This window comes from Brachypodium distachyon, chromosome 1 (assembly GCF_000005505.3).
Source record: "Brachypodium distachyon strain Bd21 chromosome 1, Brachypodium_distachyon_v3.0, whole genome shotgun sequence".
Classification (NCBI taxonomy): Eukaryota; Viridiplantae; Streptophyta; class Magnoliopsida; order Poales; family Poaceae; genus Brachypodium; species Brachypodium distachyon.
Window position 1 is genome coordinate 14,359,423 of NC_016131.3, and position 55,739 is coordinate 14,415,161.

General features: G+C 51.5%; 3 protein-coding genes and 2 long non-coding RNA genes across 9 annotated transcripts; 3 read left to right on the plus strand and 2 right to left on the minus strand.

Annotated features, from left to right (window-relative positions):
* Window positions 1–23,514: 23,514 nt before the first annotated feature.
* On the minus strand, window positions 23,515–25,161 carry LOC104582013. Its single transcript, XM_010231264.1, has 2 exons — window positions 24,724–25,161; window positions 23,515–23,994 (listed from the first exon to the last, which is right to left on the minus strand). The coding sequence occupies exons 1-2, from the start codon at window positions 25,159–25,161 to the stop codon at window positions 23,515–23,517; spliced, it is 918 nt and encodes a 305-aa protein (XP_010229566.1).
* A 974-nt stretch (window positions 25,162–26,135) lies between these two features.
* On the plus strand, window positions 26,136–27,216 carry LOC104582014. Its single transcript, XM_010231265.3, has one exon. The coding sequence runs from the start codon at window positions 26,275–26,277 to the stop codon at window positions 27,046–27,048; it is 774 nt and encodes a 257-aa protein (XP_010229567.1). The 5' UTR covers window positions 26,136–26,274; the 3' UTR covers window positions 27,049–27,216.
* A 735-nt stretch (window positions 27,217–27,951) lies between these two features.
* LOC104583444 lies at window positions 27,952–29,727 on the plus strand. Its single transcript, XR_731179.3, has 2 exons — window positions 27,952–29,015; window positions 29,099–29,727. It is a non-coding gene; the product is annotated as an uncharacterized LOC104583444 (long non-coding RNA).
* A 6,782-nt stretch (window positions 29,728–36,509) lies between these two features.
* On the plus strand, window positions 36,510–37,948 carry LOC106866210. Its single transcript, XR_001406184.2, has 3 exons — window positions 36,510–36,837; window positions 36,957–37,491; window positions 37,677–37,948. It is a non-coding gene; the product is annotated as an uncharacterized LOC106866210 (long non-coding RNA).
* On the minus strand, window positions 37,077–39,576 carry LOC104583445. Of its 5 annotated transcripts, none has more exons than XM_010235629.3 (5): window positions 39,067–39,576; window positions 38,854–38,914; window positions 38,575–38,633; window positions 38,367–38,455; window positions 37,077–37,468 (listed from the first exon to the last, which is right to left on the minus strand). In XM_010235629.3, exons 1-5 carry the CDS (start codon window positions 39,118–39,120, stop codon window positions 37,417–37,419), a joined length of 315 nt encoding a protein of 104 aa, XP_010233931.1. In that variant the 5' UTR covers window positions 39,121–39,576; the 3' UTR covers window positions 37,077–37,416. The 5 variants fall into 5 exon arrangements, 4 of the variants coding, with proteins under 4 accessions (XP_010233931.1, XP_010233927.1, XP_010233940.1 ...); XM_010235625.3 differs by having other exon boundaries at window positions 38,564–38,633; window positions 38,828–38,914; window positions 39,067–39,574; XM_010235638.3 differs by lacking the exon at window positions 38,575–38,633 and having other exon boundaries at window positions 39,067–39,573.
* Between the last annotated feature and the right edge of the window lie 16,163 nt (window positions 39,577–55,739).

Here is a 55,739-nt window from a genome sequence, read left to right on the forward strand (position 1 = left end):
TCCGACGTCCTCTCCCTCATCATTGCGCCCCAGGACTCGCCGCGCGCAGTGTGGCTCAAGATCGAGGAGCTCTTCCTGGACAACCGGACGACGCCCGCGGTCTACCTCGACGCCGAGTTCCACAACCTGCAGCAGGGCAACATGAACGTCACGGAGTACTGCACTCGTCTCAAGACCCTGGCGGACAGCCTTCGCAACCTCGGCAAGCCGGTCAGCGACGCGGAGCTCGTACACAGCACTCTTCGCGGTCTCCACCGCGATCTGCAGCATCTCATTCCCATCCTGACGCGTGAGGTCCCTCTTCCTTCTTTCTGGAATGTTCGCTCGTTCTTGCTTTCAGAGGAGAAACGCCTGGCGAAGGCAAACGCCGCCCCTACGGGCGTGGTGTTTCACGCGACCACCACGCCGGCACCGGCACTGGCACTGCTCCCAGCGTTCCTGCACCGCCAAAGCCCAAGAGCAAGGACAAAGGGAAGAGCAAGCAGAAGCAGCAGCCGGCCCCTGCTCAACCGATCTACGCCCCTGCTCCGGCGTTCTACGTCCCTGCTCCGGCATTCGGTGTCCTCCCTCCGGCTGCTCGACCTGACGCGCCCTGGACCGGCATGGTCCATGCGTGGCCCGTGCCTTGGCGCCCCCACTATCCCGGCGCCGGCGTCCTCGACCCTTGTCCCCACGGTGCTCCACCAGCTCCAAGTACGGCTCCTGCACCGCCGGCGTTTGCCGGCCACGTGTCCACTGGTGGCGCCTCCACGTTTGTCGGCTCGACCACGTCTACCGCCCCGCAGTGGGATCAGGCCGGCCTGATCACGGCGCTGCAGAACCTCGGCGTCCAGCAGCCGCATCAGCCTCAGCCGGAGTAGTACCTCGACACCGGCGCTACCTCGCACATGGCATCGCACCCCGGTATGGTCACTGCCCCTTCTCCGTCCTGTCCAAATTCGCGCATAGTTGTTGGTAATGGTAACACGTTAGCCGTTCGGCACACGGGCTCTCTCTCTCTTCCAACTAGCTCCATTCCTCTTCATCTTCATGACATTTTAGTTTCTCCATCTCTCATCAAGAACCTGCCTTCTGTTCGCAAACTCACCCGTGACAATCCTATTTCCATAGAGTTTGGTGATCTTGGTTTTTCTGTTAAGGATCGTCGTACCTGCCGGGCTATCCTTCGATGTGATTCCGATGATGAACTGTACCCGTTCACCAAGACGAAGCCCACCACCTCAGCTACCAGCCTGCATACCAGCACCATTGACCTCTGGCACCAGCGCTTGGGGCATCCTGGACGCGCCAATTTATCTCGTTTACTTCGGTCTTTTCTTCCTTCTACTGTTCCTAGTCCGGCACATGCTTGTCATGCTTGCCGTGTGGGAAAAAACGTTCGTTTACCCTTTGTCAGTTCAGATACTGTATCTCTTTTACCTTTCAGTTAGTGCACTGTGATTTGTGGACATCTCCAATCTCTAGCTTATCTGGTTTTCGCTATTATATTGTCTTGCTTGATGACTATAGTCATTTCTGCTGGACCTTTCCCCTCCGACGCAAGAGCGATGCTTTCACCATTCTGTCCAATTTTCGTGCCTTTGCCATGACCCAATTCAATCTTCCTATCCTTGCTATCCAAACCGACAATGGTCGGGAGTTTGACAACTCTCTCTCTCTGGCACCTTCTTCTCCATCCACGGCATCTCTCTACGTCTCTACTGCCCACATACTTCACCACAAAATGGACGTGCTGAACGAATTCTCTGCGCTCTAAATGACACTGTCCGCACTCTCCTGTTCCATGCCAGCATGCCCGGTAGTTTCTGGGTTGAAGCCCTTAACACTGCCACTTTCCTTGTCAATCGTAGACCCTGTCGCCCACGCAAGTTTCTCACGCCATTCTCTACACTCTACAGATCGCACCCTGACTACTCCACTCTTCGCGTTTTCGGTTGTCTCTGCTACCCTAATACCATGGCCACCTCCCCCCATAAACTCGCTCCCAGATCTGCAGCCTGCGTGTTTGTTAGCTACTCGCCCGAGCACAAAGGATATCGCTGCTACAATCCCTCAACCAACCGTGTCCTCATCTCCCGGCACGTCTTCTTTGACGAACTCAATTTTCCCTTTGCGAAAACCTCCACCTCTCCTCCCCCCGAATTCTCTTTCCTTGAAGATACTCCTCTTCTCTTCCAACACCCTCACCACTCTCCTCCTCCGGCGGGGCCACCTCAGGCGCCACCTTCTCCTGTCCCTAGCCCAACCGTGCCGCATGCCGTGCCAGCCATTCCTGCCGCGCCTACCACGCTCCCTATTCCTGCCACACGTGACGCGGCAGATATTCCTGCCGCTAATCCTGCCGCACCTGCCACGGTAGATATTCATGCCGCCAATCAGACCTGTCGCACCAGTGGCACCCGGGGTACCACCGTTGCGCGACGCGTGGGTCGCATCGCAGAGTTCCTGGGAGAATCTCACCCCGGGCGGCAGAGTATAGGCTGCCCGGCAAGCTACCAGCCAGGAAGGGCTAGCAGGGCTTCGGGGAATATTCCTGCCGGGGCACCTCCCGGGAAGGCATTTGCCAGGAGGAGGTGTTCCCGGGCGCAGGTTCCCGCCGTGAGGGCAGGGCCGAGCGAGCAAAGCAGCGGCGCCACGTGGGCGTGCGACAGGTGCCCAGTGTGCAGTTTTGCCGGGGCAAGGAGTGAAGCGCACGACGCATTTAATGAGCCGACAGGAGGGGCGTTACCCGTCTAGTCAGGCGAATAGTGGCTGTCCAGTCCTATTTTTTAGGCCCTAGACCCCTAGCCGCAGGGTTGGCGCTCATGCATGCATGCCAGCGCACCGAGGAGGAGCTACCCAAGCTCCTTGCTCGCCACTTGTAAACCATGCACCGTGGCACATGTGGCATCCTCTTGGCTATAAAAGGAGGACCCCCGCCAACGGTCAAAGGGTTTGGGTTCGTTTTCTGGAGGGGTTTTCCTTCGCTAGATCGTTCGATTCGCTCGTTGGTTCGTTTGCTGAGCCAACTCATAGTGCAGCACTGGCAGTAGCCCAAAGTAGGAAAGAGCACTTAGCCAAAAGAGACCACCTGGGGGGCTTCCCCCGCCAGCTTGTAAACAGCCGATTTCTCAGCAATACAAGCTCAGACAAGCAGGACGTAGGATTTTACACCGCAAGGTGGCCCGAACCTGGGTAAAAAGTGTGTGCATGTGTTCTTGGTAGGTTCATACGCTTCGCATCGGTCCCGCCGGCGATCGCCGGAGCGATCCCTGTAGCCCATTGCCGAACCTAAAAAGGGGGTGCCCGCACATCCCCGGTGTCGGAGCCCCGTGCGACGACATCTGGCGCGCCAGGTAGGGGGCGCGTGAGGAGAGCTCGCCGGTGACCGTCGGCGGCGACGTCTACACCAACATCGGCCTCGTCCTCCTCGACGACAGAGCCAACCACCATGCCTCCCAAGTGGGCTGATGACCCTCAGATCGACCTGTGTGAAGCCCCAGCGGCACACACGGGGTCGCATGACACGCAGCCCGCGTCGCGGGTTCAGGAAAATCCTGAACCCTCACGAGCGCAGTTGCCGCCCCCACCTGCTCGGTCGTCGGCAGATAACCGGCTGAGGGGGCAGGGGGCCCCAAGCGCCGGGGCCAGCCGTGCGAGCGGACATGGTGCCGCCCCCACCGGCCAGCGAGTCGAATCGCGGGCTGAAGGCGCGCAGCGTCAGCTGCGCCACGAGCATACTGCGTCGCGAGCGACGCCGGCAGGGTCGCACCCCCCGCACCCAGGTGCGTCCGGGGATAGAGCGGAGGGCAGCCGCTCGGGAGACCGGCTGCCTCCCGCACGGACCCCGGCGGAGGCCATCATCGCCGCGCGGGTCATGGTGCAGTACGAACCGCAGCAGGGCACGCCGACGCACGAGACATGTGGCGAGGAGTTGGACGCACTCCTCACGCTCGCCGCCCAGCAGCCGCAGGGCGAGGGCGCCCCGGCAGGCTCCGGCCGCGGGCAAAACCTGGAGCGCGGAGATGCGCCCCGCGCTTCGCGACAAGGGGAAAACCCTCCCCCGCAGGGAGACGGGGACCCGGAGGGGTCCTCGGACTCGTCTCCCCCCGTCGCGCGAGGTGACACGCGCGACATTTTGAATGCCCGCCAGCAAGAGGATCTGCATCAGCGCCTGTAGCGCTGGCGTCGGCGCGAGGTAGAGCGCCCTCGCCCGCAGGAGCAGGAAGATGCTCCTATGGGCCCCGAGGACGGCTGCACCGCGTTCACGCGCGAGCTGCGGCGGGTGACATGGCCCCGCAAGTTCTGAGCGCTTGCGCTCGTTACATATGATGGGACCGGGAATCCCAAAGATTTCCTCCTGACCTACACGTTGCGGATGCATGCCATCGGCGCCGACGACAAGGTCAGAGCCAACTGGTTCCCGATGGTCTTGAAAGGATCAGTGAGAACCTAGCTGCTCAACCTGCGGGGTCCATCGCCACCTGGGTGGACCTGCGCGAGCAGTTTGTGAGCGCGTTCCAGGACGGTTACAAGCGCCCGGGGGCCATGGCGGAGCTGCACACTGTCGTGCAGAAGCCGGGAGAGACGCTGCGGAACTTTGTCAACCGCTTCTCCAGTCTCTCCTGCTCCATCCTGGAGGCGGAGGCTGCCGCCATCGTCAACACCTTCGCCATCAACGTCCGCGACCCCAAGATGCGTGAGAAGCTGAGCACGCATCGGATCCGGATGACACAGGACCTGTACGCCCTGGCGCACAAGTACGCCATGGCCGAGGAAGGGCGCCTAGCTCCCGAACTCGCAGCTAAGGCTGCAGCGAGCCTAGGAGAGGGTTCGGAGAAGAAGGGTTCCCGCAAGCGCAGCGGGAAGCAAGTCCTCGCTGCGGAGTCGGGGGCTGCCGCTGCGAGGCCTGCAAAGAAGGCCTCTCCAGGTGGCGGGCCTGGCGGCAAGCAGGGCGACGCGCCCCGCTGCCCCATCCACGCCAACTCCACCCACGACGCGCAGGACTGCCGCATCCTGCAGGGGATGAAGCAGCGGCGCGAGCAGCGCCACGAGGAGCGTCGAGCAGCCGGTGCCTGCTTCAACTGCGGTGACATCGAGCATCTCTCCCGAGATTGCCCGAACGACCCCAGAGCGGGGCCGAGGCCTACCGGTGGCGGCGCCGGCAGGGAGGAACCCCAAGGAGGACACGGCCAGGCCCGTGCTGGCAAGGAGCGCCCTCCCTGGGGACGGGACAGGGCTCGTGCTGAGGAGCAGCGCGAGTCTGACTGCACTGGCGGCGACGAGCCGGGCTTCTAGGAGCCCCCCGGCGTCGCCTGCATCCATGGGGGAGCTTACGCTCTCCCATCTCATGCCGCGGTGAAGCGCCTCACCCGCGACGTGTGCGCGCTGTTGCCGGACGCGGAGCCACAGCAGCCGCTGAGGTGGTCGCACGTCCCGATCACCTTCAACGCCGACGATCACCCGGCGCGGCAGCTGGGTTCCAGGGTCATACCCTTCGTGGTCTCACCGATCATCAGCAACATGACGGTGACCAAGGTGCTGGTGGACAACGGAGCGGGGCTCAGCTCCATGCCGCCAGGTTGGTGGAGAAACTCTAGTTGCCGGTGGAGCAGCTGAAGCCCACTGACCCGTTCCGGGGAGTAACCCCCGGGATCGTGCGCCCCCTGGGGCGCATCACGCTGCCGGTGACCTTCGGGTCCCGGGAAGCGTTCAGGACCGAGCACATAGTGTTCGACGTGGTGCACACCCCGTTGCTCTACAACGGGATCCTTGGTCGGCCGGCGCTGATCAAGTTCATGGCGGCTACGCATTGCGCCTACGGTGTGATGAAGATGCCGTCCGTGTACGGAGTCCTCTTCATCAGGTGCGACCTCAAAGACGCGGCCTGGTGCGTTGGCGAGGTTGTCAGGGCCGCCGCCGCAGCCGACGCCGGTGGCGAGGACGTTGCCGGAGGCGAAGGCTCGTCGGGTGACGGCCCGGCAACGAAGAAGGCCCGCGCTGCCCTGCAAGAGCTTACCGGGGGAAGCACAGGCTCGAGCTTGTGCCCCGGCAAGGGCCAGAAGCTCCGGGAGGTGGCCACCAAGGTGAAGAAGCTGCCCCTCCAAGCCGACAACAAGGAACGCACCGTCACCGTCGGTGCGAACCTTACTGCCGAATAGGAAAGCGCCCTCGTCACTTTCCTCCGGGAGAATGCCAACGTGTTCGCTTGGGAGCCGTCGGACCTTCCCGGAGTCCCTAGGGAGGTGATTGAGCATCGACTCGCGGTGCGCCCGGACGCCCGACCCGTCAAGCAGAAGATTCGACGGCTAGCGCAGGAGCTCAAAGATTTCATCAAGCAAGAGGTGGACAAGCTCAAGGCTGCCGGAGCTATCAGTGAAGTTTTGTACCCCACTTGGTTAGCTAACCCTGTAATAGTGCACAAGGCGGGGAATAAGCTTCGCATGTGTGTAGATTTTACTAATCTAAACCGTGCATGTCCCAAGGATCCTTTCCCTGTACCCCGTATCGATCAAATAGTTGATTCCACTGCTGGCTGTGACTTGCTAAGCTTTCTAGATGCTTTTTCCGGCTACCAGCAAATTAAGATGGCAGCCGAAGACGAGGAGAAAACGGCTTTCATCACCCCGGTTGGCTGCTACTGTTACACGTGCATGCCTTTCGGGTTGAAGAACGCGGGCTCAACATTCCAGCGCGCGTTGCGCGAGTGTTTGGGGCCCCAGCTAGGCCGGAACGTGAAGGCCTACATGGACGACATCGTCATCAAGTCGAAGCATGGGGACTCGCTGATTGATGACCTGCGGGAGACGTTTGATAACCTCCGCAGGATCAAACTCAAGCAGAACCCTGAGAAGTGCACCTTCGGTGTAGACTCGGGCCAGCTTCTAGGTTTCCTGGTTTCGCACAGGGGGAGGTTACGGCGGAAATCTCGCACCCACTACTCCGTCTGTAACAGCGGGGTATGTGGGGCGGCGAAGAGACGCGGGCCCGAGGCGAGTCGGGACCCACGCGTCGGTTGGGGCGTAGCCCGGCAACCGACCAGGGAAGGAATCGCCCGGGAACGGGTGTTGCCGACCCATGCCCGGGGGCTACTGTCGCACCAGTGACACCCGGGGTACCACCGTTGCGCGACGCATGGGTCGCATCGCTGAGTTCCCGGGAGGATCTCACCCCGGGCGGCAGCGTATAGGCTGCCCGGCAAGCTACCAGCCCGGAAGGGCTAGCAGGGCTTCGGGGAATATTCCCGCCTGGGCACCTCCCGGGAAGGCACCTGCCGGGAGGAGATGTTCCCGGGCGCAGGTTCCCGCCGTGAGAGCAGGGCCGAGCGAGCAAAGCAGCGGCGCCACGTGGGCGTGCGACAGGTGCCCAGTGTGCAGTTTTGCCGGGGCAAGGAGTGAAGCGCACGGCGCATTTAATGAGCCGATAGGAGGGGCGTTACCCGTCTAGTCAGGCGTAGTGGCTGTCCAGTCCTATTTTTTAGGCCCTAGACCCCTAGCCGCGGGGTTGGCGCTCATGCATGCATGCCAGCGCACCGAGAAGGAGCTGCCCAAGCTCCTTGCTCGCCACTTGTAAACCATGCACCGTGCCACATGTGGCATCCTCTTGGCTATAAAAGGAGGACCCCCGCCAACGGTCAAAGGGTTCGGGTTCGTTTTCTGGAGGGGTTTTCCTTCGCTAGATCGTTCGATTCGCGCGTTGGTTCGTTTGCTGAGCCAACTCATAGTGCAGCACTGGCAGTAGCCCAAAGTAGGAAAGAGCACTTAGCCAAAAGAGACCACCTGGGGGGCTTCCCCCGCCAGCTTGTAAACAGCCGATTTCTCAGCAATACAAGCTCAGACAAGCAGGACGTAGGGTTTTACACCGCAAGGTGGCCCGAACCTGGGTAAAAAGTGCGTGCCTGTGTTCTTGGTAGGTTCATACGCTTCGCATCGGTCCCGTCGGCGACCGCCGGAGCGATCCCCGTAGCCCACTGCCGAACCAAAAAGGGGGTGCCCGCGCATCCCCGGTGTCGGAGCCCCGTGCGACGACAATACCGCGCCAGAAATTCCTGCCGCCACTCTTGCCGCACCTACCACGGCAGCCGCCACTCCTCTTGCGCCAGATATTTCTTCCCCAACATCTACCTCTTCCTCTGCCGCGCCCTCTGATTTCCCTTCCCCCTCAGCTGTGCCAGACCACAACCCTGTTGGAGATATGCCCTAGAGGCAATCATGTGATGATGTTATTTCCTATGTATTCATGAGTTATTGTTATTGTTCTTGAACATCATCACTGATATGTATCAATAAATACGTGATTTGTTTGTGAGACTATGTATTCTATGATGATTGTTCTAATGGTTCCTGGTCATTGAGGTTATGCGGACACATAACTTAGACTAGCAATGTGAATCAGTATGATGACTATGTTTCACAAGTCATAGGGCAAGGTGTTGCCGACTGAGAGCATGGACTCGACAATGAGATTGTTGAGTCGGACAGACCCGCACTGAGACACAACGAGATGACTGTCATTTGTTAGTCTCAATTATGATGTATATGCTAGTCCTAGACCTGAGGTCATCGCATGAGCTTGGGATGTGAATCGGCCTACTCAGGGGTTGCCAAACGCTACTCCGTAACTGGGTGGTTATAAAGGTAGCTTTCGGGTTTGTTGAGAAGCATGCTGCGAGTCATGGTTGATCAAGATGGGATTTGCCTCTCCTGTTCGGAGAGATACCTCTGGGCCCTCTCGAGTGATCAGATTCGGAAAGCATGGCCATGCGACTTCGGTTAAGTATTAACCCGTTCGGGAATCTGTATCACATGAACGAGAAGAGAGTCGAGCTATCCACAAGGATGACAAGCACTCGCCTTGAGCTCGACAGACATATCGTGAGGCAAAAGGAATGTTGCATATGACACATTGTATGGTTCGTCAATATACCTTGTGGTTACTTGGGAGTTGGCACGTGCTGCTAGGCGCCGCTACCAACTATCGACTTGAGTCGGTGCCAGTGGACGAGTAAGGTGTTACTTGGGCCCGCAGTCCGAGCTCGTAGTCGTGTCCAACTGACCGCGAACCTGAAGGGTCACACGCTTAAGGGGTGGGAACCGAGCTGGATCGGATTCAACTCATATCGGGCTTAGACTCCTAACGGGCCTCAAGTGTTGAGCCCACTAGGGACGTCTATATAAGCGGAGGAGACCAACCCGTCTAGGGTTACACCAGTCCAGACACGAGTTAGACTCGGCCGTCACACCTCCACGCCCAAAGCCTTGTGATCGGATCTAGCAGTCCGCCGCACGGAGTTCCTCCCTGTACGTGTGGATACCTCGGAGGCGCTGCACCTGCAGCGCTTGGATGAACTGTTCGTGGGATCGGCGAGGAGGAGCAGGCTGTTCGACTACTCGGCATCGACGCGCTACATCGACTCTACTTCCGCTACAGGTCTGCGCGTCTAGTGGTAATCTCGTGATCCATTATCTACAGCATTGATCCGGCGGAAGCGGTAGAAATTTTATTTTGTGCTAGCGTAGCATACTGCGTTCCCCAACAAACCCCTCTCCCAGTCACACTGCGGCCTGCCCACCTCCTGCCGTGGCAACCCCTCATCCATTCCTTGGCATGCGTACTCGGGCGCAGTCTAGGATCTCCAAGCCCAATCCTCGCTACTTCTCCTCCGAATACTCTAACTTAGCCACCACTATATCTCCTATTCCCAAGTCCGTGCGCTCGGCTCTACGCGATTCCCATTGGCTAACAGCTATGCAGGAGGAGTACAGGGCGCTGATGGCAAACCAGACGTGGACGCTCGTGCTGCGCCCACCCGGTGCTAATGTAGTCACTAGGAAGTGGGTGTTTCGGCATAAACTGAACCCTGACGGACAGCTTGAGCGCTACAAGGCAAGATGGTTTGTGCGTGGCTTCTCTCAGCGGCCCGGCATCGACTTTGACGAGATGTTCAGCCCCGTCGTCAAGAGCGCCACCATCCGCACCATCCTCACTCTAGCCGCGACGTGCCAGTGGCTGGTTCATCAGATGGACGTCAACAACGCTTTCCTCCACGGCTTCCTCCAAGAGAAGGTGTACTGCCAGCAACCCATCGTCTTCGACGATCCGGCGCGCGCCTCTGACGTCTGTCTGCTGTCCAAGTCCTTGTATGGGCTGAGGCAGGCGTCCTGCGCCTGGTACGACCGTTTTGCCTCGTACATCCGGTCAATCGGCTTCCTCTCCACTCGGCCGGACACCTCTCTGTTCGTCCTGCGACGCAGCACCAACATGGCCTACCTGCTGCTCTATGTCGACGACATCGTGCTCACTGCATCCACCACTGCGCTGCTTCTGACAGATCACCGATCAACTGCAGTCCGAGTTCTCGATGAAAGATCTCGGGCCGCTTCGGTTCTTCCTCGGCATCGACGTCACGCACACGCCAGCTGGCTTCTTGTCCCAGGGCAACTACGCGGAGGATCTGCTGGACCGTGTGAACATGAGCTCGTGCAAGCCCATGTTCACACCCGTCGACACCAGCGCCAAGCTGTCCATCGACGTCGGTGATCCTGTCGGCGACGCCTCCGAGTTCTGGAGCATCGTTGGTGCGCTCTAGTACCTGACGATGACGCGGCCGGACATCACGTTCGCTGTGCAGCAGGCCTACTTGCACATGCACGCGCCCAAGACAGATCATCTCGCCTTCGTCAAGCACATCCTTCGGTACATCCAGGGGACCTCCGGCTACGGGATTCAGCTCCGGCCTGCGTCCACGCTTGATCCCGTCGCCCACTCGAACGCTGATTGGGCTGGCTGTCCAGACACACGGCGATCGACATCTGGCTACGCCGTCTTCCTTGGCGACGCGCTCGTCTCGTGGTTGTCCAAGCGGCAGCCGACTGTCTCTCGCTCCAGTGCTGAGGTGGAGTACCGTGGCGTCGCCAACGTCGTTGCGGAGTGCTGCTGGCTCCAGCAGCTTCTCTCCGAGCTGCACGTGCCGCTGCCGAAGGCCACCATCGTCTACTGTGACAACATCTCCGCCATCTACATGTCTGCTAACCCCGTCCATCATCGGCTGTTAGATTTGTATAGCATGGTATTGTGTATTTGTATAGACCGTATGCGGTCGTTGTCATGTATTGGTACTTTGTGTACCCCCCACTATATATATGAGAGATATGCTACCCCTAGAGGGCTGAGCAAGTTCCCCAAAACCTAAGTTTAATATGGTATCAGCCTAACCGATCCACCTCTCAGCCGCTGCCACCGCCTCTAAACCCTAGCGCGCCGCCGCCTCCATGACCTCTGCTTCCGCCTTGGGCGCCGCCGCCTCCGGCCTTCTCCCGGCGTCGCTGGCTGCCCTCCTCAATGCGCCTTCCGCCATGCTTGCTCCCTCGCTGCCCCAGTTCTTTGGCATCACCAGCTGCGGGTCCATATTCTCGGCCCCTATCCCGTAGACTAGCTCTGCCCCTGCCGCCGCTGTAGTGCCCGTCGCCCCGGTGTCGGCCTCCTCAATGGCTCCCCTTGGCGTGCCTCTATCGGCCTCCTCGCCATCGCCATCCGTGGTGGTCCCCGCGGTCACGGCTCCTGTTGTAGCCGCCTCCTTCGCTGCCTCAGCCCACGCCGGCGCCGCACTCCCCGAGGCCCTACCCGCGGCTCCCGTCGTCGCCACGCCCTCAGGCCCGTTCCACTTCGGCCACCTCATCACCGCTCGCTTGACTCCGGATAATTACCTATTTTGGCGTGCCAAGGTGATGCCGCTGCTCCGTAGCCATTACCTGCTAGGGTACGTTGATGGTTCTCTTCCGTGTCCTCCTCAGGTGATCGTGACGGTGCACGGCCTGGCGATTAATCCCGAGCACCGTGCATGGATTCAGCAGGATCAAGCGATCCTCTCTGCCTTCCCGTCTTCTTTGGGAGAGGGGGTTGCTGGTCTCGTGCTGTTTGCCTCCACTTCCATGGAGGTCTGGACTATACTGGAGAACGCGTTCGCCTCGGTCTCTACATCCCGCTCCATGGCCATCCGTCGCGAGCTTGGCGAGATCAAGAAGCTGGACTCCTCTGCTACAACCTTCTTCAACAAGATCAAGGTGCTCGCGGACACCCTCACCTCCATGGGCAAGCCGCTGAGCGATGAGGAGTTCACCGGCTTCCTCCTTCAGGGGCTCGACCAGGAGTACGACATGTTGGCTGAGGCTGTCAATGGTGCTAAACCACCGATGACCCCCACGAGTTGTACTCCCGCCTCCTGAGCTCTGAGCAGCGGGTCGAGGCACGTCGTGTGCAGGCCATCCTCGCCGATGTTGCCGCCGCAGCCTACTGGTCCACTCGTGGTGCTAAACCACCTGGTGCCGCGCGCCCGACCCCGCCTCCTTCTCCCAAGCAGCCGCCCCCTGCCCCGACCTCGGGCGGTGCTGGCTCGGGTGGTCGGCCCACGCAAGTGTGCCAGCTGTGTGGCCGTGAGGGCCACCTCGCCTCCAAGTGCCACCGCCGATTCCAGCGCAGCTTCCTGGGACTCGGCAACGATGGCAAGAACAACGAGCGCCAAGTCGCTATGGCGGACTTCGGTCCCCCCGCCGCCCCTGCTGCCCATGTCACTGCGAAGGCCAAGGAGCAGGCGTCTACTCCATCCTACCCTATTGATCCCGCGTGGTACATGGATACTGGCACCACGGATCACCTGGCGAGCGAGCTCAGCAAGCTCACCACCCACCAGCCCTATCATGGGCACGACAAGGTCCACACTGCCAATGGTGCAGGTATGCCCATCTCTCATATTGGCCAAGCATCCCTTTTCACTAGTCATCCTTCTAGGTAGCTTCATCTTCGTAATGTTCTACGGGTCCCCTCAGTGACCCGTAATCTTTTATCTGTTCCTAAACTCAATCTTGATAATAATGTCCTATGTGAATTTCACCCTTTTGATCTCTTTATTAAGGACCGAGTCACGAGGGACATCCTCCTTAGTGGTCGCTTGAGCCAAGGCTTGTATCGTCTGGAGGATCCGTCCGTCTCCCGAGTCTTCAGTGGTGTTCGTGTGTCACCGTCGCAGTGGCACTCTCGCGTTAGTCACCCTGCCACTCCTATAGGTCGTCATATTCTCCACCGTCATGAGCTGCCATTAGAGTCTAGCACTAAAGAGATAGCTGTGTGTGATGCCTGTCAGCAAGTCAAAAGTCATCAACTCCCATTTGTTTCGTCTACTAGAGAAGTTAAGAGTCCTCTTGAACTTGTGTTTTCCGATGTGTGGGGTCCAGCACAAACCTCTGTTAGTGGTCACAACTATTATGTCAGTTTCATTGATGCTTATAGCCGATTTACTTGGCTTTATCTTATTAAGCGTAAGTCTGATGTGTTTGATATATTCCTTCAGTTTCAATTGCATGTTGAACGTCTTCTCAAGCATAAGATTATTCATGTTCAGTCAGATTGGGGGGCGAATATCGCAACCTCAACACCTTTAATAAGCTTGGCATCTCCCATCGTTTGTCATGTCCACATACACATCAGCAGAATGGCGCTGTTGAGCGCAAGCATCGTCATATAGTTGAGACCGGCCTCACACTCCTTGCGCATGCATCTGTACCTTTTCGTTTCTGGAGTGATGCTTTTGCCACCGCATGTTTTCTTATTAACAGACTACATACGCGTGTCCTTCATATAAAAACTCCTATTGAACTTCTCTTGCATGAGATCCCTGACTATACTTTTTTTAAGGTGTTTGGTTGTGCGTGTTGGCCTCATCTTCGTCCGTATAATAGTCGCAAACTTGAGTTTCGGTCGAAAAAATGTGTGTTTCTTGGATATAGTTCTCTCCATAAAGGTTACAAGTGCCTACATGTGCTCACCAACCGTGTCTACATATCGCGTGACGTTGTCTTTGATGAGCACGTCTTCCCTTTTTCCGCCATGCCACAGCCACCTGTCCCACCAGATACATCCATGCTTTCATCTCCTATCTTGCGTGGCCAATTTGAAGATGTTGCATATTCTCCTCTATTGTTGCCTAATCATGGTGCAGGAATTGGTCGTGGTGCTCGCTTGGAGTTGCTCCTTGATGCAACCTCAGTCTTCGCCAGCCCCTCAGTGGCTGGCCTCGACGTTGATCACGTCGCCCCGGCTGGATGCAACAGTCCTGCCGTGGAGTCCGATCCAGATTTGGACTCGCACACTCCGCCAGCGACGGCTACGCCCGCCAAGCCTATTTCGCCTGCCTCGTCATCGCCTAGGCCGGCCTCGCCTGCCTCGTCGTTGCCTGGGCAGGCCTCGCCCCCGTACGCGCCTCTGCCGCCTGCTGCCCCCGCTGCTGTGCTCTGGCCTCACCCGCGCAACCGCAGTGGCATCGTTTGCCCTCGGCAGCACACCGATGGCACCGTCGCTTGGTTGGCTGCTTGCATGACCCATGCTGTGGCAGATCCGACCTCTGAACCACGCAGTTATCAAGCCGCTATGAGTATTCCACACTGGAGGGCTGCTATGGAACAGGAGTATCAGGCTCTTCTCCAGAATGATACCTGGACACTTGTTCCCCCTCCACCTCGTGTCAACATCATTGACTCGAAGTGGGTCTTCAAGGTGAAGAAACATGCTGATGGTTCCATTGAGCGCTACAAAGCGCGTCTTGTGGCTAAGGGCTTCAAACAGCGACATGGACTAGATTATGAGGACACGTTCAGCCCCGTCGTCAAGCCTACCACTATCCGGCTCCTTCTGTCTCTAGCAGTTTCTCGAGGTTTGTCTCTTCGAGAGCTTGATGTGCAGAATGCCTTCCTTCATGGTTTGCTTGAAGAGGAGGTCTACATGTGGCAACCACCTGGATTTGTTGATCACACTCAGCCCCATCACCTGTGTCATCTGACGAAGGCTCTTTATGGTCTGAAGCAAGCGCCTCGTGACTGGCACACTCGCTTGGCTTCAGCTCTTCGTGCTCATGGCTTCGTCCCCTCCACGGCAGACACTTCCCTGTTCTTGTTTCAGCGGCAGCGTGTGACCATGTACCTGCTTGTGTATGTGGACGACATCATCCTGGTCAGCTCTTCCTCGCCGACTGCCGATGCTCTTATTTCTACCCTTGGAACTGATTTTGCAGTCAAGGATCTGGACCAGCTTCACTTCTTCCTGGGTATTGAGGTTGCTCATCAGTCTCGTGGCTTGGCTCTCACACAGAAGAAGTGCTCCCTTGATCTCTTGCGCCGTGCTGGTATGCTCAAGTGCAAGACGTCGCCCACGCCCATGTCCTCCACTGACAAGCTCTCGACCGCTGATGGTGCTCCTTTGTCTCTTGAGGATGCGACCGAGTACCGCAGTATTGTTGGTGGCTTGCAGTATTTGACGATCACGCGTCCGGATCTGTCCTTTGCAGTCAACAGGGTGTGCCAGTATCTTCATGCTCCTATCGATGTGCACTGGTCTGCTGTGAAACGCATCCTGCGTTATGTGCGTCTCACGGTGTCCTTTGGTCTACACCTGCGTGCCAGTTCATCTGGAGTTCTTTCTGCCTTCTCTGATGCTGACTGGGCTGGTTGTCCAGATGACAGGCGCTCTACGATGGGATATGCTGTGTTCCTGGGTCCTAATTTGATCACTTGGAGTGCACGCAAGCAAGCCACTGTCCCCGTAGCAGTACAGAAGCCGAGTATAAGGCCGTTGCTAATGCAACCGCCGAGCTTATATGGATTGAGTCCCTCCTTCATGAATTGGGAGTGTCTCAACCTCATCCTCCGGTCCTTTGGTGCGACAACATTGGTGCTACATTTCTATCGGCAAACCCGGTGTTCCATGCACGGACCAAACACATTGAGATTCTTTGTAAGGGAACGCGTTGCACAAATCTACTGCAAATCAAGTTCATCTCGTCGAAGGATCAACTTGCAGACATATTCACCAAGCCTCTACCTTTGCCCATATTTGAGGTCTGTAGGCGCAATCTCAATCTTCTTGATGCTTCAGGCGTGAGTTGAGATTGAGGGAGAGTGTTAGATTTGTATAGCATGGTATTGTGTATTTGTACAGACCGTATGCGGTCGTTGTCATGTATCGGTACTTTGTGTACCCCCCACTATATATATGAGAGATATGCCACCCACCCCTAGAGGGTTGAGCAAGTTCCCCAAAACTTAAGTTTAATATCGGCGCACCAAGAACATCGAGCTCGACATCCACTTCGTGCGCGAGAAGGTTGCCCTCGGCCAGTTGCGCATCCTGCATGTTCCTACATCGGAGCAGTTTGCCGACATCATGATCAAGGGGCTTCCTTCCTCCACATTTGGCGATTTTCGTTCCAGCTTGTGCGTCCGGGCTCCGGACGATCAACCTGCGGCGGGGTGTAGAACAACGTAGCATGCCTGTTCTCTAACCAACCACGATGGAGTCATGCGCACGCCTGTATAGCACGTCGTCCAGCGCATGAACTCGTTTTTGGTGTAACCGGCTCTCGTTGTACTCTGTGTATAAATATGAGATCAATATAAATGGAGCACCTAAGGTGCATTCCCAAAACTCCCCGCTATTCTACGCTAACATAACCTCAAGGTTCATCTTCAAAATCGCCCCACCGCAGGGAACAGAGCAGTCGGAAGGCGCGAGCTCGTGGCCACTGGCGAGGAAGACGAAGGCCCAATGAGAAGCCTGTTGCTGCCGTACTGGTTAGTTTTCCGAGCTTGGTTAGATTTCCTTCCATGGGCCTCAGGAAAAAAGGAAAAGAAATGTACAAACTGAATCCACCTACACTCGTGGACTCATTCTACACGGCCCATCCATCCCAAAGCCCAAAACACATACCGACTCGGATCAAATCAGATCAACGCGAATCCTGGCTCCAACATCCATAACTATCAATCAATCACCTCAACGCGGCACGAACGATCTAGTCGACCATGGCCGCCGCCGCCGCGGACCGTCTCTCGGCGCTCCCGGACGACGTGCTCCTCCGGATCCTGTCCATGGCGCCGGCGAAGGAGGCCGTGGCCACCACCGCCCTCTCGCACCGGTGGCGCCGGCTCTGGCGCCGGGCCGCCGGCCTGAACCTCGACAGCCGGCCCTACTCCGCCAGGTGGAAGGACGACTACTACCCTCCGACCTTCAACGACTTCTTCTCCGACGCCCTCGCCGCCCTCGCCGCCATCCGCCGGAGCCTGAGTCGCCGTCGCCGCGGCGGCAGGAAGGGCCTCAAGCGGCTCACGCTCTCCCTGGAGGAAGGCACATACCGCATCAGCTACCACTACAGGGCGAGCGGCGCCGACCCGGACCAGGACCACGGCCGGGTCGCCGCCTTGCTCGCCGACCCGGCCCTGGCCGCGCTCGAGGAGCTCCAGATCGGCTGCCACTACAGATACCCCACGCCGTACACCCCGCCGGTCGCCTCGCTGCCGTGCGCCGCCACACTCCGCGTGCTAGATCTGAACCGCTGCAAGCTCGAGCCGCCACCGGCGACGACGACGACGCTGGCTTTCCCGTGCCTGACGGATCTCCGGCTTGAAAGCTGCTATCTCCTGCAAGGGTACCTCCAGGCCATGGTCGACGCCGCGCCGGCGCTCACCGGCCTGTCGTTGGTGAACGTCACTCACAGCCCGCCGGAGCACTCCAAGAAGAACCCCTACTACCGCCAATATCTCTCGCTGCCCTTCCGCCTCCGCTGCCCGACGGCCACCGTCCTGGTGCTGCACATCTGCAATGTCAACATGGAGGAGCTCGAGCCTTCCGCCAACAACGGCATCGAGCTCGACATGCCCAGCCTGCGCTTCTTCCAGTACAAAGGATACCCTGTCAAGCTCTCGCTGACATCCCCGGCGCCACAGCTGGCACATGTCGATCTCGAGGCCATTGTCCGACACCAACACGCCTGGAGGTACCGGCAGGCCGCGCTCCACATGCTCCCGAGCTTGTGCAGCACGAGGGCGCTGAAGCTGCGCCTGCACCGCATCGAGGACCTCGTCGACAGCGGCGAGCAGCATATTGTCATGCCCACGTTCCCAAACCTCGAGCTCCTCGACCTGGATACAATGTACCAGTACAGGGACGGCAAGACGGCGGTAGCGATGGCGAGGCTGCTCTGCTCGTCCCCGGCCATGGCTGAGCTCCGGCTCCGGCTCAACATGTTGTATGACTACGACCATGAACGCAGGATCAAGGCGGCGTCTCCGGGAGGAGGCCCCTTCTTCAAGTCAATGGACCGGTTCGAGAGGCTCGCGCCCATGTCGGGTGCTCGCCGCGCCAACGTGGAGCACGGCGAGGTCTCGGAGCTCCCAGACGCCCTGACCAAGAACTGCGCGTTCAGGTGCCTGCAGACGAGCCTGCGGAAGGTGACGCTGCAGTTCGAGGCCAAGGAGGTCGACTGCTTCCAGGCCCGGCTCGCCAAGTTCCTAGCGGAGAACGCCATGGTGCTCGAGGAGATGCACATCTACGATGGGAGCCATTTCTGGGCGGACCATCTCCTCCACAAGGTGGCCATTTGGAGGGCCGATTCGTTCCGGAAGAGGAACCTGACGGACACGGCCGGCTTCAGGGTTTACCAGCTAGCCAACCCTGTGGTAGATTCCAAGAAACATGGTTACAATTAACCGAAGTTCATGTTTCTGATGCGCACACGTATGACCAGATCGTTCTGGCTTTTTTTTCCCGTCTTGTCACTTACCGTTCATTCAATAGTTAATTGTTGATCCTGGCCACGTAACGGGTTTGAGAAATGTGATACGGAGTTGTAAGATATATCTTTAGCAGAGCATTGCTGGAATTTACAAGTCCTGTTGGGTCATCCGGCAAAAAGATTCTGCCATTCCTAGCTCAAGGCAGCAAGTGGGCAAGGCATACCTCTTTCACTTCTTGTATTGGGCCAAAAGATTTATATCCCTGTTTTTTTCCCTCTTTAATCTTTTTGTGCAAACACTTCAATCAAAATCGTGGTAATCATAGGCTCCTAGAGTGCCTTCTATGCTTTAGCTATAGTTACAGATAGAACGAGCAGCAAGAAAAATTCCAGATCTAATACAGAAAGTCAGATAACTAATAGGGAAGCACATTAAAAACTGCTGAGGAGAAGAACTGTGCTAATCAAACCTGGTACTAGTACGGTTTTCTGATGACTCAGTACAGAAGGCACAACGCAACTATAATCAGGGAAATGTTTGGATGCTCGTCCCGGCGCTCACCGACCTTTCACTGGTGAACGTCGCTCACAGCCCGCCGCCGGAGCAAGGGGGCTCCGCCAAGAAGCCCGACTACAACAGCTCTCGCGTACTGCCCTTCCGCCTCCGCTGCCCGACCGCCACTGCCCTGGTGCTGCGCATGGGCAATGCCCGCGAGCAGGAGATCAGCTGTTCCGCCGACAGCGGCATTGAGCTCGACATGCCCGCGCTTCTTCCGCTACAGGGGTTACCCCATCAAGCTCTCGCTGACATCACCGGTGCCGGGGCTGGCGCACGTCGATCTCGACGCCAGTCTCAGGCACAAACACGTCTGCAAGTACCAGCCCATGCTGTGCATGCTCCCGAGCTTGTCCACGACGACGACGTTCAAGCTGCGCCTGCACTGTGGGTGTACCAGGTCGCCAACCCTGTGGTAGTTTCCAAGGATCAACGAGTGTTTAACCGATGTTCATTTTGAAGTGCACAAGTGCGACCACATCGTTCTGTTTTTTCCCCTCTTGTCACCTATCGTCCATTTTTTTTAAGAAAAAGACGGTCGTTTCCGTCATTCGATTAAAGGGGAGAATAGCATTCGATTAAAGGGGAGAATAGCTGTACAAGAGGGAGGAGAACAAAAGCAGCAAGTCTTATCCCGTTCGCGCACGCCCTAATTCGACCCTGATACTCCTCCCAAACCAGGAAGGCCACCTGCAAAGCCGACATGGCCACGCCAATGAACGTCCGCCAATTACGCTCCTTCCACACGCCCCACCAAATGTAGATTAGATGCTCGCTAAGTCTCTACTTCGCCTGCTTGGGGCGCCCCTGAATCAGATGTTCCCACATCCCATCGATCGAGTCGGCCGTCATGAGGGTAGTGATAGCGTCCGTCTCCTAGCTCTGGACGAGGCCCCACACTTCCTTCGTGTAGCAGCATTCCTGAGGTGGACGACCGTTTCCGGGTGAATTCTGCAGAGCGGGCAAACCGGTTTGTGGTGCCAATGCCGAAGCGCAAGATTGTCAGCCGTGAGGATTTTGCCGTGAAGAATCATCTAAGCGAACACCCTGCATTTGGGTTCAGCTTGGGCCTTCCAAATCTTGTCGGAAGAGAACGACGGTACCAACCCAGAGAACTGGGCCTTATAGGCTGAGGCCGCATAGTAGCTCCCATTTCCAGACAACGGAATCGCGGGCCTTGGTCAGCCGAACCTGCTGGATGCAAGCCCACAACTCGATGAAATCGGCAAGCTCCCGCGGCGTCGAGATTCGCAGAAGGGAGCGGATCCAGTTCTGCGAGGAGGGCTCCTTGCTGACCGTGCGCTGCTTCCTAGTGGCGATCTGAAGGAGACTGGGCCATCGCTGGCCCGGTGAAGAGCCGTCGGGTAGCCAGGCATCATGCTAGAACAGGGCCGTGGCCCCATCGCCAAGCTTCACCGCCGTCGATGCCCTGAAGAGGGCACGGTCCGTGGCATTACATGGCACGGGAAGGCCCACCCATGGCCGGGACCGCTCCTCCCACCCAAACCAGAGCCATCTCAGTCTCAGTGCCCGACCGAAGCGTTCCAGGTCGGGGATGCCCAGCCCACCGAGGGAACGTGGACGGCACACAGTGCTCTAGTTGACGAGCAGGATGGAAGAAGCTGCGATCCCCAGGCCACGGTTGTTTGTCCAAATGAAGGTTCGGATGAGCTTGTTGATGCGGCGAAGGACCCAAGCAGGGATGTTGAAGGCCATGAGATGGTAAGTGACCATCGAGGAGAGGACGGAGCGTGCAAGAACAATCCTCCCGGCCCTGGTGAAATGCGCACCTTTCAAACCCACAAGGAGCGAGCCAATCTTTTCGATGAGAGGCTGGAAGGCGGCGCCCTTCAGTCTTGTCGGGTTAAGCGGGAGGCCAAGGTAAGAGCAAGGAAAGGAACCCCTTCTTGCCGGGAAGGCGGCGAGCACAGCCGTGGCAGCCTCTTCATCACACCCGATCGTGAACAGTTCCGATTTCTCCAAATTCGTCCGCAGTCCAGAGGCATTGCCGAAGATCTCTAGCAGCTTGCCGATTTTCTCCAAATCTGCCGGGAGGGGACTCGTGAAGATGGCGGCATCGTCCGCGTAGAGGGAGACCCGCACCCGTATGGCCGAGCCCCTAAAATGGTGGAGCACTCCCCTCTCGGCCGCACATCGAAGTAGATGATGAAGTGGGTCGATGGCAATGATGAATAACATGGGGGAGAGCGGGTACCCTTGCAGAAGCCCCCTTGCATGGGAGATTTTGGGTCCCGGCATGCCATTGAGAAGCACCCTAGAGGCGCCGAGGCCAAGATGGAGCAGATCCATTGCTTCCAGCAAGGCCCAAAGCCAAGCACAGTCAGGACCTCCAGGAGATATGGCCAAGAGATTGAGTCAAAAGCTTTCGAGATGTCGAGCTTCAGGAAGCAACCCTTCTCCTTCTTCCTATGCATGTCACGAACGATGCCTTGGACCAACAAAGTTGTCATGAATGCAACGCTTCTTAACGAAGGCAGATTGGTTGGTCGAGACAATGTCAGGAAGAATGGGGGCCAACCGCAGCGAGAGAATCTTGGAGAAGATCTTCGCGAGACTGTGGATGAGGCTAATAGGGCGATAGTCGCGAATCGACTGCGCGTCGCCCTTCTTTGGAAGAAGAACAATGTTGGCCGAGTTGACAAGAGGAGGGAGACGGCCTCCTGGGTTGGAGATGTATTTGATGGCTAGGCAGAGATCCTCCTTGATGATCTCCCAACACGAGCGGAAGAATTTGCCGATGAATCCATCAGGGCCCGGCGCCTTCTCCGCCGGAAGAGCAAAAACCGCCGCCTTGATCTCCTCCATCGAGAAAGGGGCCTCTAGATGTGACAGATCGCGCGTGGTATAACCAAGCCCCCCCCCCCCCCCCAATTCAGGGCCGCCGATCGAGGGAACAACGGTGCCAAGGAAGGCGCCGAAATGATCCCGAATTAGTGCCTCCTTCTCGGCATGCGTGACCGCGAGATCCCGCGGGGCGACGAGGGTCTGGATGAAATTTTTCCTCCTGCGCCCACTAGCCCGAACGTGGAAGAATCGGGAATTGACATCCCCCAGCCTGATCGACGCCACCCTCGCTCGCTGCCTGATGCGGATTTTAGCGATGATCGCCAGGCCGGCGTACTTGCATTTCATGGAAGCATGCAGCCTCCACTCGGCCGGGGAGAGAAGTCGATCTTCCTGGGCCGCATCCAGGTGCCCCACCACCTCCAGGGCGACAGCCATCTGCAGGCGCATGTCTCCGAACCTGGCCTTGTGCCAGTGAGCCAGTGCCTTCGTAGTGCGCGAAAGCTTAACGTGGAGACATCTAGCCTTGTCGTGGGAGAAGACGGGTGCCTCCCATGCCTCGCGCACCACTTCGGCAAAACCCTCCATTCTGGTCCAGAAAGCCTCAAAGCGGAAGGAGTAGCAGGGGAAAGATTCAGCCCCCAGCAGCAAGAGTGGGGCGTGGTCCGAGACAGCAGCAGGGAGGGCTTGCAAAGAGGCCGATGGGAAGAGCAGATCCCAGTTGCAAGAGCAGAAGAAACGGTCGATGCGGAGGGTGGGCATTCTTTGTTCGTTAGACCAAGTGAAACGACGGCTGGAAAGAGGGAGCTCCCTGAGTTCCAGAGCGTCGAAGGCTCGCTTGAAGCGGGCCATGAGTCTCCAATTGAGAAGAAGATTGTTCTTATCGGCCGCCCTGTAGATCAAGTTGAAGTCCCCAAGAATTAGCCAACGATCACCTTGTCCGACCGCCAAGTCACAGAGCTCCTGGATGAAGGCCGTCTTCTCCGCCTCACCTTGAGGACCATACACGCCCGAAACACTCCAACAAGACCCATCCGCGCGCCAGGTCACGGTAGCCGAAATGGAATTGGGGGTGAGGGAGAAGTTGCCGAGTCAGAAGAAACGCTGGGAGGCCGCGAGCAGAATGCCTCCCCTAGTACCGTCGGCAGGCAGGAACCCGAAGTCATCGGCAAAATCTGATCCGAGGAAATTGATCACATCGGCGCGAGAGAAGGATTGAAGCTTGGTTTCCTGAAGGCAGACAATTATCGCCTGGAACTGTCTACCACAGCCCTCACCACTGCACACCGCACCTGGCTGTTCAGGCCACGCACGTTCCAGCAAAGCAAGCGGACGACCCCTCCAGCCGGGGAAGGAGGAAGGATGTGCGAAGACATCACGCATACCACAACAAGCACACAACAAGGCGATGAAGACACATAAACGGCGGTACGACACAGGAAGATCGTTCATAAGGAGGCCGGACCCTTACAGTGGACGAATGCACAAGACGCAATAGTAGGGAGTACTGATAACGACGACACAAGCTGAAAACAAAAGTAGAACGATCCAGGGTGAGCAGGATGACGCGCGGCATCATGGGGCACTGCTCGGACTCCAACATCGCATATATCTGCATCTAGTTGACGGCGATGCCGCGGCCCTGCCCCGCACCACGTCCCATGCTGCGCCCCACCGCGGCGACGCGGGGCGGCTTCTTGCTCTTCTTGGCTTCGACGACGAGGCCCTCGATGGCGGCAATGGCTTGATCTGACAGGGGGCTTGCGAAGAGTGCAAGGTAGGCAGCACGCGCCGTTTCGTTGAAGGGCGCCGTTGGCAGGAGTGAGCCCAGGCGCCGTGCAAGCAGAGCCTGTGCAGCCAACTGGGAAGGCAGCCCAGCGGACGGGCGCCCTGCCAGTCTCGCGCTTCTCCTAACCTGGATGGCCGGGGCGATCACCGGCGTCTGCGGCGCGGGCGGAACCGCCGAAGCCATCAGGACGTCGAGGATGGGTGCGGGCACCTCAGAGCAGATGAAGTTGACGAAGCCATCCATGGAGACCGGGGGCGTCGGGGAGGCGGCCGGCAGTGGTGAGCCCAGGGTGGAGCAGAGGTCGAGGTCCTTGACCAGTGCAAGCGGCAGCAGGCAGCATTGGGGTTGGAGTCGGCGTGGCTGGCGGCGCCTGCAAGGAAAGAAGGGAGAGCTCATCCTCGATGGCCGCCACCACAGGTGTCGCAGCGGCGGGCGGTGTTGGCGTCGTTTTGCAGGCCGACGGGGAGGCGATGTCCAGCCCCATGGAGGCCGCGCGGGCCGAGCGGAAGGCCAGCGATACTCGGCGGAGGCGCAGAGGACCGAATGCGGCATGATTAGGCACGGTCCGGCGCTGTGGATAGGGTGCGGCCCGGGCATGGCGAGACGGGAGCGCCGCCTCCTTGTGTCCATCGCGACGCCTAGTTCGGCCCCGGCTTCTGTCCTAATCGTCGTCATGGTCGCGGTCGCGGCGCCCACCCCGACGGCCCTCCCCGCAGTTCCTCGTGGGCGGTGGGGGGCGGCGACCATCGTCGCGTCGTCTCATGTCCGGCTCGCCGAAGCTCCAGGTGTTCCCCTGGATGACGCGCCTGCCGCAAGAGGGGACCGAACCCCCCTCACGCGTCGGCGTCAGCGACGAGAGGTCTTCGACCACATCAATGTGCACGAGGAGGGAGCTGCATGGCCCCGCGATGCCCATGGCCGGCGTCTCGTGGGTGGCGATCGGCATGAACGGGGGGCGGTGGGGTTGGTGACGCCCTTGTTCTCCATGATCCACAGCGAGTGGCGTCGGCGTAGCGCCGCCGGGTTCGCTGTCCAAACCCAGATGTTGAAGGTAGAAGTATCCTCCCGACGAATGGAGCGGTCCTTGACGAAGTCCACCTTGGCGCGGCGTTCCACGATGCTCACCGGGGTCTCGCGGTTCCATGCCTGGAGCGGCACGTTCTCCACGCGGAGCCGGACATGGTATGGCATGGCCACCCAGTCCGTGTGCCTCTCCGCGCACCAGGGCCTGATCAGCAGCTCCCGCCCGTTGGAGTGTATCTCCTCCTTGTCGATGGCGGCTTCCCTCACCATCGGCTCGGTGAGGAAAACGAAGAAATCCTCCGGGAAGTAGGGGGAGACCCGTATCTCGTCCAACGAGATGCCGAGTTCGCGGCAGAAGGCGTTGGCGACGTGTCTAGCCTCCGTGCGCGGGCGGTCGCCGCCAATGGTGACGAGGACGGCGTGCTGGCCATTGAATAAATCATTGTAGATCATGGCCTCGTAACGGGTTTGAGATAATTTGGTAGTTATATAGAGTCTTTATCAAAGCATTCCTGAAATTGATGGATCCCGTTGGAAATCATAGGGGAAAAGAGTCTTCCGTTCCTAGCTCAAGGCAGCAAGTGGGCAAGACATCATGTATTGGGCCAAAAGATTTCTATCCCTGTTATTTTTCCTCTTTAATCTTTTTGTGCAAACATGTCGACCAAACCGTGGTAATCATATTCATAGGCTCCTAGAAAGCCTTATATGCCTTGTTCTGAAAAAAAAAAAAAGCCTTCTATGGCTTGGCTATAGCTACAGAAAGAACTCTGGAAGAGAAATTCCAGAGGTAATACAGAAAGTCTGCTAACTAATAGGGAGTACATTTAGAACTGCTGAAGAGAAGAAGTGTGCTAATCTCAAATTTTGGTACTCTGATTCTCTGATGACTCTGTACAGAAGGCACAACACTTGCCTACCGTTAATAGCGCATTATCTTCCTGCCGGATCGATGGTGTCAATTCCTTCAGCCCCGCCTTTACAAATTTCTGAATACTACAAGAATCTCTGGAAGAAACAGAGAGTCAGCAAAGCAACCATACGAATAAAATGGCAGGAGAAGAATTCACAACAAGTTTACTAAACTGCCGGGTACAGCTAGCTGGAGTAGCTAGCAACCAACTGTTGCAGAAGGCACTTGTTAATTAGCCAGGTCTCATTTGTCGAGCAGCCTTATTTATGGATTCTCCTCGATCAATCATTCTTCATTTTGAATAACACCGCCCGTGGAAAATGCAAACCCACAATTTTTCTGCATTTCCTTCTGCACGTTAGGCACCCCTGTAGGCGACCTGTCCCAAAACGAGCTACTCTTGCCTGCTAGCTTTGGCCAACTGTTTAGTTTTCAGTTAATCAACCGGCCTTTGAAAACCTGGTCGCGTTCGTGTGCTCCCACTTTGCACGTTACGTGAACTCCACCTTCCCCCCGGTGCACTGTCAGTTCGTCACGCGCCCCGGCCAATAAGAATCCGGCATTCAGTGAACTCTGGACAGCAAATCCAAGGCCTAGATCGCTCGCAAGGACTCAATTAAGCCTGGTAGAAGTTGAGTTGGTACTCAGCGACGATGCCTTCGTCTTGCTTGGAGTGTAGCGGCATGCTCGCGGTCTTCGGCAGGCGCCGCCCGAGAGCACCGGCGCCGGAGCAGCAGCAGAAGCAGCCGACGACGACGCGGCTCCACCGCGCGTTCGGCCGGATGAAGGCCGGCCACCGCCGACGCCGCCGCGCCCACCGCGCCAGCAGCTTCAGCTCCGTCCGTGCCGTCTTCTGGCCGCTCATGTCCATGGGCTCCGACGCCGACCGCGCCTCCGACATCGCCGGCGCCACGGCCGACCACCCGCCCCAGAGCTCTCCCTCATCCGCCGTGCGCGCGCCGTCGCCGTCCCTCGCCGACACTCCCGCCTCAACCACCGCCGCCCGCGTGCTCGCCATCCAGGCCCGGCTCGCCGACGCGGACGCCGATGCCTCGACGGCGGCGCGGCTGATCGCGCTCCAGGCCAGGCTCGGCGGCTTGGCCTTGGCGTCGCCGTCGCCGGTGACGAAGCCCCCGTCGACCCTCTTGGAGCCGTTCGATCGTACTCGTCTCATCATCAGCGGCGGCGGCGATGACGGCGGCGTGGAGGAGGCGTGCAGAGGGTTCGAGAGGCAGCTGATGGAGATGCTGGTGGAGGAAGGGAAGGTGGGGGACCTGACGGACGTCGAGGAGCTGCTCGGCTGCTGGGAGAAGCTCAGCTCACCGGATTTCGTCACGGTCGTCGGCCGCTTCTATGGCGACCTCTGCGTGGACCTCTTCTCCGGCCTCGGTGTCGACGTGTCGCCGTCTGATGGTTCGGCCGTTTGACTTGACTACGGGGTGATTGATTCCTGTAGAGATTTCGGTTTATTTTTTCTTACTTTGGTGACAGGTGGACCCAGACATGATATTTTTACCATTTGATACGTTTCACCCTTTCTAATTTTATACATGCCAATGTTATTACAGCATACGGATTAGACTTTTTTCGATTAATTATTTTCACGGGGAGATTTAACATTCATCGTGGAATAATACCATTAATCGTGGAACAAAATAGTATCCATATATCTTTCATAATAGCATTCATACACCATTCATCATGCGTGAGTGGGGCCTGATGGGGCACCGCGGAAGTCGCTGGGCTGGTGTCCCGGCCCCGGTAGAAACGCCGCTTCGAACATTATTGGCATACACATGTAAAAAATGATGAACATTGTCGCCTGATCATTCCAATAGACGTAAAATCTACGGGCAGCGCAAATGGGCGAGTCACCCGGCTCGTCATTATTGAAAAGAACATTCACTTGGTAGAATCAGGCCGAACAAGTCTGGCATACAGGCCACAGCACCCACAAGGGTGATGAGAACGAGGAGAGCTCCTGCAGGTAACACCTCCCATGCCGGCTCTATTTCCGGGATTAATTGTATGCACTCATACCAAAGATGACCAAACAGGTAAATGAATAAAAACTGCAAAGAAGGAAGGAATCGATTGTTATTATTACTCTTCGATCCATAAACCAGTGTCGGAGATTTATTATAAAGTTAGTACAATTTATACTAAATCTTCGACATTTATTATTATAAATCCGAGGAAGTACTGTATTATCCGAGAAAGAAGAAAGGGATCGTAAATAAAGTCGAGGTGTTGCTCACCTTTAACAAAATCAGTAAGAGGCGACGACAGGCCTCCTGAAAAGCCACTCGTTCTGGATCTACAATCTCCGGAGGAGCGACGGCCGGTCTACGCACGACCACAACCACCACAACCACTTGGTCAGGAGGGGCGCTCAACGGGTCGTCGGCGCCGCGCTGTGGTTGTGGCGCCGCCATGGCTTAATCAATCGGCCGGCGCGATGTATGCTGGAGATTATCAAATTGAATCAAGGGAGAAAACCAACAGCAAGGAAGTGCGAGATTTGGGGCGGCCGTCTGCCTAGTATATGTACTGTCGATACTAGCGGGCCGATCGTCCCGTCTGAGAAGACCGCATCTGACTCGCTCGTCTGCGTGCAAGGAACCCAAAAACTGAACCGAGCTTACTAAAAATCCTGCAAAATCAATCGCCTGCAGGAACTGTCCATGTAAAGCTAGCTAGGAACTTTCCATGTAATAAAGCCAGGAACTGTGCATGTATTTAGAATCAAAACCCATATCGCCAATTCTCTTCCGCGCCCGCGCATTTTCTGGCTCCGTGCGGTGCTCACTTCGGTGACAACGAACCTTATCCAGTCAGTCGTTATCTCACCAAGCGCACTCCCTCCTTCCTTTCTCTCCTGCCGGCTGCCGCGCACCTTGCGCCCCCGCTCCTCCCGAGCCCCTCCCCTTCCTCTTCTCTCCTGCCCTTCACCCCTCCCCTCTCCCCCCAACCCGCCTAGATCTCGAGCGCCGGCGGCAGGGGGCCTGGTCCGCTCGTCGGTGCGCCCCCCGAGAGCTCGAGTACCGCCGGCCTGGTCCGCTCGTTGGCGTGGCCGCGCGCCGCCGGCTGGTCCTCTCTTCGGCCGCGGCACGGAGACGCTCAGAGCTCGAGCTCCTCTGGCGGCGGCATGGTCCGCTCGTCGGCGCGGCCGCGGTGGAAGCAGCAGGGGCTGGCCCTGTACTCGTGACCAGTCTCTACCAACGGGAGCGCCGGGTCCCCGTCCAGCTGCAGCGAGCAGCACAACCCCGCCTTCATCGTTGTGGGGGCGATCCCCGAAGCGGCGACGGCATCCACGACCGCCAGCGAGGACACCTTGTTCCGTCTCAACAACCTCGACATCAACGACGACGACGCCCCTTAGTCACAGGCTCCGGTGAGTTTTGTGAAGTCGCTTTGCTTGAGCTCGCCAGTTTCTCCATGTTCTGCTGTTTGTATGTCTAGGGTTTGTTTTTACAGCAAAAGGCCCCTTCTTATTGATGATCTGAGATGATTGTTGCATCGTTAACAAGAAGGGGAATAATGCTAGGGAGGAGGAGAATCAGCCCACGAACTAGGATTAGAAAAGTTTGCAAGTCTCGCGACTTCATGAGCCACCTTACTTGCCTCCCGATTGCAATGTTCAAAAGACACCTTCACGAAATCTGCCATGAGGTGAAACCAATCCTTGAAAATGTCTGCACAGCTGCTGTAACTCCTTTCTTCATTGCACAAAGTGTTAATGACCTGACTATCATTAGAGTTCAAGACCACCCTACTGCAGCCCAGATTGATCGCAAGCTGAAGCCCCAGTTTAGCCGCACACACCTCTGCCATATCTAAGTTGCTTTTTCAACGAAAGAAGATTTTGGAGATTGCAGTTGGTGTTGGTCACGTGTATGCTGATCCCTAGAGTTTTTGGTGTTTTTTCTGCTAATCTGCTGCTCTGTAGTGTCGTCTACTAGTCTATGATGAGATGATCGATGCTTTGTTATTCTCACTACTATGAATCATTATTTTTTCGGATGTAAATTTTAGGTAAAGAGTTACTTTTAGATTCTGCTGGTGTAGCTTCTACGTGAGTTACTTTTAGATTCTTGTTGAATGTAGTTTTAATTTCCAGAGTTACTTTTATGATATTTTAGATGTAACTACGGTAGCATGACGTAACTTTCGGATGATTAGCTGTTTAGACAAAGTAATTTTCGGATGATTAGCTCTTTAGAAAAAGTAACTTTTGGATGATTACTCTTCAGACGAAGTAGCTTTGGGATGATTAGCTCTTTGGTAACTTTAATTAGTCGCTTGATTTTTCTCTGTAACTGGTGCTTGTAGTGGAGATTTGAAAGAACAGAGGAGGTGACCACGGTGGAGAAAAGTAGAACGGAAAAATGGGGTAGGTCTTTGGCTTGTAGGAAAAAATGACTTGCGTGATGGACTAGCTCTCCGTGACAGGAAAAGGCATCCACGGCCACATGCAACACGAATCAGATTTTCTTTTTTCTACTAATTGCAAAGGCGGCGGCGGCTCGTAGTCAATTCAGAAGGTGTGAAGACAACACGTACACTGGTGCAACCAAGTTTAGGACGCGGCCGCGCGGACGCGTCGGACTGTTTTTGGAGACATATTGCCCCGTCACCTTTTCCTCCCGCGGGCTGTCGGAGGAGCACTCGGTATGACTAGCGAGTGCGCGCGCACTCACTAGACGCCCCCAACCCATATATACCGCGTGACTCCGCCACGAAAAGAAATTCGAATTCGACCTCGTCCAACCGAATCCATGGTGGAGGAAGGGAAGGTGGGGGGCCTGACGGACGTCAAGGAGCTGCTCGGCTGCTGGGAGAAGCTCAGCTCGCCGGTGTTCGACGCGGTCGTTCAGCCGCTTCTACGGCGACCTCTGCGTGGACCTCCTCTCTGGCCTCGACGATGGCCACGTGTCGTCGTCTGATGATTCGGCCGTTTGACTTGATGACTGCGGGGTGATGATCCCATTCCTGTGGGGATTTCGGTTTATTTTTTCTTACTTTGGTGACAGGTGGACCCCCGACGTGGTATTTTTACCGTTTGTTACGTTTTACCGTTTCTGCTTTTATACATGCAAGGTTTTTACGGCCTTTCTGAGCCACAGGATCCACATCGGGTGGCTGGAAAAAAAGTGACTGGAAATAAACCGACAGATAAATGTGCAATAGACAGGCCTAGGTAGAAATAACTCGTGTTTAAAAAATTAATCAAATCTACCCTTTTTCTTAAAAGGACCACCGATCTATTAATAATAATGAGAAGTAGTTCAAAGAGTTCTAAAAGTAATAAAAATTACAAGTAGATCTTTGGACTACCGACGATAGCAATAAACACTAGAACGAGCCGAAGGCGGGCCACCGTCGTTGCCCTCCATCATCGTAGCCGGGCGGAGCTTGCCACAGTATTGCTTCTGGCAGTGCACGTGGGGTAGTCGTCGTGCTAAGGCTCCAAACGACCAGCACACCGGATCCGCAGCCATCATCAAAGATGAGAGTCGTTTTGAATAAACATATGGTCTTGCTCATACCCATTAAGGAATGGAGATTGGGTTGGTGTTTGGAAGAGGCCAGCAAGCAGAAAAAGGACTGATGTCTTGGGGGCCGCTAGCGCACGTACTCTTCTAACTTTTGTCGGTTGGTGTTCCATTATGTTATCTTAGACTATGCTGCCTTCTTCAATTCCATTCTTCGTCTCCCTAGTCGAAGTCTTCTTGCTGGCCCAACCCAACATGCATTTTAGAGTGCTGTGCCAGAGCGAGTACCATGGTCTATCTGAGTTCTTAGAAATGTGCATTCTTTCTTTCACAGGTTGTTGTGCTTTTGGAAGGTGTATGTGCACTTAGTGCTTGTTGCACCTGTGTTATATATGTGGCTTTAGTGATCTTAGGTTGTGTCTTTTTTTTTAGGGAAAGGTTGTGTCCGTGTTTTGGTTGTCTGACAGTATGAAGAAAACCTAGCATGATTGTGGCGACTGTGCCGACCACGTTCCGTTTTATGCAATTGTCTTCGTGCTTCAGTCTCGGCTACGCTGTGTTGCGGCCGTAGACAAATTGTTATGCTATTATGTGTGCACCATTATTCTGTGTGGTTTCATGCCACTGAATTGATGTGGGTATGGTTAGCTAAAGTATTGTTGAAAACATGCCGTTGTGTTGCAATGCTATAGTGTCGTCCTGTTACAGCAGCTTTCGTTCTGCGCACTTCCCTAACCACCAGTGGGCATTGGGGCTCTGACATCACTGTTCATAGTGTTTTAGCCCTTTCTGATGACCATATGCAGTTATGTAGCTACATGGTCTGAACTGGCCTCACCCGTCCAAATACGTTGGTCATTAATTACACGCCCTAGCCCCTAGTATATATCCATCCACAAGGAAATGCCATCCGAGATATACTAGAAGCTAAATTCGGAGCGCAAAAACAAGGAGCAACTGCTGTATGGTTGCCATCGTATACATCGTTGGCTAATCAGAGTTAGCACGGCCTCTCCGGTCATTTTGTATACATCGTTGGCATCTTAAGATTTCATAACTTTGCTAAGGCCAAAATCTCAAACTTTCAAGTGATTGGTGGCATTATTCGCTAGAAGAATATTTCTGAAGATCAACATGATAGGTTAGAACAGTAAATGAAACCGCTCATGTTAGCAAAAAAAAAAAATCCATCTGACCTTGTCTTCGACATAAAAAACAAGTAATCCATCAAATCCTGTCTTCGACATAAAAAATTATCTTACACATGAATGTATGGCATATGCTGTAAAGTCTCAGTTCCAAACCAAATAAAACAACACAAAAGTATTATGGTATTGTAATTATGGTGCCAGTGGCACTGCAGTTGGTAACCGGCGGTTGTCAACATGGAAATACTGATATACACTTAGATCAGATCCACTTGCAAAATGTCTTATCAAGAGCTGTCTCATCATCAACAATTACACATGACGATTACCAGGACACCGGTGATGACGGACGCTTCGATTCCGTACCCGTACTGTACCCAATCGGTATGGAATACGTGATTAAAAAAACGATAACTGAACAGAGTTGGGCAAAGTTGACACACACCCGGCGAAACTGGGGCACACTGTCTGTCGATGTGGACGCCATGAGTGTCACTACTCCGGAACCCGCCGATACAGTCATCGCCAAACAATTGCCTTAAGACCTCTTTCGTTAATTTTAGTTTTTGCTTTTACTAATGACTTGTTATATGTTGTTGCAATTGTCAATTTCAAAACCAATATGAAATGATTCCCAGTTGAAAAATCGCTGAAAGAATATAAAAAGCAATCAAATGAATCGCCACACAAGTGTATTCGCCACCCAAGTCTATTCTAATAGGCAATTCAACAGCAGTCCATTGCAACTGTCGAACGTATGCATAACATGATACATAATTGTAATTCTAAAGCACAAAAATAAAATACTTCACCATCCACTACCATAAGCAATCTCTGTCCTGCTTCAGCGATGGAAGGGGAAGGATGGTAACTCGTCTTCGGGTCGTTCTAGTGTTTCTTGATGTCATTAGGTGATCCAAAGACCAATGTGTGTAATTGGTTAAATTAACGGATCGGTGGTCCTTTTCGCAAAAATAATTATATTTGATTAAATTTCTAAACACAAGTTATTTTTGCCTAGCGTGTGTATTGCATAGTTAACTGAAATAGATTGGTCACTTTTTTCCAGCCACCGATGCGGATCCTGTTGTTTATAATTTGTCAAGCTCTGATGTAGCCTTCACAAACTAGACTACGTCACACGAGGTGAGAACCTCTAGGGTTTTCATATGTGGAAGGTATTTTATTTAGGATCTAATGGTTAAGCAGGGTTTGCAAATTTGGTTTTTAAAATGATGGATTTATATGTGAAATAATATAGATGTCATCTTTATTGTAAGAATGGATCATATATCAAAATTGATAATATTTATTTGACACAATATTTATTTTTGAAATAATATAAAAACGTGTATTTACCGTAACAAATTGCTCAAAATATTTGCATATATCTAAATGGTGTATTTTTTTTTTTGTAAAATGGTGGATTTAGATGTGAGACAATATAAATATTGTGTCATGATCCATACATATATCATTAATATATAATTTTTATTTTTTCTACGAAGACACTGCTCTAGTGTTTTCCATTGTAAATATCATCCCTCTTCAAGCTCTAAGTTTTCTAGAATATTTGTATCTTTATCTTTGTCATGATGGATTTGATTCTAGGAGCTTACGCGACAAGTATTTTATCTTTCATACAACCTCTAAGCTTCTAGAATATTCCAATCTTCTCGTGACAAACATTCACTAGAAGGCTACTTGCAGATATGTTGCTCCTCCAATTATCAAAAGTATTTTAGAATCTTCTCAAGTATGCATTGCTAAATTCTCAACATGCCTCCTGCTGCACCACCGGCAATTCACGCCATTAATCAGGCCCCTCCTCCTCCTCTAGCACCCAGGATTCAGACCTCGGCCCCTCCTCCTCCTCTAGCACCAGGGATTCAGACCCTGACTCCTTCTGCATCACCTGCCACTCCTCCTCCTCTATCAACAGGGATATTTCAGATCCCGCCTCCTCCTGCACCACCGGCCCTTCCTCGTCCTCAACCACCCGAGATTCAGATCTCGCCTCCTCCTGCGCACCACCGGCGATTCACGTCGTTAATCGGGCCTTTCCGCCTTACCACCACCTACTCCTCCTGCTACGGGAGACGCGATTCGGCCGCCGAACAATTTATGTGTTAGTCTCTACTATGTTCTCTACTTTGTTTTATCTGTTGATTTCAATTCTCAGTGGCTTAGAAAAAAATTTAGGTCTTGTTTGGCACTAGAGTTTTTCTAGTGTTTGCAGAGTTATTCACTCTAAATCCAAAAACACTAGAAGCCTCGAATGAGCCATTTGTACATTAGACTTGGATTTTCCCTAGATTGCCCTATAAGACACCTCAATTTCGTAATCCTCTAAGCATTTTTCATTTTTTGAATGTTGCTGATTAGTATTGTTTATACTAATAACGTTGTTTCAGTTTGCATATGTTTCCTTTTGTCATGATAACTCTTTTTTTTTTTACGAAACAGCCGCAGCGACCTATTTATCGCATCAACCCCCGGAGAAAATACACAATGAAACGGGCTCTGTTGACACGCCTTGTATCTCTTGTATCTTGTTTTCACGGCTTGATTTTATTCCACAGGATCATATAATCTCTGATCTCCTCTCTGTTTGCTAATTAAGGTGCATCAAAATGTGATGAGTATCGTCTCTGTTTACAACAAGATGATGATGCGCTGCGCACGCGCTCTTAACAGCAGGCAGCTGGCATGCAAACAGCACTTTTTGATGAGAAAGAGAAACGGAGCTCAGTCGTAACCGTAGGCTGGACGCTCGTTGGAATCTACCACGGCGTTGGGTACCTTGCGCACCTGGAAGCCGGCCGTGTCCGTGAGGTTCCTCCGCCGGAAGGGGCCTCCAGCCAACACGAACGCCGGCTGTGAAGCCATAAGGAAGAAGCAATATTGTTACTACTATTCAAAACAAGAGTTACGGTTTCTACTCGTCAGTTATCGCTTGGAGGTTGGAAGCATATCGCGTCTGGCCAAAATCCCAGTGCAAGCAAAACAAAGAAGGCAGCTAGCAAAGCTCCTGGTGGTAACATCAGCAGGGCTCGGATTCAGGATGGCAACGGGACGGGTCTAGACGGGTCGACCAAATCCATATCCATATCGATCGCCAGACCAACTATTCATCCAAGAAAATATCCGTGGATGCAAAACAATATCCACATCCATATCCACCGGGTATCTGGGTATCCATGGATTATCCATATCTATGAAATATACTCCCTTCGTTCAATATTAAGTGACTCAAATTTGTGGCAGACTCAAGATAAATTTTAAGGTGTGGCGGAGTTTACACGGCAAAAAATCATATCATAGCTATGCGAAAGCTCATTGGATTACTAGATATACAATTATATTACTTTGTGTTCAACAAAGATAATAATAAATACCTCAATAGATGACACCTACGTGGATGACCGATCACCGATTTATAATCTATATTAACCAAAAGACCATATAAACTTACGAAATACTCCCTCCGTCCCGAAATAAGTGACGTGGATTTGTATAGATTTATACAAATCCACATCACTTATTTTGGGACGGAGGGAGTACTTTATTGCAGTAACGGAAGATACATCTATTGAGTAGTGGATCCAATTTATTTATTTTAATAAATACCGGGTATCCATGGATCAAATATAATATCCGTGCCCGCTCCACGAGTTGGCGGGTATCCATTCGTGGATATCCATGGATCAAAAACCCGATCCATATCCGCGATCCATGGGTTGGATATTCACATTTTGACTATCCATTGCCATCTTGAGCTTGGATCCATGCCGCCGTCTTCAATTCCACGACGGATCCGATAGCGGTGTAGGAAATAAGAACAAGGAACATAATGTATAAAATCTGCCAAAAAGAAGGAAACCGATTAATTATATACATACATGCTTGGCCAAGTAAAGTAAAGTTGTTAATTGATGAAGGACGTGTTGCTCGCTCGATCACCTTCATCAAGGTCTGATAACCGTAATATAAGCGCTCCTGTAATGGATTCATCTCGTTATTACCAACGGAGCCATGATCCATGTCAGGGATGCACACAACCACTCGGTGATCTCTGCCAACTCAACCTCGTCGTCGGCGCGGCAATGTGGCGGTGGCGCCAACGGATCTGCAGCCATGGCTGAAGACGTCCGATTTGTAGATGATCAACTTGAATCAAGGGAGAAAACCAACTCGATTTGGCGTGTATGCAAAACGGGCGTCCGTTTGGCTACATATACTAGCGTCTGAAACTTGGCATGGAAAGTTCTTTTTAGGGAAATAGAAGCTACGTACTCCATCGAGGAAGCCTCCTACTCCTACCACGCCCCTGCCGAAGAAGATTCCAGCTCTGAGGCCCTTCGGCTTATCCATGGACCGGTTCAACAGGCTCGCCACCATGCGGGATTTCTCCGTGGTCTCGGAGCTCGCCGCCTTCGGCAGCTGCTTGCGGAAGGTGACGCTGATCGAAGTTCCAGTCCAAGATAGGAGCACAACTGCTTCCCTGTCAAGCTCGCCAAGTTCATCGTGAAGCTTTCGGGTGTACAAGTGGGGAGACGTGCTGGTTACCTAGGTGAGTTATCTCAATATGAATTAAAAACAGCATCCAGTATTATGGTGCCGAAAAATATTTTGGTTGCAAATTATATAAACTTAGTGTGTAGTTAATCTTTACTACTACTTAATTTGCAGTTTGGTACGTTGGTAGGTTGGTCCGTCCGACCAACGTCCCTCCCCTCCACGCGCACTGGAGCAAATCACGCGCTGGAGCAAACTACTACTTAATCGTGTAGAGTTAAGGAAACCAAGAGATTGAAAACTTCCATCTTTACAACCAATCAATGGAAACATCAATCAATCACGTCATTCTCTCGCGATTACACCCAATCCCCAGAAAACCTCCATCTTTACAACCAATCTCCACTGCCGCGATTACACCCCATCCCCAGAAAAGCTCAAACCTGCCTTCTTCCTCGCGGGAAGCCATCGCCAGGGCTGCTAATTGCCAGAAAAAACATCGTACACCAAGTTACCAGAGCTGCCGCTTTTACTTCCAGACCGTTGATTATCTCCAGAGCTGCCACGTACACCAAAAAACGTCACCAGAGCTGCTGCGATTACCTCCAGAGAGTTTGGTGTACTGCCTTCTTTCTCAAGACCCCGAGCAGTGCCGCTCGCCCTTGTTCCCTCCAGGCGTCGACGACCTGGCCACATCAATCAACTGACGGTCAGTGCATTCCCATTGTACGGATAAAACATATTAGACCTAACACTGCTCTGTTTGTATGACAAAGGCGGAATTATCTCATTGCTCTGGACAGAAAACTGCAATTCAGTTTTTATCTATCAGCACATCAATGAGCTTAACACTTCATCGTCTCACTCTTTTTGTTCCCCCATGCTGGGTTATAGGTATTTAAAGCACTGGGACAAGGTTCGGTACACCATGTCTAATCAACCACGAAGGCGTCCTACTAAATCGCAGTCGGAAAACGAAAATTCAGGTTTCAAAGCTATACAAATTTTTATTTCTCATTTAAATGGGTTACTGTTTGTATGACAAAGGCAGAATTATCATTTTGCTCTTAACAGAAAACTGCAAGTCAGTTTTTATCTATCAGCACATCAATGAAACTGTGAAAGCTATGAGACAATGGCAAAATTATCTTACTGCTCTTAACATGGACATGCCTGTCACCTAATGTTTGGTTTTCATGATAGTCTTCCTTCTGTTGACATTATCCAATTTTTTACATGACGATGTAATTTCAGACAGCAGTATGCGGGTACATGTTGGATATGATCATGACCGTGCTGCTCTGCAAGATATTACTAACGGATGTGCTCAGTCCATTAATTCGGCTCAAGGTACTTTCTGATTCCATTGCTATGCAATGGTTTATGTCACCACAAAAGAAGCAGTACACAGGACTTGTCATCTCACACTGGATATACTTGTTTTGTGAATTGACAGCTCAGCATCCCACCCAAAGTACTCTCACATTTCAGGGTGCAACACCGCGTGTAGAAATTCCAAACGGTAACCATAGATGGAATATAATGTACAAATGGAAGAGATGGACAGATCTATAAAACACTTACGAGCAGGTAGAATATGCCGAGAAAAAAAGCAAACAAAGCAGCATCCGTGACCTCTGGGCAAAGATCCCCCACAGAGATGTTAAAATGACCTGCAAGAATAAACAGCCATCAGCAGAGCTTGATTTCAACAATCTTGCATTCATATGCACAAGCACACTGGAACAATGGCATTCATATGCACAAGGCTAGACACGCATTGGACCGATACTTTGAAAGACTTCGTGGAGTAGTGAATCCGTAACTTGCAGATGGATGTTGCCAACATACCTATTCAGAATATCAACGAAAGAATGTGCAGCTTTTGTTACAACAAACAGAAGAAAATTTGATCCAAATCATCAAGAGATCCGAAGAAAAAGTTCAGTTTGAGTTTGCTATTTGAGCCCATGTTTACAGACAAGTATTTATTTACATAAATTAACAATTCTCCCAGTAAAGCAGTAATTAGGCCACAAGGTTACCAAAAGCAATAAGTAACAAGACTTGCACGCTGCGGCATGTGCTTGAATCAAACCCAAATGGCGGTTTTCGCTAACAATGGGCTCTATCTGCAAAAATACAAGTGTCACGACATAGATACAGCTCTAAGATCTTTAAAAGGAAATAGGAGGCAAAAAAGGCATTAAAAATGTAAATCACATATCAGAACCAAAAATTGCATGAAACCATATGAATGCCATAAGGTGTGAAAGAACAATACCACGATGGCCATAACACTTAATATCTCCTGCTCCTCGACCATGACCGCCGTCATGGCGTCTCGTTCCACCAGCTGCCATGTGGCATGCTCCAGGGCGAGACCAACAGGCGCTGACGAGTCAATCAACACCGGTGGCGGCGCGAGGTCGACGAACAGATCGGCGCGGACCGACAGCGCCCCCTGCTCTGACCGATGGGCCGGCGGCGCAGGGTGTACTGGAGGAGACCGGGGGATAGGAAACAGGAGGGAGGCTGCCGAGGACCGAGACCGGGAAGTCGGGACGGAGCTCTGGAGGACGCGACGGAGCTCCTGGACGGTCGAGCCGGCGGAATCGACGGTTGCGCCGGCCGGTCAAGTCGACGACGGCGGCACGCCCCGAATCAAAGGGTGAGTGGGGGCTGTGGCAGGAGCACGCCGGCGGGGAGGGTGGATGAGATCCTGGACGAGACAGTGAGGGAGGTGTGAGGGAGCTGAGAGGGTGAGGGAGTGGGTGAGACCGTGAGTACAGATAAGGTTTATTTCTATTTTTTATTTTTTCCCTATGTCTCACCTATTCTTTAATTGTTGCTAATGTTGTGCTTTTCGTCAAAATAATTCATACTAATTACCTTAATAAATACAGGCCATAATTAAAATAATTTTGATGAGGTTGGATGTATTAATTTTTTACGCAGAAAAAACATGATAGCCCGTAGTTTGCTACTCATAAATACGGATTCCTATTTAAGGTACATGTATTACAATTATATTTAGACATTTTTCTCTCTTATCAATTTTGAAATGATATATTCCCTCCATCCCAAATTAAGCGACTCAAATTTGTCTAAAAATGGACGTATCTATGTACTAAAATACGTCTGGATATATGTAATCTTTCGGCACTTAATATGGACGGAGGGAGTATATGTTACCCCAAGTTTGTATCAACTAAATGTAGTTTTCTGATGGACGTGTCTATATCTCAAACGGCTAATTTCTAAACAAAATGCTTAAATACCAGTCAATAGTATCGGAGCCATTGGATTACTATTTGTAGGCCATCCCTGCTCTCTCCTCTTCATCTTCGGTTCAAAATCTTACATTATGATCCAGATCCAACGGCTAAGCATGCAATCAACTTATCTCTAAATAAAAATCATATGACCAAAACCGTGTGGCCTTATCTCATGCTACTGTTTGGTAAGTAAAAACCTTAAATCTCTATGAAGCATCAGAGACATTGAATTAACGTCTACATAACATCCCCCACTCCCTCCTTAGGACACGTGCTGTCATTCGATTAACATCCAACAGACGAGCACGTCGACTTATCTCTATGGCGACTTCTCAGCAAAACTCATCAGAAAAAATGAATAGTTATGTATGTATTTCATATTATTATTATTATTATTATTATTATTATTATTATTATTATTATCATCATCATTATTATCATTATCATTATCACATGACTCATGATGACTTCATTCTTTTAATTTATTTTTATTATATTAATTACTTTTTATTATATTTGCATGCGGTGAGGTACGGATTTAAGAATTGCACACGAGTTTGTTAATCCGTAGCGACGCACGGTCACTCCACTGGTTATAGTTATATTAAGAGATGCAAGTTATAGTCCGTCCTGCGATACGAAAGTCTCGTGATAGGCTTTACCGGACTTGATCAATGAACCTAACTAAACTCAATTATTGGAGAGCAGAGGTCACACGGGAAACTGAAGGAGAGTTATGGTTTGGTCCTTCAACTCACCATTTTGCATGGCCTGACTTGTCAGGGATAAGAATAGCAGGGGCTGGGAGAAAGAGTCTAGTCACGCCAAATATCTACTTATCTATATAGGTCGGGAATATGGAGATTTCTCTGGAAGCTAGTCCTGATATTTAACGAAAGAAATGCATTGCAAAAATGCAAAGAGCACGAGCTGTACAATAATTTGGAAGAATATAGAAAGAATAAATAAAAAAATTATACTATGTAGCAAAAAAAATTATACCTTGTGTTATATATATATATGTCTTTCCGAATTGGACTTTATAGTTATTTTGTAATGGTCCATTTAGTGACATCGGGTCTTTCCAATTATGAGTACTCAAGTTTTCTTGAGTTTTAACAATGTCAAATGATATTGTAGTCCTTGTACTTGTAAAATTATTGGTGATAAAAAATAATACACATAAGCGGAAAATCAATTTTTAATATTTTCTACATAAAGAGTTATAAGTAACCAGCCGTAATAGTGAAGTCAACTCGGTTGTGCAACCAAAGTCTATTTGGTATTGCTACTTCATATGACGCTACAAATATAAAATATATTGAATGATGATCGTATGATTTATATGAACTCTATTAAGCGAATCTACTTTTTTATAGCGTTTTGACGTATAATATTATTATCTCATAAATATGAGTAAAATAAAAAAAAATAGAGATATCCATTTTAGCCTGAAAAATAGGCCGCATCGGAGGGCGTTGCGGAGTCAGCTGCGGCCCCGTCGGCAGACGAGGACCCAGGGCCAGGGGTGGCGGCCACGCTCACAACGGATGACGCGCCGGCTGCAGACCGGCTTCGCCTGCAACTGGCGCGCACGACGGAGGAGGACACTATCCCGCTCCCATGTTCCCATTACTTTTCTGGCGCGAAAGGCGAAACGGGAATTATGACACCCACATACGCGACCACGAATATGTGGCGTCCAAGGAGGCCGAACGGCACACAAACGTCAATAGTAGAAGTGTCGCCAGTCTAAGAAAAGCAACAACAACGGCTTTCAGGCCATGAGAAAGGCTGCGGCAATGAGTTTTGACAAAATTTATGTTTTTTTGCAATATTTTTGATTTTTTTCCATTTATATTTCTATTTGAATTAGAGAGAAGAAGTTTTTATCGGTTTATCGAATGCTGATACATAGTATAAAATCTTGGGACGAAAGAGAGTCTGGTACACTCTTTTCGCTACTTTCTATCCAATTAGTTTATGTCTTTTCTAATTTAGAAAAGAGAGCATAGCCCTTTTTTATTTAGTTTGATATCGTTAATATCTGTTACATATTTGACGTCTGTGTAAATAATAGATTTCCTGCGCTCGGAACTATTGTGTGGATATTTTTGCCTAAGTCTAAATTTATGCCAAGTCTGAATTTCTATGATCAAACCATTAACCAACTCAGATTCTTGACGTACTGTTCATCGTAATGCTGTTGTCAGTGTCCTTTTTCTTCAGTAAGTTCAGTTGAATAAGCGGGTTTGCATCTCGAGTTTGTTCGCGTCTTGCGTGAGTCGCTAACTGTTAGTTAACTGATTATTGTCTGTGTGCGGCCTTTGACTGCTTCGTGTGATGGCACAAATCAAACGTAGATGGCGGCATGACCTGGACACCAGATCGATGCTGTGGGATGGCACGGCCGTAAGACTCGATCTGTCCCGTATTTTCGTTTTCAGTTAGCTCGTGCAGGCCAAGTTTACAGTGTCTGTATAAGAGACACTCTACTTGTGTCTGTGGGATTGTTCATCCAATTCTCGTGTCTAAGTGTGTCTACCATAGCGTGAGTTTTCAGGTTTGGCAAATACAATTCTTGCTGCAAGACATGCATCATGCTAGATACCAATAGCTAATTAGGAACTTCATACATACCTGAAGGTGGCTCTTAGATGGTAAAGAGTTAATCCAGGAATTCCCATTGTTTTCGGCATAGCTTCTGCGATTGTTTCGAGTAATGTATGTTATGAACGCCACAAGTAAGAACGAAGAATGAAGAAGATATCACAGCACAAGAACACACGGATTTAACGTGGAAAACCCTCTCAAACAACGAGGGGGAAAAACCACGGGCGCCAGCCAACGAAATCTCACTATATGGAGAGTGTTTACAACGCCAGGAAGATTCTACAGATGCAACTCGTGAGAACTCAACCCAAAATGGCAACATACAAGGGGTATATATAGCAGGAACATTAGGGCAAGTCGGATCCGTAACGGGCACACCGGAAGTTCCGCATATTCTTGAATATCCAGAAGTTCCGCAGCAAGTTCCGCAAGTTCCCGAAAAGTAACAGAGAGCAACCGGAGGTTCGGCCGGAAGTTGGGCCAGAATTTGGGCCGGAAGTTTCGGCACCTGGAATGGCCGGAAGTTGGGCCGGAACTTTCAGCGCCTGGAATGGCCGGAAGTTTGGCCGGAACTTCCGGTTCTTGTGAATTTGGATCACATTCCAACAAACTCCACCTTGAGATAAATTTTTCCTTATAGCAAATTACTCCTTGTAGCATGAGCAACAACAACTCCTGAAACAACAAAGAAAACACTTTCGGCGCCAACAACCACTAGGGGCTAAACAGTTATACCAACTAAGCTTGAGCATAGCTCAAACTTAGCAATAGGAACAGGCTTTGTCATCATATCAGCAGGATTATCATGAGTGCTGATCTTGCATACCTTCAATTTACCTTGTGCAACAACGTCGCGAACAAAATGGTACTTGACATCAATGTGCTTGGTTCTCTCATGGAGCATCTGATCCTTAGTAAAGTAAATAGCACTTTGACTGTCACAAAACAGGTTAATGCAAGAAACATCTTGACAAAGCTCAGCCAAACAGATTCTTTGCAAGTTTCAGCAATAGCCATATATTATACTTCGGTTGTAGATTGAGCAACAACTGGTTGCAGTGTTGCCTTCCAACTCACATCACATCCATCTACCGTGAACACATAACCTGTGAGGGATCTCCTCTTATCCAAGTCGGCAGCAAAATCTGAATTCACATAGCCAGCAAGTCCCTCATCAGTCTTGCCAAACTTCAAGCAAGCATTGAATGTGCCACGGAGGTACCTGAAAATCCACTGAATAGCTTTCCAATATTCTTTACCGGGATTAGCCATGTAACGACTGACCAAACTCATAGCATATGATACATCAGGACGTCAACAAACCATGGCATACATCAAGAAACCAACAGCACTAGAATAAAGAACTCGTGACATATACTCAATATCTTCATCAGAATTAGGACATTGCAACGCTGACAACTTGAAATGAGAAGCAATAGGAGTACTAACACACTTTGCATCATGCATATTAAAACGGTGAAGTACTTTCTCAATGTAACTTTGTTGACTAAAAAATAGCAACCTAGATTTTCTGTCCCTTTTAACTTTCATACCTAGGATTTTCTTAGCAGCACCAAGATCCTTCATCTCAAATTCACTACTTAGTTGTGACTTCAAAGTAGTGATTACTTTCATGCACTTGGCAGAAATTCACATATCATCAACATATAACAGCAAGTATATAGGTGATCCATCAACAAATTTAATGTAGACACAACTGTCGTACTGAGATCTACTAAAGCCACATGAGATCATAAATGAATCAAATCTTTTATACCACTGTTTAGGAGATTGCTTCAAACCATAAAGGGACTTCTTCAACTTACACACAAACTCCTCTTACCAAGAACTATGAACCCTTCAGGTTGGTCCATGTATATTTCCTCCTCAAGCTCTCCATGCAAAAATGCAGTCTTCACATCTAACTGCTCAAACTCAACATCATGCATAGCAGCAATACCAAAGAAAGTACGGATGGAACTATGCTTTACCACTGGAGAGAACACATCATTGTAATCAATACCTGGTATTCGACTGAAACCTTTTGCCACTAACCTTGCCTTAAACCTCATAAGCTCATTAGGAGACAAACCCTCCTTTCTCTTGAAAATCCACTTGCAGCGAACGGCCTTCTTTTGTTTAGGCAAGGGCACAACATCCCATGTGCCATTCTTCTCAAGAGATTGCATCTCCTCTTTCATGACGGACAACCACTTCACACGGTCACCAGAAACAACAGCTTCATTATATGAGGCCGGTTCACTATCATGCTCCACCTGTTCTGCACAACTCAAAGCATAATAAACAAGATTACACTCTTTAATTAAACGTGGGCGAGGACATTTATTTCTCTTCGGACGGTCAGCTGCAATAGACCGTGTGGGTTGCTGCAAAACAGGTGGTGAGGTGGAACAATATTATCATTATTATCATCATTACCATGATCAACCTGAGTATCATCGTTGTCAACAATTTCATCAACGTGCTCCACCTGCACTTTTAGTCTCTCCTCTTCAATGCGAGAGGCATCAGTGGACAAAGTATCATGGTACATAACTTTTTCATTAAAGACAACATTCATGCTCAGCAAAAGAAATTTAGTTTCAGGATTCCACAACCTGAAAGCTTTAACTCTAGAACCATAGCCAAGAAAAATGCACTTAACAAGTCTAAGCTCTAGCTTTCCATTATCAACGTGAGCATAAGCGGTGCAACCGAAAACTCTCAACTGTGAATAATCAGCAGGTTTACCAGACCATACCTCAATGGGAGTTTTCTTGTCAGGTGGAATAGAAGGTGACCTCTTTATGATGTAGCATGCGGTGGAAGCTGCCTCAGCTCAAAAACGCCTGCCCAAACCTGCATTGGACAGCATGCAACGGGTCCTCGATATGATGATTCTGTTCATGCGCTCAGCCACGCCATTTTGCTATGGAGTACGGACAACCGTGTAGTGCCTAACCACGCCATCATTGCTGCAAAACTCCTCAAACTCATCAGAAATAAATTCACCACCATTATCAGTACGCAAAATTTTCACCTTCATTTTAATTTGCTTTTCTACCATAGCTTTCCACTTCTTGAATGCACCAAAAACATCAAATTTATGTTTCAGAAAATAAGGCCAAACTTTTCTTGAGTAATCATCAATAATGGTAAGCATGTAATTAGCACCACCAATATAAGTCTTACGGGAGGTCCTCAAACATCAGCATGCACATAATCTAATATGACTTTGGTGGTATGAACGGAAGAAATGAACTTAACTCTTTTGTGCTTACCATAAACGCAGTGCTCATAAAACTCAACCTTACTCAAGTTGCAGCCATTGATCAGCTCTCTCTTGACCAACTCTGCCATCCCATGTTCACTCATATGCCCAAGACGCATATGCCACAGGTTCATTTTTGCACAATCATCTGAATCATTAGGTGTAACGGCGGCAGCAAAACCAGGCAAAGTGCTACCTCTAAGAACATATAATTTGGCAGAATTCATATCACCTATCATGTGAATGAGAGAACCTCTTAGCCTTCAAAAATCTACGCCCTCCGGCGTACTTGTACCCGTCACAATCCATGGTACTAAGTGAGATCAAATTTCTTGCCATGCTTGGTATGTGCTTCACCTCTTTCAACGTGCGTGTCATGCCATCATGGGTCTTGATCTAAACGGACCCAACACCAACAATATGACAAGGATTGTCATTGCCCACACGAACAAAATCTCCAGTCTGCACAGACTCATAAGAACTGAACCTATCCTTGTTACAACAAATATGAAAGGTAGATGTTGTATCAAGAATCCATTCATCATCACGGGAAGCACAAGCAGCAAGAACAGCGAGGCATTAATCCTCAGAGCTGTCGGTAGAAACGACAGTGGCCTTACCATTACCATCAGACTTGTCTTTCGGTTTGTAGGTACCGTTCATTTTCTCCTTGTTCTGCAGTTTATAACAATTCTCAATAACAAGATTATTTTTCTTATAATACCTGCAGAAGTTATCTTTTCCTCGGGACTTTGAACGAGCTTTTCCGTCCCAGCTCTTATCTCAGTTGCCATAGTTGTTGTTCCTCTGCTCGATCTTGCCACGAACCTGCAGAGCTTCTGCCTTTGACGACGACCCATCGGTCTGCACCATAGACTCCATCTTTTCTTTCTGTCTAAGTGCTTCTAAAACCTCATTAAGGGTTAGAGAGTCATGGCTTGTCGTCGCACGGGGCTCCGACACCGGGGGCGTGCTGGCACACCCCCTTTTAGGTTCGGCAGGGGCGTCAGGGATCGCTCCGGCGATCGCCGGCGTGGCCGATGGCGTACGTAACCTGCAAAGTAATGTACCCAGGATGCATGCAAGCTAAGAACACATGCACACACGTTTTTACCCAGGTTCGGGCCACCTGGAGGTGTAAAACCCTACGTCCTGCTTGTCTGAACTGGTATTGACAGTAAATCAAAGGTTTACACGTTGCCGGGGGGAGAGTCCCTGGGTGTCGCACCAGTGGCACCCGGGGTACCACCGCTGTGCGACGAGTGGGCCCCGTTCCCGAGTTCCCGGGAAGGTTTCATCCCGGGCAGCGTCTATGAGCAGCCCAGCAAGCTACCAGCCCGGAAGGGGCTAGCGGGGCTTCGGGGAATATTCCCGCCTGGGCACCTCCCGGGAAGCTGCTTCCCGGGGGAGGTTCCCGGGTGCGTGGGGCCCGGGTGCTTCCCGGGGGTCGACTTGCCGGGACAGGGGGTTCCCGGGCGCATGCCCCCGCCTCAAGCGTGAGGCCCAGTAGCCAGATCAACAGCGCCATGCGGGCGCGTGGCGGGCGTGGGATGCGCGGTCCCACCAGGGCAAGGAGTAAGGCGCACGGCTCATTAAATGAGCCGACCGACGGGGCGTTACCCGTCCGATCAAGGGAACAGTGGTTGTCCAATCCTACTCTAGGGTTCTAGACCCCTAGTGGCGGAGGTGGCATCCATGCACGCCACCAGCTCACCGGGGAGAGTTGTATGCCTCCCCGCTCGACACTTGTAGCTCATGCACCGTGGCACCTATGGCATCCCCTTGAGTATAAAAGGAGGACCCTCGCCAACGGTCAGGGGGTTCGGAGGAAGTTCGGGTACTCTCAATTAACTCCAGTAGACAGTAGGGTTCGGTTCGATCAGCCCACAGTTAGCCTCTAGCATTAGCAGAGGGTAGTGAGGAGCATCTAGCCAGAGAGAGAGGGAGCCCAGAAACTCACCCGGCTACTTGTAAACACTTGATTCTAAACCAATACCAGCTCAGACAAGCAGGACGTAGGGTTTTACACCTCCGGGTGGCCCGAACCTGGGTAAAAACGTGTGTGTGTCTGTTCTTTGATTAGCGCGCACTTTCGGTACTTCATCTCGCTGGCCCCGCAGGGCCTCATCGGCTGTGCCGGCGATCGCCGGAGCAAACCCCGACGCCCCTACCAAACCTAAAAGGGGGCCGTGACCGCACGCCCCTGGTGTCGAAGCACCGTGCGACGACACCGGGCGTTCTCTCTTTTTAGCTAAGTGCTCTTGACTGCTTTAGGGTACTGCTAATGGCTAACTGTGAGTCCGGCGAACCTAGTGTTCGTGGAGCCGTGAACTGTCGAACCCTTTGACCGCTGGCTAGGGTCCTCGTTTTATAACCAAGGGGATACCACAGGTGCCGCGGTGCATGCATTACAAGTGTCGATCAGGGAGACATGGCAACTCCCCCTCGGTGAGCTAGTGGCATGCATGGGTACCAACTCCGCTGCTAGGGGTCTAAAACCCTAAAGGTAGGATTGGACAGCCACTGTTCACCTGATTTGGACGGGTAACGCCCCTCTTGTCGGCTCATTTAATGCGCCGTGCGCTTCACTCCTTGCCCTGCCGAGACTGCGCACTCGACGCCCGGCACGCGCCCACGTGGCGCTGTTGCTCTGCCCGCTGGGCCCCCTCCCTTGCGGAGGGAGCCTGCGCCCGGGAACCCCTCCTCCCGGCAAGTGGCTTCCCGGGAGGCACCCAGGCCCGACACGCCCGGCAACACCCTCCCGGCAAGTGGCTTCCCGGGAGGCGTCTAGGCGGGGATATTCCCCGAAGCCCCGCTAGCCCTTCCAGGCTGGTAGCTTGCCGGGCTGCTTGTGGCTGCTGCCCGGGATGAGACCCTCCCGGGAACTCGAAGACGGAGCCCACGTGTCGTGCAACGGTGGTACCCCGGGTGCCACTGGTGCGACAATGCTATAAAGAATTGAATCGCGGAAATTTGTATAGGAACTAGGCAACGAGCATAAGAGTAAGATGGCTAGATCCTCATCATCATACTTAACCTCCAAAGCTTGCAAGTTAGAAACTATCTCTTGAAAAACAGTTATATGAGATACTACCGATCCACCTTCTTGCAGCTTATGGGTGAACAACTTCATCTTTACATGCATCTTACTGGTTAGATCTTTAGACATGCAGATCGATTCCAGTTTCAGCCACAGGGTTGCTGCGGATTTCTCCTCCAACACTTCCTGCAAAATATTATTGGATAGATGAAGTTGAGTCAATGACAAAGCCTTACGATCTTTGCGTTTCTCTTCGGCAGTCCACTCCTTTTCATCCTTCTTGCCGAAGGAATCAAGCGCTTCATCCAGATCTGAAGTTTGGGCGAGAATCGCTCGCATCTTCACTTGCCACAACGAGAATCGTGTGGTGTAGTCCAGCTGCGGCAGATCGAACTTCAAGGTAGACATGTCGCAAACCCTAGGCGGAACCTGGGGCTCTGATACCACTTGTTATGAACGCGACAAGCAAGAACGAAGAAGAAATCACAGCACAAGGACACACGGATTTAACGTGGAAAACCCTCTCAAACAACGAGGGGGGAAAACCACGGGCGCCAGCCAGTGAAATCTCACTATATGGGGAGTGTTTACAACGCCAGGGAGGTTCTACAGATGCAACTCGTGAGAACTCTACCCAAAATGGCGGCATACAAGGGGTATATATAGCAGGAACATTAGGGCAAGTCAGATCCGTAACAGGCACACCGGAAGTTCCAGTTGGAGGCCGGAAGTTCCGCATATTCTTGAATATCCGTAAGTTCTGCAGCAAGTTCCGCAATTTTCCGAAAAGTAACAGAGAGCAACCGGAAGTTGGGCCGGAACTTCCGGCGCCTGGAATGGCCGGAAGTTCGGCCAGAACTTCTGGTTCCTGTGAATTTGGATCACATTCCAACAATGTAGCCATCAGAAGGTAATCTACCACTGCAATTCTGCTATGCATAACAGTCAATTTTTTTTTAATCATATACTTACTGTCAGGCCGTCCTAGCTGGTTTACTGCATCTTCTGATGCAGCTCAGAAGTCCATTTTAGCCGAGGCTTTGCATCGGTTGATAGGATGAGCCGTGAATCTCCTCCTCCTTGGCCATCCCGGAGAAATTTCTTCTCCAGAGATAAGCTAGGCCTTGAAGACAGGTGTTGGCTATGAGTATGAAGCTGTTGCTCATCAAACATCTCATGTAAAAATACACATCAAAGGTACATGAAACGTTTCTCTTCCATAGCACAAAGACACCAAGGAGCAGGAAGTGCAGTTCTTACCTGTTCAGGTTCTGCTATGTACTGAAATGTTCTACTTGTGCCTGATTGATAGGATCCCTTGCTCTCGGCTCGGGGGCTATGCAGGGGAGGTGGGAACTGAACGAGAATCATCGCGTGTGCAGTGTTGTTCTTCAGTTAGCAACATATACCGGTTCAGTAAGTGAGAATCGACGGCTCTGCATGACGATCGCCAACTCATGGGGATCCAACGGCCATCCGTCGTCGCCGTCGTCGTTTTAGACTAACAGCTACAGTGCATTTACTCGTGTCTGTAAGTGTCGTTCAGTAATAAAATGTTCCATCTCATAAAGAACCGTAAAAGTCTCATTCTCTGAATTTACCCTACTCCATCTGTCATCATCGTCGGAATGGCAAGACACGTCTAAGCTACAGATCAACATCTAAGCTACAACAATGATTGCGGTTACCTGGACGCGACGCGGAAACAGGTGATAATGCATCAGTAATAGCTTTGTATCTCTCAAAACAATCGATTGACAATACATCAATTTAATCATATGAGTAACTAGCTAGCTAGCTCGACTGCATATCTCGCTTATATTTACAAAAAGAAAGAAAAAAGCATTCCTTGCTAAGAAAAGTCTTCGTATTAATCAAACCACCAGCTCAGGGGGGGAAGACCCAGGTTCCACACGGGATGGGTATATTCCACCGTACCGGGCTACAAGTCCGGGACCTCATGTCAAACACCTCGCCTGTGTTGACAAAATAAATGGTGTCCTCCTTGATCTGATTTCCACAGGGTGCAGGAACTGACTTGGAGAAGTGTGCGCTGACGAAGAGCGCCTGGCCTCCGCCTAGTCCATTGGCCACCGGGACCCATGCGTCTACCCCCGCCTCGAAAACCTCGGCTCCACGCGTGAACGGCTGCTCGAACTGGTTGGGAGGGATTTGCACATGGTGTCTCACCGTGAGCAGCTTCCCGCGTGACTCGAAGAGGTACCGAACCGTGACGACCAGCTGCTGAGCATCGTCGTATGCGTGTTCAAAGCCGTCCGGAAAAGACAGGAATTCTTCGCCATGGTACGTCCAAGTATGATGGCGCCTCCCAATCGTCTTGTTCCTCCGATAGCGCCGCTCCACCCTCCTCTCCTCCGCCTCCAGACCCGCCTCCTCGGACACGCTCCAAGAATCGGAACCACAACCACGGTACCGAAACGGCTGTCTGATGAGGCGCTTGAGACGAACAACCATGCGCTTGCCACCGCCGCGCAAGCCGACGACATCAATCAGCATAAGGTCCTCGGCTTTGGTGATCGCGTAGAGCTTGTCTTCGAGGAAAGCAACGTCGATGATGAAGCTGTAAGGAACCTCCATCAACGACTCCGGGGGCAGCCACGTGTCCTTCCCTCTGTGGCTCAGGATGAGCGGGCAATCCCAGTCTCTCGTCACGATGGCGATGAGGTCATCGGGGCTAGACCTCATGAGAACCTTGCGGATCACTGAATCCCTGTCGACGATGGCGCCGAGCCCGGCAAGCGGAACGGACGCGCCGGAGAAAAGGTTGTGCATCGAGTAGGCATTGTCATCGTGGCGGCGAAGGGCGATCCAGTCGTTGGTGGAGCCGATGATGCAGCTCGTGTTGTCGTCGGGGAAGGAAGAAGGCAGAGGATGCGAGTCGTTGGAGCCGTCCGAGGGAGCCATGAAGAGGCCATCCGGCAGATCAAGGACGAGCTGTTGTTGTGCTTGCGGAGCGTGGTGGCGCATGGCTGAACGCCATGATCGGCAGACTGCACGGAAGCGGGCGCGGTCGTTGGGGAAAGGGAGGCCGGCGATGAGCAATCCCAGGAGATCTTGCGGGAGCTCGGACCAGTTACACGACGTCGCCATGGATCCCTCAATCAAGCTGGTGTCTAGTGTTGAATAATTAGGTAATTTCGATGAATATTTCATCCAGAAAAACAATGCGTAAAACATGTAGCATATTATATCATGCAAACTAGACAAATTAAACAGTAACGCACAGCAATAAAACTCATTTCACGGCATGAATAATAGAACTACTAATCAAAATCAACAAGAAAGAGCAAATTACGTACGGTGATGTACTCTTTTCTTGTGTTTGTTTGTTGAGGTCGGTGACGAATCCAGCGGCGTCGATGTTCACGCCGACAGCAGTAGCAGCCTTGACTACCTCCTGGCCAGCGGCCAGCGCCTGCGCTTGCACCTGTGCAGCAGCAGTTGCCTGGGCTTGGAGTTGGGCAGCCTGCTGCTGTGCTTGGAGTTGGACAGCCTGCTGCTGTTGAGCTAGAGCGGCAGCCTGAGCCGCGGGATCTCCGAGGTCGTCGTGATAGCCTCGAGGGTGTCCCGATCTTTCGATGAGATACCTAATTATCGATTTGATAGGAGGTGACGTTGACGATCCGACTACAACCTAGGAGGCAGCGCCTTAGCGATCGATACACCAACTCCAGAAGGTTATTGATCCCGCGGGGGCACGATCAACCTGACCACGAAGGTCTTTGTTCCTGCAACCAATCGAAGAACAAGCAAGAACAAGATGAAAAGCAATCTGAAATTGCGAATAGGACATATGAAGGTTCACGAATCTGAATATTCAATATAGTTGGAGTCTTGATGACGGTAAAACATGTGGTCTAACCGACACACGCGATTACACGAAAGTAGCAAAGGCTAAACTTTATCTAATCAAAACCTAAAGCTCCATGGGGGGGCTCATGGGGTATAAATAGGAGGGGAACTAGGTGGTTTTCGGACAGGCCCTTGAGGGACTCCGAAACGGCCTAGGAATCCTCCTAAAACACAACGAAAACATCTAAAAATTGACTGGACCCTATTACATGGCCTTAGGCCCAATAAAGCAAGGTTATAACCCTCATCTTTGGCCCATAGATACCCATTGGAGGGGGAATCCTCCACTTGGCCGAAATCCCATTGATGAAAAGGATGTGGCCTTCTTCTCATCTCTCGTTATGGCGGTTTCAATGTTCTGAAATCATCACTTGAGTTAGCTCCCGCCACCTTGCTGCCACCTCCATGGTTTGCTGTCCAACCCTGATCCTTGAGGTGCAAGCTAGGCACTTCATTCCTAAAACACATAAAAGAACCCATCTTAGGCAGCAGCATATTCTCATTAATATTAAATGAAGTACCGAGGAACGAAAGTACCTGATAATTTAGTTGTCGTGCACGAGCTCTAGTAATTGGTCCATGTATCTCCGGTATTTGAGGTGTAGGTGCTGTAGGGGCTGTAGTTGCATCATTACTTGGGATGTCCTCATCATCCTCCCCTTCTTGAATCGAAGTCGTCCTCGACGGTAGTTCATCTTCTTCTCCCAAATAAGGCTTCAAATCTGCAATATTAAACGTGAGACTAACCCCAAAATCTGCAGGTAGCTCAAGTTTACATGCATTATCATTAATTTTTGCTAACACCTTAAAGGGACCATCAGCTCGTGGCATTAACTTAGACTTGCGCAAATCAGGGAAACGATCTTTGCGCAAATGCAACCAAACAAGATCTCCAGGTTCAAACACAATTTGTTTTCTGCCCTTATCTCCCGCAAGTTTATACTTAGAATTCATGCGCTCAATGTTCTCTTTAGTCGTCTCATGCATTTTTATTATAAGTTCAGCACGTTCCTTAGCATCAAAGTTAACTTTTTCAGAAGTTGGCAAAGGTAACAAATCAATTGGTGCACGAGGTATAAAACCATAAACAATTTCAAAAGGGCACAATTTTGTGGTTGAATGCAGTGAACGATTATAAGCAAATTCAATATGAGGTAAACATTCTTCCCACATTTTCAAGTTCTTCTTTAAAACAGCCCTAAGCATAGTAGATAATGTTCTATTAACAACTTCAGTTTGTCCATCTGTTTGGGGATGACATGTAGTACTAAAAAGCAATTTAGTCCCCAACTTAGCCCATAAACATCTCCAAAAGTGGCTAAGAAATTTTGTGTCACGATCTGAAACTATAGTATTGGGCACACCATGCAAGCGAGCAATTTCACGAAAGAATAAATCAGCAACATTTGTAGCATCATCGCTCTTATGACAAGGTATAAAATGTGTCATCTTAGAAAATCTATCAACAACAACAAATATGCTATCCCTCCCCTTCTTAGTTCGAGGCAATCCCAAAACAAAATCCATTGATATATCTTCCCAAGGAACATTAGGAACAGGGAGAGGCATATATAAACCATGAGGATTGAGTCGTGACTTAGCTTTGACATGTAGTGCAGCGAGCGATAAATCTCTCAACATCCCGTCTCATCCGAGGCCAAAAGAAATGATCAGCGAGCACATCTTCGGTCTTCTTCACGCCGAAGTGACCCATCAACCCTCCTCCATGTGCCTCCTGTAACAACAAAAGACGAACGGAGTTATCTGCGATGCATAGCTTGTTAGCACGGAACACAAATCCATCATTAATGACAAACTTGTTCCATGTTCTGCCCTCTTTACAATGCTGCAAAACATCCTTAAAATCTGCATCATGTTCATATTGTTCTTTCATAGTCTCCAATCCAAATATCCGAAAATCAAGATGAGATAACAAGGTATAACGACGTGATAACGCATCAGCAATAACATTATCTTTACCCTTCTTATGTTTAATAACATACGGAAAAGACTCAAAAATTCAACCCATTTAGCATGACGACGGTTCAGCTTTGCTTGACTACGAATATGCTTCAAAGATTCAAGATCAGAATGTATAACAAATTCTTTGGGCCATAAATAATGTTGCCATGTTTCTAAAGTCCGAACGAGAGCATATAATTCCTTATCATAAGTAGAATAATTCAGACTAGGCCCACTCAATTTTTCACTAAAGTATGCAACAGGTTTTTCGTCTTGTAACAACACACCTCCTAAACCGATTCCACTAGCATCACACTCCAACTCAAAAGTCTTATTAAAATCAGGAAGTTGGAGTAAAGGAGCATGTGTCAACTTATCTTTCAATATGAGAAAAGCTTCTTCTTGTGCAGCGCCCCATACATATGGAACGTCCTTCTTTGTGAGCTCATTAAGCGGTGCAACAAGGGTGCTGAAATCCTTTACAAAGCGGCGATAAAACCCAGCGAGTCCAAGAAAGCTCCTCACTTGGGTGACCGTTGTTGGAGTTGGCCAGCTTTGAATAGCGTCGATCTTGGCCTTATCAACTTCTATGCCCTGTGGAGTGACAACATAGCCAAGAAACGAAACTCGATCGGTGCAAAAGGTGCACTTCTCAAGGTTACCAAACAAACGTCCATCTCTCAAAGCATCAAAAACAGCACGTAAATGATTCAAGTGGTCTTCTAAAGAGCTGCTGTAAATCAATATATCATCAAAATAAACCACCACAAATCGTCCTATGAAAGCACGTAAAACTTCGTTCATTAACCGCATGAAAGTGCTAGGTGCGTTAGTAAGACCGAAAGGCATGACTAACCACTCATATAGTCCAAACTTAGTTTTAAATGTTGTTTTCCATTCATCGCCTAATTTCATTCGAA

Bases quoted from the DNA above. Each gene is read 5' to 3' on its own strand.
- LOC104583445 (XM_010235625.3), bottom strand. From the start codon at position 39,120: ATGACGGCGGTCATGGTCGAGGAGCAGGAGATATTAAGTGTTATGGCC. The intron at 38,915-39,066 runs GTATTGTTCTTT...GTATTTTTGCAG, and splicing joins TAAGTGTTATGGCCATCGTG to ATAGAGCCCATTGTTAGCGA. The intron at 38,456-38,563 runs ATGCGTGTCTAG...TTATTCTTGCAG, and splicing joins TCTTTCAAAGTATCGGTCCA to GTCATTTTAACATCTCTGTG.
- LOC104582014 (XM_010231265.3), top strand. From the start codon at position 26,275: ATGCCTTCGTCTTGCTTGGAGTGTAGCGGCATGCTCGCGGTCTTCGGC.
- LOC104582013 (XM_010231264.1), bottom strand. From the start codon at position 25,161: ATGATCTACAATGATTTATTCAATGGCCAGCACGCCGTCCTCGTCACC. The intron at 23,995-24,723 runs GTTTGGACAGCG...GCACTGGTCAAG, and splicing joins CTTCTACCTTCAACATCTGG to GACCTCGACCTCTGCTCCAC.